Source organism: Lytechinus pictus, chromosome 8, assembly GCF_037042905.1.
Source record: "Lytechinus pictus isolate F3 Inbred chromosome 8, Lp3.0, whole genome shotgun sequence".
NCBI classification, from domain to species: domain Eukaryota; kingdom Metazoa; phylum Echinodermata; class Echinoidea; order Temnopleuroida; family Toxopneustidae; genus Lytechinus; species Lytechinus pictus.
This window is the reverse complement of record NC_087252.1, coordinates 2,249,676-2,305,649: the sequence shown is the minus strand read 5'-3', so window position 1 is coordinate 2,305,649 and position 55,974 is coordinate 2,249,676. Positions and strand designations below refer to the sequence as shown.

The 55,974-nt window shown below is 36.4% G+C and overlaps 4 protein-coding genes across 6 annotated transcripts in view; 1 reads left to right on the top strand and 3 right to left on the bottom strand.

Moving 5' to 3' along the window:
- Nucleotides 1-8,114, bottom strand: part of LOC135155022 (uncharacterized) — a 10,224-nt gene extending 2,110 nt beyond the window's left edge. For both annotated transcript variants that reach the window (XR_010294359.1, XM_064103350.1), the window contains exons 1-9: nucleotides 7,934-8,114; nucleotides 6,215-6,484; nucleotides 5,455-5,535; nucleotides 4,344-4,580; nucleotides 3,780-3,911; nucleotides 3,245-3,478; nucleotides 2,462-2,752; nucleotides 1,600-1,869; nucleotides 1-888 (exon numbers count right to left, since the gene is read on the bottom strand). The exon at nucleotides 1-888 is cut by the window's left edge. Coding sequence is in view for 1 of the 2 variants with exons in the window: in XM_064103350.1 (XP_063959420.1) it covers nucleotides 593-888; nucleotides 1,600-1,869; nucleotides 2,462-2,752; nucleotides 3,245-3,478; nucleotides 3,780-3,911; nucleotides 4,344-4,580; nucleotides 5,455-5,535; nucleotides 6,215-6,335 (1,662 nt within the window). In the remaining variant the exon portion in view is untranslated. The remainder of the gene's footprint in view (nucleotides 889-1,599; nucleotides 1,870-2,461; nucleotides 2,753-3,244; nucleotides 3,479-3,779; nucleotides 3,912-4,343; nucleotides 4,581-5,454; nucleotides 5,536-6,214; nucleotides 6,485-7,933) is intronic.
- Nucleotides 8,115-17,313: 9,199 nt separating this feature from the next.
- Nucleotides 17,314-32,780, bottom strand: LOC135154842 (uncharacterized). 2 transcript variants are annotated; one of them, XM_064103034.1, is made up of 12 exons: nucleotides 32,475-32,755; nucleotides 32,010-32,127; nucleotides 30,866-31,213; nucleotides 29,787-30,200; nucleotides 24,869-24,961; nucleotides 24,353-24,406; nucleotides 23,573-23,815; nucleotides 22,461-23,351; nucleotides 21,419-21,664; nucleotides 20,396-20,671; nucleotides 18,947-19,195; nucleotides 17,314-18,188 (listed from the first exon to the last, which is right to left on the bottom strand). In XM_064103034.1, exons 2-12 carry the CDS (start codon nucleotides 32,107-32,109, stop codon nucleotides 17,851-17,853), a joined length of 3,252 nt encoding a protein of 1,083 aa, XP_063959104.1. In that variant the 5' UTR covers nucleotides 32,110-32,127; nucleotides 32,475-32,755; the 3' UTR covers nucleotides 17,314-17,850. The 2 variants fall into 2 exon arrangements, with proteins under 2 accessions (XP_063959104.1, XP_063959103.1); XM_064103033.1 differs by having other exon boundaries at nucleotides 32,010-32,780.
- A 2,791-nt stretch (nucleotides 32,781-35,571) lies between these two features.
- On the bottom strand, nucleotides 35,572-46,736 carry LOC135154972 (uncharacterized). Its single transcript, XM_064103226.1, has 9 exons — nucleotides 46,700-46,736; nucleotides 45,235-45,504; nucleotides 44,511-44,591; nucleotides 43,579-43,815; nucleotides 43,007-43,138; nucleotides 42,517-42,750; nucleotides 40,591-40,890; nucleotides 39,666-39,935; nucleotides 35,572-39,115 (listed from the first exon to the last, which is right to left on the bottom strand). Exons 1-9 carry the CDS (start codon nucleotides 46,734-46,736, stop codon nucleotides 38,820-38,822), a joined length of 1,857 nt encoding a protein of 618 aa, XP_063959296.1. The 3' UTR covers nucleotides 35,572-38,819.
- On the top strand, nucleotides 46,593-48,407 carry LOC129263397 (uncharacterized). The gene has a single exon (XM_064103225.1). The coding sequence runs from the start codon at nucleotides 46,992-46,994 to the stop codon at nucleotides 48,405-48,407; it is 1,416 nt and encodes a 471-aa protein (XP_063959295.1). The 5' UTR covers nucleotides 46,593-46,991.
- Nucleotides 48,408-55,974: the final 7,567 nt, after the last annotated feature.

The window sequence follows — 55,974 nt, the reverse complement described above, 5'->3', positions numbered from 1 at the left end:
ACAACTAAGTGCAAATAAAGTAACTTAGTTTATCACTCTTTTGGTTAAATTTTGAACGCTATTTACATGGTTTAAGGTAGTTCTTAAAAAGCTGTCATTAAATTATTATTAATACTCATGCTCAAATGGATCGAGAAATTAACGTTACCTGGAGAGGTTCTGGACTCATCATTTGATCAGTGTTCAATGCATGCTTTTCATTATATTCTTGTTTTCATGAAAAGTTTCTTTCAAAAGTTTATAAAGATCTAACATATCCCACTCTCGTCAGCCCTGAGTTACCCTTCCTGGTGGAGGACTTCAGGGATTGAAACTACAAGGTACAAGGTACAAGGTATTTTCATGTCTACACGCTATGGTACAAAGACGTTCAATAATATTGTTTGCTACAGTGTAAGTATGCACGTCAATTCTGCATTTTGAACACGGAAACGCTAGCAATCACTTGTTCATGTTGTTGAGGAATAACAAATACAACGCAGACGAAATTATAAAATTCATACATTTAAGGTAGATCTCACATTTTTACAGATGAAGCAGAATCAATCAATATCTAACAATAAAGACAATAAGCTTGCATGAGATTCCTATATTAGAACTTGGAAAATTCTAGTATCATGATTTCATGAGCTAGCTCATAAAACCCTGCTCTAACAAGCTCATCGTTTACTGATCTTCTCTCTTTAAATGATATAGCCGAGGAATCATACTTTCTCATCCACTTATCCGCCCAGCGGACAATCATGTTAGTTGACATTTTCCGATCTTGTTCACCATCATCAGGCTTAAGTTTCAGGAATCGAACAAGATTCTGTATCTGACCGTCATCAAGTCTACTGCAGATAATTTTAATGGCATCTTCCTCTGGAGATTCCTGTCGATAAAGGCCTTTAAAAAGTATGAAACAATGATTTAAAGCAAATTATTAACATTGCTTGAGAGTAATGGCTAAAAAATTAAAAGTTCGAGGCGAATGTACCTACATAACTACCTATCTTTCCAGTATGACGCGATAAAACGGATAGTGTAAATTTGTATCATCAAGTGAAAATGAGAAATGATTTTATTCATATATATACATATATATATATATTTTTTTTTTTTTTTTTGGGGGGGGGGGCTTTCTACTCCACATCAGGAACGATATAATTATTGAACGAAAAATGAATTTCAAAATCTTATACCCTTCAAAATAACAACTTCAATCTCACATGTGCATGCTAGGTGCGTGTAAGTAGATTAAGGGCAGATGAAAAGTAAACTAATGATCGAACGACTGCTATTTATCCCGGAACGAACGTGAAGATTTAACTAGATTTGGAACAACAAATCGGAATCAAGAAATAAAGAGAGAAAGCAATGGTGAATTGGGCGTTAGGATAGTCTGGCAGATAGTCTAGCATATTAATTAATAAGCATGGGTCCCATCCTCAAGCTTAATGGGGCGTTGCAACAAAGATAAGTTTCAATTAAAAGCAAATCAACTATATAGATCGAACATACTTTTTTTAACACTGCACCATAAGAGATTAAAAAATTGCCATTGCTTCTCCCCGATAAAATACCACTGAACATTCTGAATAAGATGATGAGACTTACCTCTTAGAACTTCATCAGCAAGATCTGAACATCCAACTGCTTGGAGACCATCAATGATATGCCGTCTGTAGTGATACGGAACTGGTCTGATCTTCTCCTTCCAAGTCATTAGCACTTCTAAACAGTCTACCTTACTGTATGCTCCAAGGCATTCTGGAAGTTCATCAGGTCTCAAATCCAGTTGACCAATAAGAGATTTGAATTTTGCTTGGTCACAGTCGTTCAGTACAAAGGCAATTCTTGCGAGCTCACTTGTACTCATCTCGTGATCTATATTTATTCAAACAGGTAAAATAACTTTAAAATGATAATAATTATAATAATGATGATATTAATGATGAAATTTAATAATAATGGTCATGATAATAATAATAATAAATTATCATCGATATAGCGTTTAATACTTATTTTTTCTTAGTGCTTTACATTGTTATTATTACCCCTGTCATATGATCATTGCGTTCCCGCATACATTGTATTCACATTTTCCACTGTCTGTGGACTACTCCAACAAGAGCTAGAAAAAATAGGTAGCTAGACACACTATACAAATAGGCTTTCGCATCCTACCGGGTACCCATTGAGCACCTGGGAAAGAAGAGCGATAAACTCTGGATTGACGCCTAGCCAGAGGACGCTAGGCCGTGGTGGGATTCGATCACACAACCCTCTGATTACAAGGTGAGAATCTGAACAGCTACACCATGGTACTTCCATTTTGCTAAACGGAATATGAGGCTTATATAATTGATTAAATTATTTCAGAGCACAACCCATGTTAGTCGATTTTTAATTAATACCCCCCCCCCCTCATTCGAATAACACCCTGGCGCAGTCCCTGTGTACGTCAGTGATATCGTACCTAAATATATAGATCTTGCAACATCGACATAACCCATATTTGTGAGCTTTGCACAGAAATCAAGACGATTGTAGCTTTCCGATTTGTCCTTTACTTCGCAGATCTGGAACAGAAGATCCAACGATCCTTTGTCTAGAACAGAACACTGTCTCATGTACTTCGAAGTCGTTATTTTGTTGATTTCCAGTGCTTCTATGACGGGATAAACGTCCCTCATCAATATGAGAAAGGCTGCTCGTATAATCTCTACTTCATACACCCTTTCCCGTGGCGTCTTGTTTACGATGCATTCTATTGGGATCAATCAAATGTGCATACATGATCATTATTTGTGTAATACTCCCAACTCAATAATCGTACTTGAAATTAATTTCACTTTTTTTTTTACTAATCATAGGGTTTTATTTAGACTTATAATAAAATCACATCAATCTCAGGATTCATGTCACTAAAATCCAATGAATAATATGAATGACAAGGAGAGCGTGCGCCAAACAAAATAAGATTTTATTATATCGTGTCGTGTTTATCTGGAACTAAAAATAATTAGGGGCGGACTACGAACAATTAGGGCTGAACATAACAAAGGTTCCCTCAATCTATTCAAACTCTGAAATACCCTATACTGTATATCATTTTTCTTCCTATTTTCTTTATATTTTGAATATTTATTCATCGTCGAATTCAGTGTTCGATAATGACAAGGAAATGAGAAAGTGTGTACCTTATGAACAAAAAATATTCAGTCACGGATGTTTCTATGTGATTCCATATTGTATTTACCTTCTAGCCCTACAGATTTGAAAGCCGATCTCAATGGCTTTCGACAAGATTTGTCTACACGCTTTCTTCTCCATAATCTCAGTTGTTGCCCCAGATCAGACGAAGATATATCTTCTTCCTGCGATTCTTCATGAGAACCGGCGTTTTCTTTTCCTGTCCCTTCTTGTGAGAGTGATCGCTCAAACTTGGGTTGATACTTTCCATCATGGTCGTCGGACATTAAGCTGAGTGTAGCTGAATGTAATGATAATCATGACATTTTGATGTAAAAATGAATATACGCACAACTACATGTATGCATTTAGAAGATATTTAGTTTACTTATGACATTTTTCATTCAACGTGAAATATGACTATCTTCGATTTTAATATATATACTGAAAAGCTCTTCGTCGGACATTTCTCATTTCAGTTGTTATCAAAATTGAATCCTATTGAATCTAAGTGTCAAATGTGCGCATAATGTCAACGGTTTAACTTAAAAATATAGACGATAGATAACATCATAACGAGAATGTCACAACTAAAAGCTCACCCATTAGTTTTCTTGCTGTCCTTTTTGATCTCTTCCAGTGGAGTCGTTTTTTACTGGTAAAGTCCCCCACCTTGTCGTCAATTGTCGCTTGAGACACCAGCCACTCAAGTTCTTGATCCGTTACAAAGTTTACTGAAAATGTGGATTTCCATCGAAAAAACAACACATTTTATTATCTCTTTAATATTTATATTCAGGTCGTTAAGAACCATAATTATAAAACTTTTTACAATAGTTGTGTAAAGTCATTTTTGTTTTATTTTCATTTTACTTCGTAATCTTTAAGCTTATCGAAAGAGGGTGCATCTGATCAGGTACTTATTTGCGAAAGAAACCCATGATCCACATGTTTCACTTTTACGTATTGCGTAAACTATATAATAAAATAAATATAGAAAAAAGTGTTACAATAATGATTATAATTAAGACAAAAAAACGTTTGATTTCTTGAAGCAAAAATAGACATTTCTCCAAATTATGAAGCACATCGTTCAATTCTTCTGGAAATAGAATTACTTACAAAAAGTAGTCGGGAGCTGCTATCTCACACCCATTGGTCCTTACCTTTAGTTTTATTTGTCATGAATCCAGATACTTCTGAGAAGACTTCTTTCACTGTATACTGTAAGTGACTGTCTCTCCATTGTCGAAGATCAATAATGTCCGAACTCTTCTTTTTCGGTCCTTCTACTTTAAGGGGTATACCTACTTTCTCGCAGAACGTTTGCATCATGTCTTCGTCAAGGCAAGTCATAAGCGTTCTTAACCGGATTAAATCATCGTCGAAGATCGTCGCAAGATCTATAATCATGCAGTAGTACAAGATCCATTATTGCTTCCGAAATTATAATAAAAAAGTCGAAATTTTACACAATGTGTTGCACAAATACGTGTGTGTAAAATGAAACCCTCTACACTTTAAAATGACTGCCACATAACAAACTTACGATTCAGGGAGAGGATTTTTAAGTACATGTATATCGATAGCTCATGGAATTAATTTTCACTTGTTACCAAATGGTCGAAAAATATTGTTCATGTTGAAATCATGATCGATTCCTGCCCAACCTTATTTTCATTGCTTTATAAAAATAAATAACTAAGCTTATGCCAAATACTTTTTGAACGAAATTGACGTCATATGAAAGGTGAGCTGTATTATTCATGCATATAAACTTTCTCCACATAATCATGTTTCGTCTTCATTTTGCAGTCATTTCAAAAGTGTAAAGTTTTTTTTTTTTAGATATATGGCATAATTGTCATAGACGCGATAAATGTGTTCTATAAAGGAAGTAAGAAGGTTGTTCAATTTAAAAGAATAATATGAATTGAATTTATTAGAATGTCACTGGCATTCGCCAATATTTTGTTCTAATCAGGAAGTACAAAATAATACAAAACAAATGCACAATTGAAGGAATATAGGCAGATTTCGTAAAAAAAGAAAAAAATAACTTATGTCTACTTATAAAAAACTAAATGCATCATGGCATAAATAATAGAAGAGAGTGTACTTTCAGTTTTAGTTAGGGTAGCCCTTTTGGTTATAAAACTAATAAGCAAAGGACGCTGCATAAGGATAACACAATATATATATATATGATATTTCTTAGAAAAAATAATAGTTCCTGAAGGAATAAGTTATAAAGAAAGATATGGCATAAAAACTTACGGAATGTTTTTGACTCCCGATGCAAGTTTGCCGAGAGTTCGGGATCTTTTTTTCGCCGAAAGTGAATTGTGCCGAAAAAATCTGGCGATAACAAGAGTTTTCAGAAAGAAAACAGCAATTTACATTTCGTTCTCATTTTATGAAATCAGGAGTATTAATGCTCTATGTGCTATTTATTCTGGTAGTACGTAGAGCATTTAGTGAGCTCTTGCACTTGTGCAGCGCAATATAATACGTAAATATATTATTTGCCCTATATAAATACACGTATATTGTAAAATAATTTTAATTATTAATATCATTGCTATTATCATTATTGTTGTTATTATCATTATTTTCATCATCATCATCATCATCGTTGTCATCGTCATCATGATCATTATTAATTTTCATTAATATTATCATTATTATCAGTGTCTAAACTATTAACCTGCATTTTTTAATCAGGATGATTCTGTTCACAAATTTCAAGTATATGCCTACAACAATACAATACCCTGTATATGGAACTATGGGGAAGAAAACTACTTTTTATGTGAGAGTTTCATCTAAACTCTCACATAAAAAATAATTTACTAAAATAAACAAATGTGTAAATTTACATATTTTTAAATATAATGTGCATGTAAATGACTCACAATAACGGGGAAATAGTTAATGTTGAATGAAATTATATACCTTTTTTTAAGAACAGACTTTTCAAGTAAATACAAATAGAGATATGATACGTCAATCACAATATATTTTATCGTATGTTTACCTGTCATATCATGTCGACCAATTTTAATCAGACTATCATCCAGTTTACATCTCTTCTCATAATTACTGCATTGCTCACTTTCAATCCAGTCTCGAACCATAGATTTTGCATCAAACAACATTTCATTGTTTTCTTCTGCAAAGTTGGATATTTTGTTGTCTTCAGTCGCCGGTGTCTCGTTTGCCAATCGCTTGCGATGCCTTCCTGTAAGTCTACGGACGAATTCACATACTTCTTCATTTCCAATGGTCTTTTGGAGTTGAACTGGGACTACATGGGGATAAGAAGGACTTAAATTAAAACTCATTTAAAAAAAATGTCACTGTAAAGATCTTACAATAAAAGCTTTGCCCGTGAAAGTCCATCTGTTTATGTGTTTTTTTTTTACTTTTAATAATATCTATAATATACATACAGACAAAAATCTCAAATTGAAAGGTCATTTTGCAAATCTTTAATAGGATGTCTTTGAAAATATATTTTCTACTGATTATTCTATGATTCAAAGGTGATTCTAAGACAAACGTATAATATATCAAATTACACTGCTTGCAAGATACACAAGCACAAAACCGTTTTCCCTGACTCACTCCAATTCTTGTGTTGCATTTCTCTTGTGGCTCTATTTGTTACATTTTTACTACCTTTTATTTGGTTTACCTGGTTAACTCAAATGTTACCACCCTCCATCCCTTCAACGAAATAGACTGTAAATTCATTTAATGTGTTTTTAAGAAAACTCTCTAAACAGGTGAGGTATACGATGTAAACTTTTTTTTTCTATCTCTCTCATATTTTTTGCGTTTATGTTCAGTCATTTCTCTCCTTATTTTTGGAATGGTGAAACAAAAATGATTTCGTTGTCATTAAACAGGATTGACCGTCGTTTCTTGGGATTTATTTAATAATTTTTGACAGTTTACGACAATCCCCATTCACTGACGGTAGTACGTTAGTACGAGCCCGCATGTGTAATCATTTTTACCCAATTTGGGCCTATAGTGTTTTGTCTAGATTTGATTTTGTTTAGGTCTAAATGACGTTATATCATCTTGAACTCTAATCTCTCTTTTGATAAAACGCATTTTTAAGTAAAATATCGGAAATATACGTTACCGATGAAATATTCCTTATTTTTTTTATTTAATTCATTTTTTTTGCGAGAAAACACTGGCAGCCGTGTATTGCTGCTCTCTACGTTCCTGAAGTAAGGCTTATATCAAGGCTTTCCGATTAAAATGTTCGATATCCTGGCCAGTCAATGCATGCATCCATGATGCATGCGACAAGTTCCGAACGCACGCACACAAAAATTAGCGATATATAGACAAGCGCAACGCAGCGGGCACGAATCGCGATATATGGCGACTGGTAAGGACGTCTGTAGGTTTGATGACGTCATTCAAGATGGCAATTTACCATGGCTAACGAAAGGATGAGGATCATAGGCGGATCCAGCTTTTGGCGAGCAGCGCACATATTTTTGCACTTCACCGGCGCCATAAAAGAAAATGTTGAAAAAGGGGTAAAGTGTGACCCTGTCAAATGCTCTTTTCAAAATGTGGGATTTCCAGTCATGCCATTTTGCATGACCACATGTAGATAATATTTCCGGGGGGGGGGGGGGGGCAAGACTCGAAAATTTGGTGCACAGTTTTCATAGTTTTCATGAAATGTTAAGTGTTACGTTTGCTGGTCCATACAAGCTCTTATTGTTACCTGTCCTGGACAAACACCAACGTAAACCTCCTGAATCTTGTTCTCCATCCAGACACTCCTGAATTAGCAAACAAGCCACGCCGTGTCAAATCGTTTAAAAACAGTTTATTTACAAAATGTACACATGACGATTCAGATTCACAAGTCCGTTGTTCACATAGCGTTATCCTTTTTTTAGTCTGTCCTCCAGACTTAAACGTGTATTATTATCTCGTCACACTCCCTTCCTTAAAAACATGCTTATAATTTTTCAAAGAAATTGCAATAAGTATGTTCGCAACTCAAATTTTGCTTGTTAATATAAACGAACATTATCACAATGAATATAGCCCTTAACCAAACACAGTTAATGTATTAAAACACATCGAAATGCCCTTTTTCAATTTCACGCTTTTTGTGCAGCAATTTCGCATACTTTGGCAAAAGAAAAGCATAATATAAAACATAGTATAATGAAATGAGTAAAACAGACATGTATTGATAGCGCATGCATGTAGTAAAACTTATTCATCAAAATGTACACGCATGTTCTGAAATACATGTATGTTCGTAATAAACATAGTCATAAGAAATTTCACATGAATAATCAACATAAAAAATACATGATATTACTTCCAAGTGTGATGAGAAAAGCAATATAAAAAGCATTGCTTCACTGAGTCCAAAAGTCAATGACATGAGAAATCATTCAAGATGTAAGTTCTAACTTCTGATTTCCAATATCTTCTTCCAATTATAGTTTCAGTTCAACGAAGTTCAACATCATTGCTTCAGTGTTAGGGTTCATTGAATGTTCATGAAGATTCACAGTAGGTTCAGATTACTTGATCCAAGATATAGTCACATAGTGTAAACATGAGCACAGTTGGCATCCAGAAATCCAGAAAAAACACAAGTTCAGTTCACTTTCAAATCAAACATGGTATAGAGTCCATTCCGGAGTATCCATTAAGTTGAGATGACAAGTAAGCATTTAGGTATAAATTCACATGATGATATAAGTTTCAAGTTCAACAGTTCACTGAAAGTGCAGTTTCCAAATTTCACCTTGATTATACACAATATCAAACGTTCACAGTTCAAATGTCACGATGAATTAACACGCTGTCAAATGTTCACTGCTCAAACGTCACGATGACATAACACGATGACAAACGTTCAAAGTTTATCACATTGATGATATCAAACTTTCATTGTCCGAATTTCACATTGATACACACGACGTTAACTTCAATTGTCCAGAGTTCAAAGTTCACACAAAGTCCATGTTATCAAATTGGTCAAAGTTTAGGATTTTGTTTACACTCGCGACAATGTGTCTGCAATAATGTTGTCTTTTCCCGGTAGATGTCTAATGTTCAAGTTGTACTCTTGGAGCAGTAGACTCCACCTTGTAAGTCTTTGATTTTTGTTTTTCATCTTACTTAGAAACGTCAAAGGATTATGATCTGTCCATATGTCCAATGCATGTTGAGATCCACTCACATACACTTCAAAGTGTTGCAGTGCAAAGATTAACGCCAAAGTTTCCTTCTCCACAGTGGAATAATTTCTCTGACTGCTCGAAAACTTCCTTGAGAAGAACGATATGGGCCTGTCTGTTCCCTGTTCATCTTTCTGCGTAAGAACAGCTCCGGCACCCACATCACTAGCGTCAACCATCAGAGAGAATGGCTGACTAAAATCTGGAGCCACCAGTACAGGATTGGTAGATAGGAGTGCTTTCACTTTGTCAAAAGCACTCTGACAGTCACTGGACCAGATGAGCTTCACCTCCTTGCGTAGTAGATTGGTCAGCGGGGCGACGACATCAGAGAAGTTATGGCAGAATCGTCTGTAGTAGCCTGCCATGCCAAGAAACCTCATCAGTTCCTTCCGGTTGGTTGGAGTCGGGAACGCCTGAATAGCTTCTACCTTCGCTGAGAGTGGTCGAACATGACCTGAACCAACAACGTGACCCAAGAAACTAACAGTAGCACCTCCAAACTCACTCTTTGCCAAGTTGACTGTCAATTTGGCATCAGACAATCTCCTGAACAAATCTCTGATTCTTTGTACATGAACTTCCCAATCTTCACTATACACAATCAAGTCATCTATGTAAGCTTCACAGCCTTCAAGACCAGAGACAAGACTATTCACAAGTCTTTGGAATGTAGCCGGCGCGTTTTTCATACCGAATGGCATCACAGTGTAATGGAATAGGCCTTGAGGTGTAGCAAATGCGGATATTTCTTGCGCTCTCTTAGTCAACGGAATCTGCCAATAGCCTTTAAGCATATCGAATTTGCTCACATACTTCGCCTTGCCTATACGGTCAATACAGTCATCTACGCGCGGTATGGGGAAAGAATCGGTCTTTGTACTCGAATTGACTTTTCTGTAGTCGGTACAGAAACGATACGACTTATCCGGTTTCGGAACTAAGATGCATGGTGACGACCATGCGCTGCTACTTGGCTCAATGATGCCATTCTGCAGCATGTACTCTATTTCTTTTTCAAGATTCTTCATCTTTACTGGGTTAACACGATAAGGTGCCTGCTTGATTGGGGTGGTATCTCCCACACAAACATCATGTTCAACAACATCAGTACGAGATGGAATATCTGCAAATAACTGCGGATACTCATTCAACAGCTCCTTCACATCCCTCCTCTCCTTCTCAGACAAGTGGGTTAGTTTGTCATTGATGTGTGTTAGAACTTCTGAATTTTTCAATTTCACACATGGTTCATCTCTCTCAATTTTACACATCTCTTCACTTTCATCATTCAGCTCAGATTCTACAGCACTCAACACTGGTTGTGCTCTCTTTTCATCATCTCTTCGAACATAGGCTTTTATCATATTCACATGACATACACGCTTTTTCTTTCGTCTATCTGGAGTTTTGACGACATAGTCAACATCACCAACTTTCTTCAGAATGGTATACGGTCCAGAAAATCTAGCCTGCAAAGCATTACCAACTACTGGTAACAAAACCAAAACTTCATCACCTGCCTTGAAATTCCTTTCCTTGGACTTCTTGTCATACCAAGACTTCATTTTCTCCTGAGAATCAGACAAATTCTTCCTAGCAACTTCACAAGCACGATGCAATCTCTCACGGAAAGACGATACGTAGTCTAACATATTCACATCTTCCTCATCTGACAACAACCTTTCACTCAACAACCTGAGGGGTCCACGGACTTCATGTCCATACACGAGCTGAAATGGGCTGAAACCAAGAGATTCTTGAACAGATTCTCTCAAAGCAAATAGCAACAATGGAATTCCCTCATCCCATTGTTTCTCTGTCTCCAAACAATATGTTTTGAGCATGTTCTTGAGTGTCTGATGACATCTCTCAAGTGCTCCTTGCGATTCAGGATGGTATGCACTAGAAACTACATGTTCAATCCCTAACTGCCCTAGCACTTGCTTAAAGACTTTCGACATAAAGTTTGATCCTTGATCAGACTGAACGGTACGCGGTAATCCTACAGTCGTGAAAAACTTGATCAGCGCCTTGCTCACATTGTTTGCGGTGATGCGTCTAAGTGGAATCGCTTCGACATACCTGGTACTTGCGCACATAATGGTAAACAGGAATTCATTACCCGCTTTTGTCCTCGGAAGCGGACCTACGCAATCTATGATAATTCTTGCAAACGGTTCATCGAACGCTGGCACTGGTTTTAATGGCGCGACTGGTATTTTCTGATTCGGTTTACCTACTACCTGACATACATGACAACTTCTGCAATGGTTTGCAACATCCTTTTGTAAACCCGGCCAAAAGAAATGAGAAAGGATTTTTTCCCGAGTCTTATAGACTCCCAAGTGACCTGCAAGTGGTGCTTCATGAGCAAGACTAAGTATTTCCGGCCTATAAGTAGAAGGAACTACAATCTGGTGGACCTCTTTCCAAACTTCATCAGCAGGAACATCTATCGGCCTCCACTTTCTCATCAAAACACCTGACTTCATATAATAACAAACAGGCACGGTCAATGCCTCCTCTTCAGAGATCGCTCTCTCAAACATGGATACTAACTGAGGATCTTTTTGTTGCTCCTCCAACAACTTACTCTTACTTATCGGCATTGGTTCACATTTACTTTTCTCTTCTGTACTTTGAGTTTCTCCTGCACCCTCATTCACATTTGATTCACATTCATCATCAACCAAACGACAAAAGAAAGAATCTCCCAAGTTAACCTCATCTAGCTCACTAGACTTCGATTCAGACTCTACTTTCTTTGCCATCGAACGAGTTACAGCACAAGACGGAAACACAGTAGGAAATTCTGCAACCAACTGCTCTGTTTTACTACTCTCACACGGAATAGCACTCACAACTGGACATGGCACAACTTTATCACCAGCAAGATCATTCCCTAAAATGATGGAAACATCTGCCACCGGAAGTGATGGTCTCACAGCCATTTTCACACTACCAGAAACAAGGTCTGATTTCAAGTCTACCACATGAAGGGGTGCTTTTACAAAGCCATCTCCTATTCCTTGGAGCAAAACACTAGCTCCAACACAAGATTTCTCACCAAAAGGCAACACACTCTCCAAGATCAAAGACTGAGAAGCACCAGTATCACGCAACACTTTCACTTTTCTTGCTTCGACACTACCAGCTAGGGAAACATATCCTACAGAAACAAACGGTTCATATTGCTTTTTCACTTTCTCTAAGTTAACTGGCTCAATCCTACTCTCTGAACTTTGCAAATTTTTCACAAATGCATTTGGATGTGCATTACTTGATTCACTTGTTTTTCCTTTAAGTGTAGGACACTTTGCTTTAAAATGACCAACCTTGTGACATGCATAGCATTTCTTTTCTTGCTCGTCATCTTTAGATTGTGATTTTACTTCTTTCTTGTTGTGTGCTGAAGCACCATTTTTGTTTTTGTTTTTCCACTTTCCAGATTTGTTTGTCTCATCTGATTTTTTGTTTGTGATTTTGTGCGTTAGCGCATAATCATCTGCAAGCTTCGCTGCTTCATTAAGCGTTCCTATTTGCTGCTCTTCAAGATGCAACCTAACATCGAAATGCACACTACGCTTAAACTCTTCGAGAAGAATTATTTCTCTAAGCTTATCAAAGCTATCTGCATGGAGTGACGAACTCCATCTATCAAACAACTGTTGTTTGCACCTAGCAAACTCAAGATGAGTTTCGGTCTCATCTTTGCGTGTTTTCCGAAATTGTTGACGGTACGCTTCCGGTACAAGCTCATAAGCACGCAACACTGCCGCTTTTACAACGTCATAACGACCCGCATCATCAACTGACAAAGCTGAATAAGCATCTCGAGCTTTACCCTTCAACTGAGATTGTAACAAGTGTGACCATTTTTCTTGCGGCCAACTCAAACTAACAGCTACCTTTTCAAAGTGAAGGAAATATTTCTCTATCTCCTCCCCCTCCTGAAAAACGGGAACCATTCGAACATGTTTCGCAACATCAAAATCAGACTTTACTTGCCTAATTTCTTCTCTTTCTCTAGCATTCTCATGCTCCCTTCTCAAAACTACTTGTTCTCGTTCAAGCGCAACTTTCGCTATCTCTAGTTCCAGCTCTTTCAAACGCAATTTCTCTGTCAAGTCCACATTCACAGACTCAATCGGAACCTTAGATAAAGCTTCAAGTGGAAGGACATCTTCCTCTTCCACTAACCACTGAATTACAGCTTTCAGAATTTCTAATTTACGCCAAGTAGTCCTTACCTCAGCAACCTGGTAATGGTGAGCAATCTCCAAGAGATGAACCTTCTTCAGAACCAGCAACTTCTCAACACTGGGAGAATCAACGAAATCGTCCAAAGAAAATTCCGCCATGGTCAACAAAAGACCCCTAATCTTCAACGCTGAAAAGACTAGAAACAGCTAAAGAAACCTTTAATTCTTAGCCAAGACAATAACCAATACGGTTATCACAGTTGAAAATTATATCAACCACATAAGAAAATGTCAACCTGACCTGGCTGACCCTGTAGATATGACCTCAACCTACAGAAACGGTAACCTGACTCGGTCACCCCAGTTGAAAATTTTTCCAACCACACTGTCAACTTGACTCCAGTCGACACTGTCAGTTTCCATCAACCGACACAGCAACCCTTAAAAAAATGGTTAACCAGTTGAAATATCATCAACCCAAAGTTCATTCAACACTACGTGAACAAAACACATCGCACAGCGAGACACACTGAAATACACGGAATTGCTTAAGGGACAAACGGCACGCCATACTCAACCTTGTGCGCCACCACACAGCGTCATACACAACACTGACAGCGATATCCACACACACTGGCATTACATCTACGTGTACACACACCCATGCAAATGTCTAATGACAATCTTCACGTTGAATACGATTGCACACTCTTCGATAATACGTTCATGCGACTTTGCCGGCGCTAGCATTATACGTTATACGGTACTCCGATACAACTTACGCCGAGAGTTCTGGGTCGACTCTCACCAAGCCCCCACTGTTACGCGGAGGATTGATTCACGGACAAGCCCCCACTGTTAGGCAGAGGATTGATTCACGGACAAGCCCCCACTGTTACGTTTGCTGATCCATACAAGCTCTTATTGTTACCTGTCCTGGACAAACACCAACGTAAACCTCCTGAATCTTGTTCTCCATCCAGACACTCCTGAATTAGCAAACAAGCCACGCCGTGTCAAATCGTTTAAAAACAGTTTATTTACAAAATGTACACATGACGATTCAGATTCACAAGTCCGTTGTTCACATAGCGTTATCCTTTTTTTAGTCTGTCCTCCAGACTTAAACGTGTATTATTATCTCGTCACATAAGGGAAAAAAAATATTTTCACAACAGCAGATCGCGAATGTGCCCCCCCCCCCTCCCCCTTGCTGCGTACGACCATTCCCTGAAGTCCACTTAAACATATCTCATTATAACAGAAATATACATGAATTTAAACATATAATCTTTCTAAAACATATATAGAGAGAGATTGAAAGACTTATTAAAGAAAGAAACAAGCAAAAAATAACACAAATTATGCATGTTATGTGCGATTTCAAAATCTCGTGTAATAACCCTTTTATTGCGATGAGGCCAATACTTTTGTATATTAATAGAGATACAAGTTTTTTTTTACTATATGTATATATATATATACATAGGGGCGTCGATCCTTTTTTTAAGATTTGGGGGGCAAAATCATGAATCAACTTTCCAAGGGCGCTCGATATCACACAAAACAAACAAACTCACACAAACACACACACACATATGCATATATATATATATATTTATATGACTCATGAGATAGAAACACATATCTCACCAACAAATTAATGCGAGCGCGAAGCGCGAGCTGAAATTTTTTAGTATACTGATCTGAAAACAGGAAAAAGTTGCCTGTTTAGGACTGTTTGTAGTAACTCATGAGGAGGATACATATCTCACTACACAGATAATGCGAGTGCCGAGGGCGAGCTGAAATTTCTTTATATTCTGACCAGAAAGCTTGATATTCTATGCATTTTTGGTATACCAATGATTAAGATGGGTATCTAAAAAAACAATAGATGCGAGCGTGAAGCGCGAGCTTAAAACTTTGATATTTCGATCTGAACAAAATGACAGTTTAATGGACGTTTGTAATAAAGAACAAGATTATATCCAGCAAAAGATTATTGCAAATCGAAGCGGGAGTTCTTTTGACGTTTATTCCTGAAAAAGGGACATTCTATTCACCTATTTAATCATGAAAAGTACGGGGTTTTGCTACAGAAATGATGCGAGCGCGAAGCGCGAGGTGAAAATTTGTATATTCCAATCTGAGAAGCGGATAATTTAAGCACGATTTTAAATAAAGAACGAGTTGTGTAGCTCAATCTCAATATACGACTGGTTGCGTAATTATACACTCCCGGTACTAGCAACGGGTTTTAGCAAAGTTTTGGGGTAAAATATCGAATCATCTTCATAAACACTATAGTAGCTGTCTTAAACTAAAGGCCATAGAGGTGGCACAATGTGGAATGTGTAAAGAAGAAAAGTGACTGACCTTCTTTTTATTAAAGCATTGGAAAATAAGATCAAAATTAAAGGATTTGCTCTACGCTTGTGTATGATTCTGGGATTTTTAAAATAAATTAAAGATTTCATGACATCTGTCATTCTTTGGGCAACTGCCCCGCCCGAGTCCACTCTGTAAGGTGCATGCGATAAGCTTTGTTATGACCATTCAACAATAAAATGTATAACCAGGTGCCGCTGATCATTCTTGACCGGCGCCGATCTAGATTTGGTTGGCAATAGGCCCTTCTTCATTATTCTACCGGCGCCTATTTATTGGAACCAGGGGACGCTGATTATTCTTGACCGGCGCCGATTTAGAACAAGTAGTGCTGATTATTTTTACCGACGTCACGTAAGATTCAGGCAGCGGCAATTCATAATTGACTGGCGCCGATTTAGAACAAGGAGGCGCCAATTATTCTTGACTGGAGCCGATTTTTAACCAGGTGGTGCTGATTATTCTTGTCCGGCGCCGATTTAGATTTAGGTGGAGCTGATTATTCTTGATCGGCACCGGTTAAGACTCAGGCAGCGCCGATTTATAACCAGATGGCGCTGATTATTCTTGACCAGCACCGATTTAGATATAGGTGGCGCTGATTATCCTTGCTCGGCGCCGGTTACGAACTCAGGCAGCGCCGATTTTTCTTTACCGGCGCCGATTTATAACCAGATGGCGCCGTTTATTCTTGCCCGGCGCCGATTTAGATTTAGGTGGAGCTGATTATTCTTGATCGGCGCCGGTTAAGACTCTGGCAGCGGCGATTTATAACCAGATGGCGCTGATTATTCTTGTCCGGCCCCGATTTAGATTTAGGTGGCGCTGATTATCCTTGATCGGCGCCGGTTAAGAACTCAGGCAGCGTCGATTTTTCTGTACCGGCGCCGATTTATAACCAGATGGCGCCGATTATTTTTATCTAGTGCCGATTTAGATTTAGGTGGCGCAGATTATCCTTGATCGGCGCCGGTTAAGACTCTGACAGTGCCGATTTTTCTCGACTGGCGCCGATTTGTAACCAAATGGCGCTGATTATTCTTGTCCGGCGCCGATTTAGATTAAGGTGGCGCTGATTATTCTTGATTGGCGCCAGTTATATGCAGGCAGCGCACTGCTGATTATTTTTAACCGGCGAAGTTGTTGGGAAAAGGGTAGTTAAAAGAAAAGATAAGGAAGATGATATGATTGTGCTTTGCTGGGGAATAGTCTTTCCTTACTGTTGCTAATATTTTATCAGTGTATAATTTTTTTAAGCGGCGCCTTTTCTTTTCTTCTCTTTCCTTGATTTTAATTTTTTCAAGCAGCACCTTTTCTTTCTTTTACTTTACTTTTTTTTTTTTGAGCGGCGCCTTCGGCGCCGCTCAAATATTAGAGGGGGGCGCGCGCCCCCTGCGCCACCCCCTGGATCCGCCACTGAGGTTGATTATGTTTTGATCAGCATTTGAAAGGAATTTGCGGTAAATGCGGTCTAAGGTACAAAAATTTCTTAATTTTATATATTTTCTTGGTTGGATGAAATTTATTTTTTTAATGTGAAATTTTATGTCGATGTACAAAAAACGATCCGAAAATCGGGTTTCCGCCGAATTTCAGATCTAACGTTACTGCTAAAACGTTGTCTTTACGTATGAGCCAACAATACTTCAGTCTATGTACTGGAGAGAGAAGCCAACGCAGTTCAGCGGAACAACCAAAATACAGAGACTGAAGCTTTTGGTCTAGTTGCTCATTTAACTTTCTGATATTTTTTTTCATATATAATATTCCTGGACCACACCTCCGGTAGGCGTTTTTTGTGTTTGTTTGTTTTTTGCAAATGTGATATCTGATATCATCTATGCATGCTTGAATAAAAGGACAAGACTGAACCTTCGTTCTTTCATATAATTACCTTGAAAAAAGGTCATGGCAACGTTAGAGCATTTTGCTGATTCCAGCGCTTCGCTTAATAGAATCACCGGATGTATATTGATGGGGCCCTTCTTCCACAACTCCAATCTAGTCAGAGCAATCCTGATGCTCTCTGGTAGATTTGAATCTTCAGGTATTGATTCTTGGTCGGTATTGGTCAGCTTATGAATAAAATGTTGGATCTTTCCTGGAGTTTTCAAGTGCCACAAAATATGTTCCAGTGTTTCATCAGAAATGATCCGGTCTGTTCCAAGCCTCAGATCTGAAATAAGGAGGTGGCGTCCATGTCATTCATAAATCTTCAGCCGATTTCAATTACAGAATAGACACAAATTATAAAAGAAGTCTAATAAAAAAAAATGTTACGCGGTCACCGTGGGGAAAGGGGACTACCGCCTATCCCCTTTCCCCACGGTAACACATTTGTTTATGGGACAATTGCTCAATGCTTTACATTAATTTCGTCAAAGATGTAGGGTTAGGGTTGCAATATGGTTTTATGTTATGTTTAGGGTTAGGGTAGGATAAAGTGTTAAACATAGAGTAAAAGTTCGTCATTTGAATAGTGTGGGGAATATAGAACAGAGAAATTGTCGCCTGAACAAATGTCATGGAACCTTCCACATAATCACCATAAACACACGCGCGCGTTACGCAAATTCCACTAAGACCTGGGGAGCGTTTCATGAAAGGACTTGTCGGACGTTTTATCCGACAAGTCCTATTTCATCCGACAGTTACTATAGTAACAGTGCTTCTCAACCAATCAGAATCCAGGAAAGTTGTCAGATCTGACAACTTGTCGGACGAAAATATTGATGAAACGCCCCCCAGGTGTCTATTACTAATTAGAGCACCGACGATGTGCGCGGTGGGAAAATTAACTTTACACCTATAATTTCTTATCTTTCGTACCTCCCACCCTCCTCCCTGCCGTTATTAGAATAAATTCCTTTAAAGACTGTATAAAAAATATTTATGTTTTCTTCATTAGAATTGAAATAAATCCATTTCACTTACCACTGAAATTTTCCCATTCTTTGTGAAGTCCTTCGTTAAGCAAGTGAACTTTGAACACCAGACGTTGGTCGCAATAAGAGTGTTCTTCCTTCCATTTACAAAGAAGATGATAAACCTCATGCCGACTTATTGTCTCATCTATACCTAGTACTCCCATCGCCTTCAAAGCATCACGTAATGGTAACGTTATCACATTAGTATCAAAGTCGAAATGAACCATTGACCACAGCTCAAAATATGACATAGTTTCTGATTTGGAGAAAGTTAAAATATTAATTTCAGGGATTAACCATTTTAGATCTTAGTTTTTTATCTATATCAACGAATGTGCAATGTAAAATGTAATATATAAAAAAAATCTTTGAAATTGATGAAATGATGAATGTTCATATTTATCATTTGCCAGTCTCCAGGTGGTGTAAGGACGTTATTCCATTTATCAAGAAAAAAATATCGTACATGATAAGCTAAATTACTAATTGTAAACTGTATAAGGCCATCCTTATTAAAACAAGTGGAACGCCTAAGGCAGTCTTGACTGTATTCGGGAATTCAAAATAAAAGCAGTGCTGACTCTGGAAACGACATATTCACAAAACACCATTCATATGATAATCAAAATGCTATGTTTATTGACCCTTAATGACTTTTGACCTTGACTATGAGACCTAAGATTTGGGCAGGATTTTTAGTAATGCTTGATTGCAGTTATGCCAAAGTTTCATAAAGAATGTATACCCTTCTGTTAAGACATTTCAAAAACTTGACCTTAGGTTAAAATTGTAATATTTTCCCAACATGGTCTAAGTTCACTGACCCTAAATGACCTTTGATCTTGGTCATGTGACCTGAAACACATGCAGGGTATTTGCTGATAGTTGATTGGTCTAGTGTCCAAAGTTCAGGTACTACATTCATTTATTTTCAAAGTTATGACATTTAAAAAAAATTAACCTCTGTTAAGTTTTGTATTTGATTCCTCCCATATAATTTAAGTTCATTGACCATTAACAATAATTTAACATTCGTCATCTGACCTGAAACTCGCACAGGGTTTTCAGGGATATTTTATTACTCTTACATGTATGGCCAATTGTCATGAACTAGATCCATACCTTGTGACCTTCAAAGTTATGGTTATTCAACAAATACCCAAACATGGTCAAATGTCATTTATGGTCCATTGACCCTAAATGTCCTTTGACATTGATCATGTTCCCTGAAAGCTAAGCAGGTTGTGCAGTAATACTTGATTACCATTACGTTTATGTTTCATGAAATGGGTCCATATACCTTTTAATTTAAGATGACATTTAAAAAACGTCAGGTTAAGATTTGAATGTCGACGACGCCGCCGCCGTCGTCGGAAAAGCGGCGCCTATGTCTCGACCTGCTATGCCGGCGAGACGAAAATAAAATGGGTGTAAGAAAATTCACTCCACCTCTTACCGTAGAGAACAGTCCTGTTAATCGGCCTGCATTTAGCTTTCTCCAAGGCACGGCTTAACACGATCATTCTATTTTCATTGAGAGGTCTTTCATTCCATTCCTTCATTGCTTCCAAGGCTTTTGGCGTAACATCTGTCTCCAGTGAGGTATCCAAATCTCCAGCTATGTCTGGGTCTAGCCTTTTCAGGAGCTGCTGTATCACTGCTGGGGCTGTGACATTACAGAGTATCTTCTTGAACGTACTTTCAGATACATCTGATCTTTCCTTCCTTTGTTCTTTAGGGGGAAGGTTCAACACATAGTAAATTAACTTTTTGTTTTATATATTTGTAACAAAACGAAATCTCTATTTGGGAAACAACATAATTTATACCTTTATGTAGATCGTCATTTTGTATGGAAGTAATAATACGTTTTTTATTATTATCATCATTTTTATTATTACTTCTTATTCTTCTAGAAAGAGTACAGGGTACCGTCTGGTGTATTCCGGGGTGCATTTTGTAATGGTAAAATGCGTTGTGCAAATGTTAAAGATTGCTTACAGCATGTACAGCGTGCAAGTAATGACAACCACCGTTATTAACATGCTAGAAGGTCAGTTGTAACCTAATGGCGTATTAAAGTGTTTCGTTCGTTAAAACGGCACCTGGATCATGATCAAAACTTGTTGTATTTGCATTATATTTGCCTGTTTTGTTTTCTTCATGTATTTCATTTTCTTCTTTTTGAGGGGGAGTAGATGGAATTTTAGTAATGAAACCTTCTCTGATGATGGAGTATTTTGGTCAGCATTGCGTTTTCAAGTTTTCATATGGTAAGAGCAGCATACTAAACTGGTGTCTTATGCAATTGTAAAAGACATATTTAGGTATATAATAATAATAATAATAATAATTATCATTATTATTATTATTATTATTATTATTATTATTATTATTATTATTATTATTTAGGCATATGAGATTTTCGAGCTCATGTAACGTTCAATTATTTAAAACGAAATATTGCTACATTACTTACCTAAGACTTTCGACCAGGCTTCCTCATGACCGGCTCTTAAAAGCGCGTCATGTAATAGTTTTCCTTGATCTACCTGGGGGTGTCCATCTTTCCACTGACACAGATAGTCGTAGATTTGTTGTGGACCAAAGTTATTTGCACTTGTCTCGTCGATTCCTAGCTCGCAAATTGTTTTTCTTAACTTTTCTAGGCTAGGTGTATTTACGTCGTACATCAATGATCTAAGCTCGTAAAATGATACAGGGCCTGCAAGGGAATGTTTTGGACTATTGTTAATATCTGCGCCTCTTTTGTAGATTTGTCAATACATTTAACAAAAAATAACAAAATGAAATATACATCTATTTATATGTCTAGGGTGCGTAATTCACCGTCGAATAATGACAAACGTAATTAAATACATTTTACCTTGTTTACTCATCACAAATGCATATATACAACAGGACTCGTAGAGAATTATTAAAACGATAGATTATATAGCTTTCTTCTGACCATTAGGTAGCATCGCACTTTTCAAATCTTCACAAGGTGTTATACTGCTGTACCGTCCAGTCAATATATCCCGCCATATTTTGATGCTCCCGTAAAATCATCAGATACCGTAAATCTTTTCTGGTAGTAAAATGGCATAAAAATGCAAACACTAATACTGTAGTCATGAAAATAATGAGACGTTATTGATGAAGATAAACCTTGGCCCCGTAACACAAAGATTAGCAATGAATTGTGAAACGGCCTATCAAGATCATCGTTGCATGCACATTTTACTGATTAGACTGACGAGGAACAAATTGAAATTGTACATTTAAATTAGCGATTCATCGCTAACCTTTTTGTTACGTGGCTTAAGTTTTTCTTTTTCCCCAATCACAAAGTACTATTTTTGAGGGTTTTTTTTAAAGGACCGCAGGTGTAAACTAACCAACTTATTAAAGTGAAGTACCATAATTGTGAAAACTCATTCTCAAGTCATCACATCAATCACAATGATGTCAGTAAACCGTTTTGGTGTATCAGTTATGCCGAATAGAAAGATACCCACCGTCAAAGAAGGTCTGGGAGATATGGAGATAACCTGCTCTCTCCAGAGCAAGACTGACTAGAACAAACGGATTCTGTTTGAAAGGACCTTTATTCCATTCCTTTAACTTTCGCATGCCGGAAGCTGACTTTTCCTTGTTCTGGTCAACGTCATGGATATCACTGACTTCTTTGGCGGGAGCTATGTTTTCCTTGTTTTCTTTACCGTCATGCGTGTCACTGATTGCTTTGGAGGGAGCTGTGTTTTCCTTGTTCTCTTGAAGGTCATGGGTGTCACTGATTGCTTTGGCGGGAGCTGTGTTTTCTCTGTTTTCTTGATCGTCGTGGGTAGCACTGATTGCTTTGGCGGGAGCTGTGTTTTCCTTGTTCTCTTGACTGTCATGGGTGTTACTGATTGCTTTGGCCGGAGCTGTGTTTTCCTTGTTCTCTTGACCGTCATGGGTGTCACTGATTGCTTTGGCCGGAGCTGTGTTTTCCTTGTTTACTGGACCGTCATGGGTGTCACTGACTTCTTTGGCGGGAGCAGTGTTTTCCTTCTTTTCTGGACCGTCATGGGTGTCACTGATTGCTTTGGCCGGAGCTGTGTTTTCCTTGTTTTCTGGACCGTCATGGGTAGCACTGATTGCTTTGGCCGGAGCTGTGTTTTTCTTCTTTTCTTGACCGTCATGGGTGTCACTGACTTCTTTGGCGGGAGCTGAGTTTTCCACGTTCTTATTGCCCTCTTCAGAGTGATTGGAGTCATTGATTGTCTCAATTTCTGTGACTATATTTTCTCGTGGAAACAAGTTATTTAGGAATTTATTTATTCCTTTTTTTTCTTTTAGGTCAAGCAGGATTTGTTCGAATGTTCCTTCAGGTACTTTGGTAGAATAATTGACCTGTCGCACTTGTTCTGTGTTGTGAAAAAAGTAGGAAAGGAACCATGAAAGAACATGTGTTAATAATGTCTAAATAATGGTGTTAAAATGGTAATTCTCGGAGAATGTGTAGAAGTAAAGGGAAACTTTGGAAACCCCATTCATGCTATGGTGTAAAACCCAAAGAAAAATGGCAAGTAAATAGGAATAAGAACTATGTTTGTTAATATTGAATGGAAGAAATGAAAATACATACCATAAATAACTTGCCATGTACCATCAAGGCCCACTTCCTCTAAGGCATCTCTTAACATCTGTGGTTGGTCAGGTGCATATGATCTCTCTTTCCATTTACAAAGAGTATCATACACAAGTCTTCTACCCATTTGTCCCTTGATATTGGTAATACCAAGCTTAACAAGAGCAGCGTATACATTTGCCATCTCATCATTCGGAGTGTCATAAGCCAGTAGCCACAGTTCATAAAAAGAGACAACCCCTGTCAATACGAAATTTGTAAAATAGTAGTTCAAAACATTAACTAGTTATGATTTACACTGCGCTTGTTTCTTAATACAATAATTCCATATACGTGCATTTTCGTTTCTTGTATCGCATACATTACGGAACTCATGATACAGAAGTATTGATCTTTTGGAAAGCTTTGATAGATATGTCACCTTTGAGCAATATTGTGGTGAATTTAACACATTTTTTTCAATTTCATGTTAAACACTCTAAAAAAAGGTTTACCCAATATTGGGTAAAATGGGAACATGCATGTTGGTTGGGTAGAACGATACCCAATATGATGTAAATTTTACGCAATGCATGTTCCCTTTCTACCCAATTTGGGTAAAATTTTACTCAGTGTTTTTAGAGTGTATCCTCTTGAAATTATAGAATTCTTAGACTACGATGTGTGCTTTACAACAAGTGCGTCGGCGTGGTGCCATCTATTTCGATAATGGTGATGTAGAATCGTGATTAAAAGAGGTTCCTTCAAATAAAGAATGTGTTTTCGTGCAACACTTACCCTGTACCTTCAGTTTTTGCATTAATAGCTCTGCCTCCTCGACATCACGTTTACCTACAGTGTAAAATGGCAAATTTATTTATTCAGACTGCTACAAATTATCATTGGCCATTAGATTGTAATGGATGAATGGAATCCATTTCAGCTAATACAATTAATTTCAATATATAGTATGGTATTAATGGGAGAGTCTGGTCCGTCAGTATTCAGTATTAATCATACACCAAATATTGGACATTTTCTAAGACGTCGCGAGCGAGTGAAAAGAGCAAGCGAAATATTGCCTCTTTTATATGGAAATTGAATTTTGTTATAGATTTTGACATAATATTCAACAGATTAAATCATATTTCCCCATTTCCTTTCATTTCTTTCCTCCCCCCCCCCCTAAGTTAGTGAGCATTTTGGAAGCCATAATCCCTTCCTCCCATCCGTATGACAGTCGTGACTACTAAAAGAGTGTGGTAATAAAAAAACTGAGATTACATTTATTGCAGAATAAATGGTAGTGCTTACCTATGTGACTTCTTGCTAGCCGTTTCCTTGATCTCCACCACAAGAATACCATGCCTGTCGTGGCGACTGCGAGTATCAGTAGGATTGGTACCACTGTGGGGGAAAAAGGGTTTCAGACTCTATAATATCTTTATTGCAGCTCTTATTTGGTTATATGTATGAATGTCGGAATATCATTTACTCCTAGAATTTGAATTCGTAGTCAGACAATTGAAGGATTTTATTTTATACATAGGCCTACACGTATTTAATACTTTCTAACACATAGACCTAGCTCGTTCAAAGCGGTAAAGAGTTATACGTGTAGATTTAAAGGTATTCTCTATATGCTGTGGAGCTAATCTGGTCCCTTATCACACTCCTCTTAGAGTGAGATGAGGGACCAGTCCTGATAGAATTAAATTTCAATCTTTCAAGAGTGAGTTTCTACTTTTTGGAGAGAAAGTGTGCATCTTCTTACGCTTTTCATTTGAGAGATTGAAATTTAATTCCAATAGGAGTTTATTTCAAGTTCAAGTTTATTTATTCAAAACCAAAAACATCACATCATAATCAAAATGGATATACATACAATTTAAATGAGTACATAAACATACATCAATTAGATTATAGCATAGACGAATTGGTTTTAGGACCCCTTTAAAAGCAAAGCTTGTGAGTAGGGCCCTGAAATACTTATGATTATTAACATACAACATAGGATATATACTAATCTACAAGATACAAAAGGAGAGACAAAAAATATATATATAAGGTTAAGATGCTAAAAATAGAATGGAAACTGTTACAGACACACATATATACACACACACACACACCCACACACAACCACATTCACCAACATATGCACATACTAAACATAAATTCTGAGTAGGTCATCAAATTAAACATGTTAAATGCAAATACATCAACTTAAAATACACATTGAAGGAAAATAATCATAATCTGTCAAGAAAGTAAGTTTTGGATAATCTTTTGATCATGAAAAGAGTTTTACTATTTTTTATATCAACAGGTAAATTGTTCCACTCTTTAATACATGATATATGAAAGGAGGTCAGAGTGACATTTGTTCTCGCAAATGGCTGACGAATAAGATCCTTTTGACGTGTATTATAACTATGTATTTGTGAATTCTGAAGAAATAATTTTTTTAAAGTACATTCTTGGGGCATCGATTGTAGTTTGAACATGAACAATGCACAATTGAACGACACAAGTTCACTAAGTGGTAGCATTTTCAGACGAAGAAATAACGGAGTACTTGGATGTATATAATTAGAATTTGTTATAAGTCGTATCGCCCTTTTCTGCAATACTCTCAATTTATCAAGATAAGACTTAAAAGTGTTTCCCCAGGCAACATTACAATATGTCAGATAAGGTAGAACAATACTATTGTATATTGTTATCAGTATCATTTCAGGTAAAATTGATTTTAACCTATAAATAACACCTACACTGCGAGACACCTTTGTGCAGACAGCATCTAGATGATTTTTCCAGGATAGGTGCTCATCGATATATAACCCAAGAAACAAAATATTTGCACTTGGTTCAACATCATGACCCCCTATATGAAGACAAGTTATACTCCCTGGAAGCTTTTTACCCTTAGAGCGGAAAATTATGCACTTGGTTTTTTTAATGTTCAACAATAACTTATTGCAACAAAACCATGAATACAGCTTCTTAATTTCTTGATTTGCAACCAGTAACAAATTTTCTACTGACTTATCAGAGAGCATCAGACTGGTATCATCAGCAAACAGGGAGTATGAGAATAATGTTGATGAATGTATTATATCGTTTATATAGATCAGAAACAACAGGGGACCAAGAACAGAACCCTGAGGTACACCATAGTTAATCGTAGCATGTTTGGATCTAGATCTATCTATCATAACAAATTGTGTCCTATCACACAAATAGCTTCGGAACCATGACAATGCTACACCACGAATTCCATAGTGTTCAAGTTTCTTGAGAAGGATATCATGGTCAATGGTATCAAATGCCTTTGACAGATCTAAAAATATCCCCAGACAATATTTGTTTTCATCAATAGCCTTTATGATATTACTCAATAAGTTAAAAACACCCATTTGTGTGGAGAAGTTTCTACGAAATCCGCACTGCTGAGGAATCAATATGTTCTTTTTAGATAAAAACTCATTTAAACGTTTATAAATTATTTTCTCGAGAATCTTTGAAAATATTGGTAACAATGCTATCGGCCTATAATTTACGACATTCTTACGATCAGATTTTTTATACACTGGCACAACTTTAGCTACCTTTAGTTTATCTGGAACGACCCCCTGAGATAATGACATATTAATGATTTTACATAAAGGTTCAACAAAAATGTGAATACTCTCCTTTACAATTCGAGGTGAAATATCATCAGAACCACTCGATTTAGAAGGTTTTAAAGACGATACAATATTAATTATCTCAGCTTTTGTAGCAGGGTTTAAAAACAGAGAAGCATTATCTTTACATCGTTTCATATAGTCACGAGGAGATTGTGGTACGTGAGGAATTTCTGTAGATATTTTCTGGGGCAATCCAATGAAATATTTGTTAAAGCTTTCAGCCTTATCCTTGGCCGATGATAAAAGTATACCATTAAAATTCATCTCTTGTGGAATAGAATGCCTATTTGAACGGCCAAGCAATTCATTAATGTGAGTCCAAGTCTTCCTGATATCACCTTTAACATCGTTGAACAAATCATTGTAATAATCTTTCTTGGCTGAGCGAAGAACATTAATCAATACATTCTTATAATCAATATACTTCTTTTTACTTTCAGCTGTAGGTCTCTTGATGTAAGTACTATAAAGCTTGTGTTTACGATTTATCGACTTAAGTAAACTATGAGTTACCCAGGGCTTCTTACATTTTTTTCTAGTTGCTACCTTAACTAGTGGAAAACAAAAGTTGTATAGGCCGAGAAACCTTTGTAGAAAAGCTTCGTAAAAATCATTAACGCCTTCCACTGAGGGAAGAGCCTGCCAATCAATTTCTGCTAAGTGGTGTTTGAACCTTGATATTCTTTCATCATTAATAAGCCGTTTCATATCTTTCTCACCTTTCTTAATAGGAGTTACTAAGGAATTCTTTCTTACACAAAATATGGGCATATGATCTGAAATATCTGAGTAAATTACACCAGAGCAAAACTCATTTTTAATGCAATTAGTGAAAATAGTATCTATCAGGGTTGCACTGTTTTCTGTTACACGAGTAGGTTTTGTGATAAGAGAGAACATTCCAAAGGAGTACATAAAATCAACAAAACTTTTAACACATTGATCATTATCATAATTCAATAGATTTATGTTAAAATCACCCATCAAATAGATCTCCTTGTTCTCTCTACTCACAACCTGTAGCTGATGTTCAAAATCCTCAATAAAAGACATACTATCATAGTTTGGTGCCCTATATACACAACCAATAATAACCTTTTTAGAGTGCATTGTTGTTTCAACAAAGACTACTTCATACCCTGTCTTAGAACCAGATAAATCTTCACGTAATTCAAAATCTAAGTCATCTTTTACATACAAGCATGTCCCACCCCCGTTTTTTCCTGCCCTACATTTATGAACACAAGAATAGCCAGGTATCTGAAACAGTCGGATATCAGTAGCATCTTTAAACCAAGTTTCGGTAACACCTATTACTGAGAAATCATGTTTTAAGCATGACAGTAAATGTAACAGATCATCATAATTTTTACATAAACTTCTGGCATTCAAATGCATAAGATCAAAATTTCCCTCTTTATTCTGATCAAATACCTCACAATCAATATAATCACAACTTCTTAATATTATGTTTACATCTTCTTCAACAATGGTATCCACTAGCAATCATTAAAGAAAATCGATGACACATTAAATATTTTGTACATATCTGAATCTGTTATGATACTTCTCAGAGTTGATCTACCATACAAACACACATGGCTTATACACATATTAAACAGACACCAAAACACAAAAAGGCACTCACACAAAGAGTTCATACTTCAAAAGATTTCAAAAGAAAGAGAGGTTCACATGTAAGACCCCTCCATCAGAGATTATTTAATAACCATCAACACCCACAGCTGTTTCTGAGAAGAAAAGAGGGAGAGAGAGAAAGGGAGAGGGAGAGCATTAGAGAGAAAATGGGTAGATACCGAGTAAATAGAGTGGGGTGAGAGAGAGAGAAAGAGAGAGAAAGTCACCCTGAGAGGATTGTGATTAGCGACCAGATTAGCTCCTTTGCATTTAGAGAGTTGACATCGGGTCTACCTACAACCGTCATAGATTCAGTGCAATGATTCGGTGTTTTTTTTAACATGTTCGGTTTTTTATTCAGAATTATCTACATTTAGTTTTATTTCCAATGTACATGTATATATATCATTGTTAATTTATGTGTTTATCATATTGTTTAGTGTTTACCATAAACACTTATTTATCTTGTGTAGTCGCATTGATTCAATGTACATGTAAATTCACTTGTTTTTTATTTTCAAGGTAATCATGTTACATCTTTGTGATAGTTTCCTATCTTGTATGATTGAGTTGAGCCGAAATAAAATAAAGCAAACTTTAAAAACTTGAAACATTTTAATCAGATTCAAACTCTACTGGCCATGTTTTCTAACACCTGCAATTAGCAGTTGGAACCCGCTAACCATCGATTTCAGAGATTGTGAGAGCAAAGTTTTTGTTGATGTTATAATAATATTATCTCATTTTAAACGTCAGTGCCTGAGTTTGTATCACATTAGGGGGATTTGAAAAAGTTATAATTTGAATGGGGAAAAATCATTGCTAAAATCAAATGCAACGTTTCTATAATGAATAAAAACATGAAAATGCATTTCTTTACCAATTAATTAATGCTTGCTTACCAATCTTCGCTGGATTTGTGCCACTACTTCCATCATCCTTCTCGGGATTGGCTGAGGTTGTCTCATCTGAACGGAATGGATCTATGAATATCTCCCCCGCTCTCTCCTCTTTTGAACCGGGTATATCTGACGCAATACATACATATGGCCTGTCACTGACTGTAGCTTCAATCAATATGGTTTTGTTCTTAGAACCGTCTTTATTTTCCCACTCAATACTCTTAAAATTGGTCACCTTTGAAAACCCATGAAGGAAGAAGAGATTTATATCTGGGTAGAATCCGAAGGCCGAGCAGGTGATGGTTACAATCGTGGCGTTGGTTGAAATCCTACAACCCTTTGGAGAAGTAGAATTCAAAGAACCTTCCTTTCTCTGACACTGGTTGATGATTGGGTAGGGTTCTATAGGAGGAGCTACAATATAATAGATTGTAAATTATCAATAATTGCTCTGCTATACCAACATAAAATGATTCTGGTGAAAACTAATAGCAGAGTCATTGAATCTTAAGGGTTAGCAATATTTCGTTAAAACCGTTATATTCACGCTGTCATGGAGATGCAATAAAAACGCTCATGACGCTTATTCCCCTTTAAACTTTTACTGTCTCCCGGGTTGCCGCATGGAATGTTGATTACTTCATATTTTCATACACGTGTATATGATATATCTCCCATGCAACAAACTGAATTGCAGCAATAATTATCTTACATGTTAAACATGTTAAATCAGTATAGTCAATCCTATACTCACATTGTTGCAGGATACAAATTGAATGAAAATTACTTCAAAAACATGCATAGGGCTGTTTCATACAAATAACCAAACAACAATAATAAACCTTTCTGACCCATTTTTCTTATTAAACTGTATCTGGTCAAATCATTTTATTTCCAGCCTTGAGTAACACCCGCCCCCCCCCCCCACCTTACTGTTTAGCTCTTGGTGGAGGTCTAAGTGTTCTGAATTCGGACTGTTTACTCTTATATGAAAGCACTTTAAAATAAAATGTTTAAATCTGAGATGTTACGCAGTAAAACGCAAAGGACATGATCAGCTCGGAAATCAAAATACTTACAAAACAGTCTGATGTCTGTGAAGTTGTGTATAAGAATTCCCTTGTAGTTAGAAACTCTGCAGATGTATCGACCTTGTTCGGCCATACTGACTTCTTTGATGACCAAGGAGCGATTTTCATTCATCTCCATGATCTCACATGGTCTTTGACCTTCACATAAACCGGTGACGTCATCAGAAGGAATCCATGATACAAGGTTTGGTGCGCTTCTTGGGTTATCACCTTTCTTCCAATAGACAGCCAATGGTGAACCTCGAAAATGGCATGTCAATACTGCACTGTCTCCTATTCTAACATCTTTGTGCAACTCGGTGTAGACAGTATCATCAGGAACCTCACCACGTATCCCTAAATGACACAGGAAACGTTTATAAGCTACTATTTTTGTTTCAGTATTATGTGTTTCAGTTCATTTCACTATATCGGTTAAGGCATGTAGTAATGGTAGGTAAAAAGTTAAGTCGAGTTGCGGTCCTTTTGAGCCTCTAGAAACAACAATGCCTGTTATATCTATTCTATTTACCAAAGCGTCAGGTAAACTTTAAACGGAGAGGTCACCTAAACTTTATTGTAGAAATTAGCAGAAAAATCATGAAATATATTGGAGAAGATTTTTAGGAAAATGAATCAAAGATAATACTTAGGTTACGAGAATTTTGTCTTTTCATTTGTGACGTCACATGCGAGTACCTCCCCTATATATCTTGTAGGAAAAACAATATCAATGAAGTAAGGCATCATTTTAAAGATAATTTAATGGTCTATTCATTGGAATTAATTGTACATTAATATCCAGTAAAAATGGTAGGACAATCGATCAAATTCAGATTTCCAAACTTTTGTTTAGTTTATATTCTCCAGCGTGCATGCTTTGACAGTTGGAGCGAAATAAAAATTAGAGGACAAGACGAAAAAAAGACGCACAAGTAAATACATTAACCTTGAAAAAATCTCCCTCCCCTTTCGAATTTGACAAACGAAGCTTTATATGTATGTGTGGGTGGAGCGAGACAACGTAATTTTGGCCAAACTACCTTGATATGAATGTTTCTGCTCTCGGCTTATACGTAACATCGTTAAGCCTAGTCACGTCTCGGTCACTAGACATCCCAAGAATACTACAAATAAATAAATCACTACATACCTGAAAAGAAGTAGAAAACAAAAGCAGATACGATCCACAAAGAGAGGTGTGTTCGTTTGACCGCCATTTGTATAGCTTTACTTGTCTTGTACTCAGCCATCCTCTGTCGAGCTCATTTCTATCTTATTAACATAAAGTTTGGATTATGTATGTATGATTTTCTATTTATTCAATCACGTCACGATTAAAGGTTGCGTTTGCAATTGTTAATAAAACGACAGAAAAGCTGAAATAAAAACAGGTACATAGCCATTACACATAATATGCATCATTGTCTCATTTACTCAAAGTACGTACAACATGTAAAATTTTTGCTTTTAGATCTCTTGTTAGTGCAGGACCACCGGGCAAGGCTCTGCTTATAATTCGAGAGCACTAATCATAAGTACATTCCATCGCACTACTTTATTTAAATTTATGATGGCCATTCAATAAATACCCCTAACATGCTAAAAGTTCGCTTACCTTAAAATAATAACCTTTGAATTTGATCATGTAACCTGAAACTCAGGAAGGATGTTCAGTAATATTTGATTACCCTTATGTCCAAGCTTCATGAACTAGGTATATATACTTTCAAAGATATGATATTTCAAAGACTACCGCTTGGTTAAGATTTCAATGTTGACGGCGCCGCCTCCACCAAAAAGCGGCGCCTATAGTCTTGTTTTGCTAAAAGGGAGAGACAAAAACTATTGAAGCTGTTGAAGCTAGTTCTTCATTCGTTAGACGTCAGTCGTTAATATAATGTCGAATTCGTCTTCGTGAACGTGGTAAATAAACTAATTAGAGAGGGGTGAACTTCAAATCTCCAATCGTTCTTATCATCGTTATTTTTGTGACTCAAATATCTAGACACTTGAACTTGATACCCACCATGGCCCAGGTGATAAACATTTATGATTACTGTGCTCATATTTTATTGATATCAGATTGCATGTTCGAAATACATGTATAACAGTCTTACACAGAAGCTCCTAAAATGATGTTTTGTAAATTTACATTGTCTTGCTTATGTGGTTAAAAGAGAATAGGTCAGATGCATAAAAAGTAGCAATTGCTGCAAGCAATCGCTTCAAGCACAAGCAAGCCAAGTAAAAGATCATGCCTCATAAGTTGCTTTATTTCATATGCATAAACTTTTGCTAGTGTTTGAATCCTTTTCTTGAATTCAGAGTAATAATAATAATAATGATATTATTATTATTATTATTATACTAATGTAGGATTCGTAGAGCGCACGTATCCACCTTGCTAGGTGCTCAAGGCGCTCCTATATTACCCCGGCTCAGCTATTCTACCGATTCTGGTGTGCACAGTTTTTTGAGGAATTACTTCCTGCCGGTACCCATTTACCTCACCTGGGTCGAGTGCAGCACAGTGTAGATAATTTGTTTGCTGAAGGAAACATGCCATGGCTAGGATTCGAACCCACGACCCTCTGTTTGAAAGGCGAGAGTCAGAACCACTAGATCACGACGTGCACGTCAGAAAGCAGTTGCTAGCGGTTTGAACAATAGCGACGTCGCGCTGCAGCGAGCTGGTGCGAACACGACTCACAGAAAAGGCAGGACTCGAAAGCAACGTGTACAGTGCAGATTAGACCTACCGTTTCTTTCATATATCATCTTTTTTCTTAGACGTGTCAAACTTACATTTTATATTTGGCATTTAATATGCACTTACTAGGAAGAAAACAATATACATGTAGGCTAATGTACTCTTTGGTTCAGATGCATGAAAATTAGCAGTTGCTTTTGCTTTGAAGCTTTTGCTAGGCTTTTGCTTGATTCAGTATGCATAAAAAAAATGAACGAGCAAATGGTTTTGCTAGTAAGCTTAAGTAATCGCTAACAGGTAGGTAGCACTTGCTTGACGATCAAGCTATTTCTAAAAAGCGTAGTACATAAAGCGAATATTTTGCTTGTGAGTTTAAGTATTTGCTTGGGTTTTTTCAAGCTCCGGCAGAGCAGCTTGAGCGATTGCTTGATCATGGCGTTCTCCTTTTTATGATTATGTTTATGCTCATAAAAGAGAACTCTGACCAAGGTTTCTGTTTCTGTTTCTGTTTATGGTAACTCCCGCATGAACTCGACAGCACAGCATTTTTGCTGGTAGACGCCAAGCTGGTATATGACCAATTACCTATAGGAAACATTTTACGTCTAGGTTAATCAGTCATAGTGGCTGTCCTTATAGACGACAGATATTACTCTCGGGCCTTTTTATCAAAGTAGAGACAATGACAGAGTAGGGATTTGAACTCACAACCTTGCAATTATGAGTCCAATGCTCTAACCACTGGACCACAAGACCCGTGGGTGTGCAGTATCCTACAGGAACATTTTTTCTTCTGGAGAAGTGCAAACCGAATGCAAACTTTATAAATTCATTAATTAAAAAACGTTAAAAGAATAGTTTGACGCCACGTGTAAGAAAAAGATGTTATGTGAGAGAAACAGTTTTTGCACTGCTACATCTCTGCATTCGAGTCCAGCCTTTGTTGTGTGAGTCGCGTTCGCACCAGCTCGCTGGTGCGAACGCGACTTGACGTCTCTATTGCTCGAACCGCTAGCAATTGCTTTCTGACGGCAAGTAAGGCGTGTAAGTACCAACAAATGGTTACACATACGAAAAAAAGCAATTGCTAAGGCCTGATCCTTTGCTTGGCTAGCCAATGGCTACTTTGTATGCATCTGACCCAATATCTAGCACAGCTTAGATAACATTTTTAAAAGAAATGGCATTTGATAATGGTAGACAGTGTGATGAGTGGACGGGTTGGCAATAGACGAACTGGCAGTTTACTTTGATGAGGGCCGATGAGTTCTATTTAAGGTTCATTGAGGTATGGGTTATGGTGTTCTGTTCTATACGTCTAATATAAATACATATTTGTTTTTAGAGGAAGGCAACTGCTATCCGTAGATAACATTATAATAAGGTAGCGTGCCATTAGTGTTTGTAATAGAAATCAAACACAAATATCTATAAATCATACAGAACCAAGATCAATGTTTGTATTATCATATTTTGATAACAGTAAATTTTTGATGCAAATAAAATGCGTGATTACCGAATAATCATAAATAACTACGAATTATGTTTGGCTTGGAAACTTCGCACAATATAGCATTGCACAGGAACTTCGCTTTCTCTTTATGACATCAATGCATCATTCACGATGATGTATTGCAATTTGCTTTTAATGGCTCTGAATTGAATTGCAAGTATGAATGCTAACATTTATTTTTAATGTGCCGATCACAATATTGATAAAGAATCATGATTTGATTCACGATTTGATACAAAGTATTACAAAATATTTCTTCCTTTTCAATGAATTTTAGCCGAATGTCAAGTGGTCAACTTGAACTATAACGACGATGCACGATTAGTCGCTATTAGGGAGACCAGACGATAAATCACGTGTCATAATGCCATTTACAAGAATTCATTAGAGTATATTGCATCGCAAATTTGCATTTGGTACTTTCATCCCAAAGATCTTATTCACACAAGGTAATACTCGATAAAATTACAACTTCGTGAAACAAAATAATACCGCATGAATTTCTCTTTATTGTGTTTCAACACTGAACTCTACAGAGACATTGATAATTGATGAATATTACTGATAGACGTATATTATTATTTTAGAGCAGATTGTCATGCAATTATTTTGGTTAATGTCAACTCAGAAAATATTTAAATCATCACGTCACCAATTAATTATGCCATAACCTTATCATACAGTATATTCATTCATTCATTCATTTAATGGTTTATTCAATAGACATGATTCGCAGTAAAAACTGAATTACACATGCTTCACAGGGTATCAATTAAAAATACATATTAAGATACAGACAGGTAAAATTATTTACATACATTTGCACAGTAAGGAAAATGCGTACGATAGATTGATAAAATCATTCATAATAAAACTTTTAAAAGCACAATAAGTCAATGGTTATTGAAAATAATTCACAATTTCTGCGCATATATATATATATATATCAAAGGTTTAAGAATTTTTAAATCATTTCAGTTATGATTTGTAGTATTTGTTAAACACACGTTCAAGATTAGGGAGGGCACTGTTTTTAAATCTGTTTGTCTTGTATTTGAATTCTGTATATTTTCTTGCATTTCGAAGAAAATTATTATTTATTTGAGGAGGTAACCAAGACTGACATAAGCTATTTTTTTCAAAACAAATAGCAAAATCTTGAGTAAGTTCTTCTCTTCGGGATAATAGAGTTGTTAATCCTAGCTCAACCAATGCATCATCATATGAACTGTATTTTGATTATCCAAGAATAATTCGACAAGCTCTTTTTTGTATAGATTCCAAATCATTAATCTGTCTGCTAGTAAGACCCGACGTAAAGAGAGGTACACAGTACTCCAAAATGGGTCTTACGTAGCCAGTATAAACGGTGACTAGATCACAAACAGGAAGGTTGTAGATTTTTAAATTTACGTAACATGAATAGTTTTTTGTTACATTTTTTGATAATTTCTTAAACATGAGCATTAAATTTTAGTTCTGCTTGGATCATGACACAAAGTATCTTGACTACATTAACAGAAAGCAATGGGATGCCATCAATATAAGAAACCTATGGTTGTAAAGGTCGCTTAGAAAAAGAAGATGACATTGAACAGCATTTCAGTGGGGTTAATTTCATACTATTTGCCAAGGTCCATGAATGAAGACATTGTAACTGAACTTGCAACTGTGGTGTTTGTGATCTTAATCTACATTCTACTAGCCGTCATATCGTCTACATATTTGAAATATGACGTACTAGAATCTCTACAGTCATCGTTTCATATCTAGAAACAGAATAGGGCCAAGTTTAGTCCCTTGTGGCACACCTACACCATTATGTTTAAGATCGGATAATTGGCCTCTGTACTTTATAACCTGCTGACGACTATCGAGGGAGGAAATCAATTACCAAAGAGATTACACATGGTTGACCATGAAGGTTTAATAATTTATTGACGAGAAAATTATGATTAATTCAATTAAAAGCTTTCGAGAAATCAGTCAAAAAAATTGTAGATACAGAGAGAGGCTTTTCAGCGTTACCGTATACAGCAGGTAGTAATCCGATAAGATAATGACATATATACAAATTTCTTATATTACCAACTTGATTTTGATCGATTTTGTCAGCAATGCATTACTGGTAACTAGGTGTCCACTTGTTTAAAAAAATAAAACATAAAGAATTATCCTCCCATAACCATTTTGCAAAAAACGATTCTGCAATCTTTGCAAAATACGATGTTAATACAACGTAATATTTAGACATTCATTGAAATAAAAATAACATGCATCCATGCAGACGCACCCCACACACACCAAAAATGTACAACAAATAGGTATACATCTTTTGCCTTTGACCTGAGTTCAATCTTACACCGCAGTCTAACTCTTCGGTATGTATCTTACAGTTTGGTGTGTATAGCAAAAAGGTGCCCCATAAACGTATTGTGAAAAAAAAATGCAATCACATTTATTTTCTTCCTCATTCGTCATGAGAAGAAACAATCAGCAAAGTTTTGACATGTTTTGCCTTCCATAATTTATGCACAGACTTAGACCATGCCTTAACCATCGCTCAAAGAGTAGGCATTTGTATTATCTGAGACGGAATCCCGTATTAGATTCCAAATGTCTGTAAAGAAGAAACTGGAATTCTAGTTGGTTTAACCACAATGGAAAATAATCGAACAGTTTGAAAAAAAAACTGTTTAGAATAAGTGATCCCATGGGCTTGCTCTATTATTATGGTGAGAAAATTTTAATCTAACCACTTTACCTACTTTTTAATCGGAGAATATACGTTTAGTTAAAGAAGCAGCCTTTTCACTATTTTAGAGATACACAATTGCCTGTTTTAAAATAAAATTACGGATATTTTGTATGCACAAAACATATTCTTACATTACACAGTCATCATCGCTCACCGTCTTTTACACAATATGTATAAAGAAATAAGGCAAGAGAGTGGTGAGAATAAATCAACAATGGTGAAGTCATACTGATTGAAATCATATTACGCCTACCCTTAATCTAAACATTCGAATGATTAATGCGCTTTAGTATCTTGCATTCTTTTATGAAAGCTGCGATAACATTTTTTTTTTGGCAACAACAACTTTGATGACACATTTATACATATACACCATTCTCTTATAAAAGCACATGTTATTACATCCGCTACTTAGCTACTACTACTGCTGCTACAACTTATCTTTCCGTCCTCATTCCCATCACATTTTAGGATCGGCTGCGGTTAAAACTGGGATAACAACTAAGTGAAAATAATGCAACTTAGTTTTACCATTCTTTTGGTTAAATTTCGAACGCTTTTTACATGATTTAAGGTACTAAAGCTGTCATTAGATCATTAATGTTTACTCATGCTCAAATGGATGGAGAGATTAATGTTACCTAGAGAAGTTCTGGACTCATCATTTGATGTATTCTTGTTTTCATGAAAAATAAGACTCATCAAATTTCTTTCAAAAGTTTACAAAGAATCAATCTATTTGTTTCTGTCTACACACAATTGTACAATGGCTTGGAATAATATCGATATATTTGTTTGCTTGGTGCACGTCCATTCTGCATTTTGAACAGAACAACGCTAGCCAACACTTGATGAGTAATAACAAATGAAACACATATCAAATTCATACATCAAAGGTAGATTTTACATCGTTTACAGATGATACAGAACCAATCAATATCTAACAATAAAAACAATACACTTGCATGAGATTCCTATATTAGAACTTCGAATATTCTAGTATCATTATTTCATGGGCTAACTCGTAAAACCCCTCTTTAACAAGCTCATCATTTACTGATCTTCTCTCTTTAAATGATATAGCCGAGGAATCATACTTTCTCATCCACTTATCAGCCCAGCTGACAATCAATTTGGTTGATTTTTTCCGATCTTGTTCATCATGATCAGGCGTAAGTTTCAGGATTCGAACAAGATTCAGTATCTGAGTGTCATCGAGTCTACTGCAGATATCTTCAATGACATCTTCGTCGGGAGATTCATGTCGATGAAGGCCTTTGAAAGTATGAAACAATGATTTAAAGCAAACTATTAACATTGGTGAAATAAATGGCCAAAACAAACTGGAAAGCTATCTTTCCAGTATCACTATTCACGAAGGATAAGGAAGGAATCATATTGAAGGAAAAGTTGATATACGGTATGTGTTATGAAAATCTCACATCCTTCACAAATTACAAGGTTGAATATTCAACTACGTCAACCTGTACTGGGCACGTTTGGTGCATGCAGATGGAAATAGCTTAATGATCGATCAATTGACAATCATCACATAAACAAACGGGGAGATACATGTAAAGGTAGGTACAACAAATCGAAATCTAGGAATTAAGTTTATAGAATCCATACTTTACAGACTAATTGGGCGTTGCTATACTTCAAGTGCGGGGCGTTGCAACAAAGTCAAGTTCCAATTGAAATCAGGCTAACTACAGATGAGTAGCGATTTTGTGTTTGAATTTGAAATTTTGTTGCAAGAAATTTGAGTAATGCCCCTCCCTGATAGAAAGCCTCTAAATGTCCTGAATAAATTGGGAAGGCCTACCTTTCAGAACATCATCAGCAAGATTAGAATATCCAACTGCTTGGAGACCATCAACGATGTGCCTTCGGTAGTGATACGGAACAGGTCTGATCTTTTCCTTCCAAGTCCTTAGCACCTCCGAACAGTATGTCTCAAATTGTACTCCCTGATATTCCGGAAGTTCACCAGGTCTCAAATCCAGTTGATCAATAAGAGGTTTGAACATTGTTTGGTCACGCTTGTTCAGTTCAGAGGCAATTCTAGCAAGCTCACTAATACTCATTTCGTAATCTATATTTAGATGAATAAAAAGGTAGCACCCTATTGTTTAACATAATAAAAAAACTGTCATGCGCGGGACGGACAGTTTAGTCTGCAACGCCCTCAATCGAGCAGTGTTTATAAATATGGGGCCATAAAATATGGTAGGGGTCAACATGACTTCTTTAGAACATAGCGTGAAGAAAATGCTTCTTTGTAATCTTTGATTACAAAATATCCCTATCTTCGTTGATGTACATGTAAACTTTTATCTAGACATTAAGTCAGATTAATTACGATCTAATGGGATTGTATTTTTTTAATTTTCTAATGAATGGCCTTTGTTAAAAGAAATCATTGCCTTAACTTCTGCATAGAGAAATCAATTCCTTTAACAAATGGGAAATAGAAAAAATAGAAAGTAGACTTCTGTAACTTTTGACACGCAATAAATAAGTCGACATTTTTTGGTTAAACAAAAAAAGCTACTTTCAATAGGTGTTGTTTTACATCCCTGTTCCTCCAACTTCCTGCTTCTTTCAATATCTATAACGATCCATAAAGACTCAACTTCTGAGAAAGGTCGATAGGCCTACCCTATATCGGAAAACATCCTTCCTCTGGCTTCCAAAGTCTGAATATATTCCTAAACAACATAATAACCTATCATGAAGAGACAACCTACCTAGATATATAGATCTTGCAACATCGACATAACCCATATTTGTAAGCTTCATACAGAAATCAAGACGATCGTAGCTCTCAGATTTGTTCTTCAACTCAAGATATTTGCAGATCTGAAACAGAAGATCCACCGATCCTTTGTCTAGAACAGGGCACTGCCTCATGTACTTCGAAATCGTCTTCTGGTAAAAATCCAGTGTCTCTATGATCGGATAAACGTCTGTCATCAATATGTGAAAGGCTGCTTGTACAATTTCAACTGCATACACCTTTTCCCGTGGCGTCTTGTTTACGATGCATTCTATTGGAATCAATCAAATGTCCATAAAGGATCTTTATTTGCGAACTAGAAATACATTTTTCTCATTTAAAGATAAATTCCATTTGTGGGAATGATCTCAAAATGGCTTTTTACAGGATTTTAATATAATGATCACCAAAGTGTCTGTTTCTATGAATAAAAAATATGTGCCAAATAATTCTTGAAGAAATTGTATAATTGCTGAGAAATAAGCAAAATAAGCGCGGATTCGGTCACTTCCGTCGGGTCTTTACTCCAGCAACAATAATACACTGTCCCACGTGTGCCTATATGTGTTGGCGATCTTCAGTGTGATCGTTTTTAGCTATATATTGTGATTTCACAAAGTTCAGTTTATGTAACTGTACCAGATCTAGATCCACGATGATATATTAATACTTAACCTTGGTTTTACAGACTTTCTCCCGAAATCAGTGTTTTACTGCAACTACTTTCATTCAGCTTTAACTGATCATAGAAGTTCCCCGGGTGGCATTTACATTGACTAGTGGATACCATGCGCGACCCCCAAAACACGTAAACAGGATGTCTTTTTCAAGATAGGGCACGTTGCGTACGTAACGTAATAAGGGTGTCAAAAAAACTGAAATAATTAAAAAAGGGTATCTATTTCGCTAGGAAAGCTACGTGTTTAGGGTCAAATTTGCGAGGGTATAAAAAAGACTAAAATGTTTTTATAAAGGATTGCCCCAACAGTCAACACTGTGGGAGGTGTGGGAGGTGGGGCCGTTATAAACCCAATGATGTACATGTAGGTAAAGGTAAAACCGACGTCCGTGACATATATCAATTCGAATATCGATGTACTTGTTTAGGGGTTCAATGATTCAGGGAATACTTGCCAAGAGTGTTTTGTTTCTAATACTTGATAAGGGTAGGGTTTTACACGCCAATACTTCTTAAGGGGTGCATTTTCAGAATATGGAAAGTACTTGTTAAGGGTGCTTTTCGAGACTCCATGGTCGCGCATGACATCCGCTCGGAAGTGCCCCCCCCCCCCCACCCTTGAGAAGTTCATTCACAATTACAAACAAACCAATTCCAAATATATATATATATATATATATATATATATATATATATATATGTATATATATATATATATATATATATATATATATATATATATATATATTTAGCAGTAAATTATTCAAATCTGAACTGGACAAATCCAGATTTGTCAAAATATTATGCCAAATTGAGTTTTACTTAAAAAACATGAGGATAATAATATACTTTAAAAACATAACATACCATTCATATTAAAAAAAGGGATTTCTTTAATTTTCTGTGGGGTATTTAATGTGAGATAAATGAAATGAAATATCACTAAAAGCCAATAAATAATACAAAAGACAGGGAAATCGTGTCAAACAAAATAATATTAATTCTCTGTGCCTTATCCGGAACCACAACAATTCCCTCAATATATAAAAACTCTCAAATAGCCGATATCACAATTTATTTATTCATATCTTACATATTTCGTTCGTCATGGAATCCAGTGGCCGATGATGACAAGAAGGAAATGAATAAGTGTGCACCTTATGAAGAAAAAATACTCAGTCAACGATGTTTCAATGGGATTTCATGGTGTATAATTACCTTCTAGCCCTACATATTTGAAAGCGGATCTCAATGACTTTCGACAAGATTTGTCTACATGCTCTCTTCTCCATAATCTCAGTTGTTGCCACGGATCAGACGAAGATATATCTTCTTCCTGCGATTCTTCATGATAACCGACCTTTTCTTCGCCTGTTCCTTCTTGTGAGAGTGATCGCTCAAACTTAGGTTGATATTTTTCATCGTGGTCTTCAGACAATAAGCTGAGTGTAGCTTCATTTAATGATAATCATGACAATTCAATGTAAAAATTAATACAATTACGTATAACTGTACATTTAGAAGATATTTTAGTTTAGTTTTGACATCTGGAATTTAACACGAAACAGGACTTCGATTTTCATATATCTATTAAAAAGTTCCTCTTCGGGCATTTTTCATTTTAGTTCAAACTTAAACGTCAAATTTAACTTAAAAAGTATAGATGATAGTTAACATCATAACGAGAATGTCACAGCTATTAGCTTACCCCTAAGTTTTCCTGCAATCCTTTTTGACCTCCTCCAGTGGATTTTTTTCATATCGGTAAACTTTTCCAACTTGTCATCGATTGTCGCTTGAGAAACCAGCCAATCAAGTTCTTGATCCGTTACAAAGTTTACTGAAAATGTGGGTTTCCATCGAAAAAACAACACATTATTATCTCTTTAATGTTTAAATTTAGGTCGTTAAGAAACGTAATTATAAAACTTTTACAATAGTTGTGTAAAGTAATTTTTGTATTATTTTGATTTTACTTCGTAATCTTTAAGCTTATCAAAAGAGGGTGCATCTGAACAGGTATGTATTTGCGAAAAAAAGTTATAAGCCACGTGCTTCAATTATACGTGTAAACTGTATAATAAAAATGGATATAGAAAAAAAGTGTTACAGTACTGATTGTACATCGTTGTAATTAGGAGTTGAAAAAACGTTTGATTTCTTGAAGCCTAATTAGATATTTCTCCAAATGATGAAGCACATCGTTCAATTCTTCTGGAAAGATAATTATTCGCAAAAAATAGGCTGGAGTTGCTATCTCACACACCTATCGGTCCTTACCTTTCGTTTTATTCGTCATGAATCCAGATATTTCTGAGAAGAATTCTTTCACTGTATACTGTATGTGACTGTCTCTCCATTGTCGAATATCAATCATGTCTGGACCCTTCCTTTTCGGTCCTTCTACTTTAAGAGGTATACCTACTTTCCTGCAGAACTCTTCCATCATGTCTTCGTCAAGGCAAGTCATTAGCATTCTTAGCCTGATTAAATCATCGTCGAAGATCGTCGCAAGATCTATAATCATGTAGTAGTACAAGATCCACAGTTGTTCCCATAATTATAATTTAAAAAATCGAAAGTTTACACGAGGTGTAGGACAAATACGTGTGTGTAAAATGTAACCCTCTACACTTTAAAATCACTGCCAAAAAACAAACATGCGGTTCTGGGAGATGTTTAAATATATCGATAGCTCATGGACTTAATTTCCACTTGTTACCAAATGGTCGAAAAAATTGTTCATGTTGAAATCCTGATCGATTTCTGCCTAACCTCATTTTCACTGCTTTGATAAAAATGAATGATTAAGCTTAGGCGATCTACTGTTTGAACGAAATTGACGTCATATGAAAGGTGAGTTGTATTATTCACGCATGTAAACTTTCTTCTCAGAATTGTGTTTCGTCTTCATTTTACAGCCATTTCAAAAGTGTAAAGTTTAAGGGGTTTTTTCTAGATATATGGCATAGTTGTTATAGACGCGATAAATGTGTTCTACAAAGGACGTAAAAATGATGTGTACAATTTAAAAAGAATAATATGTACTTATAAATTTCAGTTTTATTTAGGAAAGCCCTTTCGGTTATAAAACTAATAAACAAAGGACGCTGCAAAACGGTAACGAAAATTATAAATGTGATATTTCTTAGAAGTAATAATAGTTCCTGAATGAATAGGGTTATGAAGAAAGATATGGAATAAACACTTACGGAATGTTTTTGACTCCGGATGCAATTTTGCCGAGAGTTCGGGATCTGTATTTCGCCGAAACTGAATTGTGCTGAAAAAATCTGCCGATAACGAGAGTTTTCAGAAAGACAAACAGTAATTTAGATTTCCTTCTCATTTTATGAAATCAGGACGATTGATGCTTTAAGTGCTCTAAATTGGTAGTACATGTACGTAGAGCGTCTAGTGATCTCCTGCAGCTCAATAGAACATGTAAAGACAGATGTTTCGCTACGTAAATGCATGTATATTGTACAATAATTTTAATTATTACTGTTATTATAATTGTTGTTATTACTATTATCATCGTCGTCGTCATCGTGATCATTATTTATTATCATTATTTTAAGTGTTTAAACTCTGAACTATGAACGTGCATTTTTTTTAAACAGGACGATTATGTTCACAAATTTCAAGTATATGCCTACAACAATACAATATCCTGTATATGGAACTATGGGGAAGAAAACTACTTTTTATGTGAGAGTTTCATCTAAACTCTCACATAAAAAATAATTTACTAAAATAAACAAATGTGTAAATTTACATATTTTTAAATATAATGTGCATGTAAATGACTCACAATAACGGGGAAATATTTAATGTTGAATGAAATTATATACCTTTTTTTAAGAACAGACTTTTCAAGTAAATACAAATAGAGATATGATACGTCAATCACAATATTTTTTATCGTATGTTTACCTGTCATATCATGTCGACCAATTTTAATCAGAGTGTCATCCAGTTTACATCTCTTCTCATAATTACTGCATTGCTCACTTTCAATCCAGTCTCGAACCATAGATTTTGCATCAAACAACATTTCATTGTTTTCTTCTGCAAAGTTGGATATTTTCTTGTCTTCAGTCGCCGGTGTCTCGTTTGCCAATCGCTTGCGATGCCTTCCTGTAAGTCTACGGACGAATTCACTTACTTCTTCATTTCCAATGGTCTTTTGGAGTTGAACTGGGACTACATGGGGATAAGAAGGACTTAAATTAAAACTCATTTTAAAAAAAATGTCACTGTAAAGATCTTACAATAAAAGCTTTGCCCGTGATAGTCCATCTGTTTATGTTTTTTTTTTTTTTTTAATAATATCTATAATATACATACAAAAAAAAAATCTCAAATTGAAAGGTCACTTTGCAAATCTTTAATAGGATGTCTTTGAAAATATATTTTCTACTGATTATTCTATGATTCAAAGGTGATTCTAAGACAACCAAGAAAATATATAAAATTAAGAAATGGTTGTACCTTAGACCGCATTTACCGCAAATTCCTTTCAAATGCTGATCAAAACATAATCATCCTCAGTGGCGGATCCAGGGGGTGGCGCAGGGGGCGCGCGCCCCCCCCCCTAATATTTGAGCGGCGCCGAAGATACACAAACACAAAACCGTTTTCCCTGACTCACTCCAATTCTTGTGTTGCATTTCTCTTGTGGCTCTATTTGTTACATTTTTACTACCTTTTATTTGGTTTACCTGGTTAACTCAAATGTTACCACCCTCCATCCCTTTAACGAAATAGACTGTAAATTCATTTAATGTGTTTTTAAGAAAACTCTCTAAACAGGTGAGGTATACGATGTAAACTTTTTTTTTTCTATCTCTCTCATATTTTTGGCGTTTATGTTCAGTCATTTCTCTCCTTATTTTTGGAATGGTGAAACAAAAATGATTTCGTTGTCATTAAACAGGATTGACCGTCGTTTCTTGGGATTTATTTAATAATTTTTGACAGTTTACGACAATCCCCATTCACTGACGGTAGTACGTTAGTACGAGCCCGCATGTGTAATCATTTTTACCCAATTTGGGCCTATAGTGTTTTGTCTAGATTTGATTTTGTTTAGGTCTAAATGACGTTATATCATCTTGAACTCTAATCTCTCTTTTGATAAAACGCATTTTTAAGTAAAATATCGGAAATATACGTTACCGATGAAATATTCCTTATTTTTTTTATTTAATTCATTTTTTTTGCGAGAAAACACTGGCAGCCGTGTATTGCTGCTCTCTACGTTCCTGAAGTTAGGCTTATATCAAGAGCAGAGCAGAGCAGAGCAGAGCGGACGCTTTTGACAGGAGCTCTGCAGCAGTGTTGTTTTCACATAGACGTTTTGGCGGGAAATTCAAGTCGGCTACACCCGGCTCCTCACCGGCATCTGTGCCGCTTCCTAGCCACCTCCAGTCCATCGGCCTGCTCCCCCTTTTCTGTTGAATGGAATTGATTTCTGATTGATCTCCAGTTGTAGTAGATCGAGGATTGAACAGTCCAGTTGCCGTAGTGAGCGGAGTTGGAGGCTTGGGTTACCATATAGCCGTTCCCATGGTGACATGCACTCATTTTCATTCATACTCACCTTATTAACACTACGTTACCGGGTAAGAGACTAATTTCAATTTATCAATAGGCCTACAGATTATTATGTTCTTGTAAAATAAGTAATTATGGCGAATAACCTTTCGATATCCTCGGGCGAAGAGGATTATTTAGCAGCAGCGAGTAATAGATTTAGGCAAGCGCCAGATGAATTAGTGGTATCTTCCGATGATCATACTGTCCATGGTGAGGACAGTTATGATGAATCGAATTGTTCTTGGAAAACGGCGATCAATAGAAATTCTATCCGATCGGCTAAGAAAAGGGCAAGGGTTAGGAGCAATAGCGATAGTACTCTAAATACGAAGCACAGTAAAATGCCTAAATTCTCTACTCCCACGCATTCAAGCAGGAGGGTAGTCATTGTTGGTCTTGAAAATAAGAATATTTGCAGAGCAAACCCAGTACAGGTGTTCAAAGAAATTCATAATCTGGTAGGCAATCTGAATGGGAAAGAGAAAGTGAAAAATATGATGATTTTGAAATGTGAGAATGACATACAAGTCATGAAATTGTTGGAACTAACCAAGCTTGCTGGTGTAGACGTTAAAGCAACGCGTTATGAAGATAATCATGATTTTACAACGAAAGGTGTTATTCATAGAATAGATACACAGATAAGTAATGAGGAAATTGCAGAAGTATTGAAAGATCAGAAGGTAATTCATGCTAAGCGTTTTATGAAGAAGATCGATGGTGAAATAGTACCAACCCCATCAGTTCTCATCACCTTCAAAGGCAAGGATAAACCCGAGACAGTAAACTTTCTGTATGAGCTTAAACGTGTGGACAACTTTAGTCCACCGGTGCCAAGGTGTCACAAATGTCAACTTTTTGGGCACATGAAGGAAAACTGCAAGGGTAAATTGCGCTGTGTGAGATGTGGAGGGGAACATGATTTTGAAGAGTGCCCACAAAAGGAAAATCGAAAATGCTTTAGATGTGGAGATAAACACTCGGCGGCGTATCAAGGTTGCAAAATTTACATAGAGGCAAAACAAATACAAAAGGTTAAATTGAAGGAAAACATTACATACGCACAAGCGACTAGGGTGTATCGCACTCAAAAAAATGAAATAGTGGAAGAGGAAAGTAAGACCATTAGAACTAGCGACACTAAAGAAAACACTCAAAGGAAACTAAAGAATGTTGGTCCCATTTCAAATTCAATGGCATCTGACCACGAATCAATCCAACAATCAAAGATTCCGCGCCCAATCCGAGTACAAAGGAACAATGAAGGAAGGCGGGAAAGAGATAAGGAGTCAGGGCAAGGAACTGAGTCGAATAACCAAAAGAAAGATACTGTCAACACATTAATGAGTGTAGCACCCCTGGATTTCATTATGTTTATTCTATTTGTGATACGTAAGTTACCACAGTCTGAAAACGATGATCAGTTTTTGGAATATGTTGTACATGCTAGTCGTAATTTCTTAAAGACAGACATACCATTGGAAATGGTCAAGTGCCACCTTAAATAAAACAGTCTGTCTCTGATCTAGTAATAGTCCAGTGGAATGCTCAAGGCATGGTTTCGCATGGGTCGGACTTTCTAACTTCTCTTTTTGATAATGATTTATTGGGTTCCAACCCAGACATTATTTGTATTCAGGAAACATGGTTTAATGATTTTAATGTGTCGTTCATTCCTAATTATTTTTGTGTTTGTAGAAACAGACAGGATGGTAGGAGAGGTGGTCTGGCTATGTATTTTAAAAAGGACATCGCTTTCCAGGTTATGAAAGTTCAAGAGTTAATCGAATATCAAAGGGTAGATATTTTTTCAAAGAAATGCATTATTTCCATTATCAACTATTATAATCCCTGTAAAAAGATTGAACTAGAAGAATTAAACTTCATGATTAGAAACGTGCCAGGGAAGCTTATTATTTTAGGTGACTTTAATAGCCACAATCCTCTATGGGGGAGCAGCAAGCTCGATTCCAACGGAAGAACTGTTGAATCTTTCATGGAGGTTAATGATCTAGCATTACTCAATGACGGATCACCAACAAGACTAGACCCGCACTTTGGTTCTTATTCCATGTTGGATTTATCTATAGTCTCCAAGGAACTAGCTTGTAGTATGGAGTGGCAAGTATTGACCAATAACTTTGGCAGCGACCACAATGCAATCGTGATCAAATTAATACAGACAAATAACGTAAATATTAAAGAAAACGCAACTATAGGTTTTAGATGGAGTTTTAGAAACGTAAACTGGGAAGAGTATAGAAAAGCAATTACAAATGAATTACTTAATCTAAATTACAAGAGACATTACTCGGCATGTAATTTGGATATTCAAGGACGATATGATATGATAGTTAAGGTAATCTTGAATGCTTCGAAGAGGTGTATTCGTCGAGTGCGAATAGGAGGAGAAAACAGAGGTAAAATAACTCCCTGGTGGAACGAAGCATGTCAAAAAGCGGTGGCGGAGAGAAATCATATTAAAAACAGATTACGAAGATATTATGATAAAAATGATGTTCAACTATACTTGAAAAAGAAAGCATTTGCTCAGAAGGTGCAACGGCGAGCACGATATGACTATTGGTCTAAATACTGCGGTAAAATGAATAAATTTACAGATATCGGAAAAGTATGGAAACAAGTAAAAGGAATGAGAGATAGCGCAATGAACACTCATATTTTCCACAATTTAATCGTTGACGGCAATATCATTAGTGAATCTAAAGATAAGGCTAATGCGGTCGCCCGTTTTTTCAAGTCTATTGACAGATCTTTTTATAATAATGATCATGATGATGGTGAAAATGAAGATAATTTATGTAAAGAAATGTCGAATGATGACTGCATTAATGACGATTTTAACATGAATGAAATGAAGAATGTTTTACAAGATTTGAATAACTCAGCGCCAGGTAAGGATGATATTCATGCGATTATGTTAAAAAACTTACCCCAAATAGCGCTTGATGTCATATTAGATATGTACAACGACATATGGAAAACTTCACATTTCCCTTGTCAGTGGTATGAAGTTGTTCAAATACCTATTTTGAAACCTGGAAAGGATCCTAGTTTAGTGTCGTCCTATAGACCTATTTCTTTATTATCAACCCTGTTTAAAGTCATGGAGAAAATGATTAAAAACCGTCTGAATTGGTTTTTAGATAATAAGAAGAAGTTAAACCCACTTCAATCAGGATTCCGCAAATATCGTAGCGTCAAAGATCATTTAGTCAGGATTGAAACAGATGTTCATTTAGCATTGAAGGAGAAAAAATATACCGTGGCAGTTTTTCTAGACTTGGAAAAGGCGTATGATTCGTTATGGAAAGGAGGTCTCTTGAAAAAATTGTCAATGTTAGATATTAGTGGAAAATTATTTTTCTTTATTAGAGCTTTCTTAAGAAATAGATATTGTAACGTGAAAGTTAACAATAGTATGTCAGACAAGTATGTATTAGAGCACGGAATCCCGCAAGGGAGCTCATTAAGTCCTGTCATTTTTACATTGATGTTAAATGACTTAAATATTAAAGAAAGTGGAGTAAAGCTATCATGTTATGCAGATGATATCGCGATTTGGTTTACTAGCTCAAACTTAGATCTGGTTCGCCAAAAGCTGCAAGAAGCCCTCCATGAAATCGAAATCTGGTGCTGGAGATGGAAATTAAATATTTCTCACACAAAGTCTGTAGTTTTAGTTTTTACCAATAATCAAAAGAAAGATATTACTTTGAAAATAAATGGGCATGTTTTGCCTCATTGTGAGCAGTTCAAATTTCTTGGTATGTGGTTAGACTCAAAACTAACTTGGTCTAGCCACATTAATGCAATTATTGATAAATGTAAGAAAAGATTAAATTTATTACGTTGCGTTTCGGGTACGTCCTGGGGGAATAGGTATGACATTTTGATGATGATATACAAAGGTCTTATTTTATCTGTTTTAGACTATGGAAGTGAAATGTATGATTCTGCCTGTACATCTCATAAGAAAAAGCTTGACTCTATACAATATAGAGCTTTGAAAATCATCACAGGAACGATATACAATGTATCATTAGAGTCTTTACAAGTTTTGACCGGTGAATTACCGTTGTATCTTCGGAGAAAACTGTTTAATGATAAATTTAGATATTATTTGTTGTTTAGCACTTTATGCCATCCAAGTAGAGAAATTTTCATTGAACATACGAACAGACACGAATGGAAGGAAGGGGAAAGACCTTTCAAACTTCGAGCCTGTAGTGATGAGGTACTTGTAGAGAAGCAAGACAACTTATTAACAAGAATCCCGGAATGGCGTTTGTCCCGCCCTCCTGTGTCGTTTTGTGCTCATCGTATAATTAGAAAAAAGGATATGCTAACGGCCGAGATGAAAGCTATCGTTCTAGAAAGAATTGGAATTGTGTGGAATGGTTATTTACATATATATACTGATGGATCCAAACAGGAAAATTTTAGAACGGGGGCAGCATTTTATGTTCCTCAATATAAAATAAAAAAGTATTTCAGGTTATCCAATGTAAGTATCATGAGAGCGGAACTCCTGGCCATTTTAATGGCACTTGAGTGGTTAGAATCCTTTGATAAACCATGTTCAGTTGTAATTTTTTGCGACTCTTTGTCAGCGCTGAATGTGATTGATTCATATTTCATAAAATGCACCATTGTTAATGAAATTTTATTTAAAATTCATAAACTCAGTATGAATGATATCTGTATTAATTTTGAATGGATTCCCTCACATTGTGATGTTAACGGCAATGAGATCGTCGATAAAGCTGCCAAGAAAGGAGCCGCGAAAAATTTTGTAGACATCGTTTTACCAAACACTATAAACGAACTCACATGCTCACGCATGACATTTTATAAAAGTATCTGGCAAGCAGATTGGAATGCGTCTAGAAATGGTCGATTTTTATATGCTATTCATGATAATGTTTTTAAGCAGGCATATAGAAAAGGTTTTTCTCGGAAAGAGGAATGCCTCCTTCATCAAATCACAGTAGGTAAGTGCAAATTAAACTATTATATGTTTCAAATTAAACAGCACTCTTCCGGCCTCTGTGAGGTGTGCAAAGAATTTGAGACTATTGAACATTATGTTTTATTTTGTTTAAAATATGTAAAGGAGAGATGCATTATGTTTAATAAACTTAAGATGAATGACCCGAATCTTAAACAATTGTTAATTAATCCCGATTATACACGGGAACTACTATGTTTTATATATGCCACTAACCGTTTTTACAGTTAGGTGTGTGTCCTTTTTTTTTTTTTTTTTTTTTTTTTTTTTTTTTCTTTCTTTCTTTCAAACACAAGAATGATTTAAAAATTGTATTAATAAGAAACTAAGAAAAGACGAGACAAAAGAATAAGAAGGACGTGTAATTTTATGTGATATCACATTTGAATTGTTATTTGACGAATATTTTAAGAAATTCTATAAATATATAACTAGTAGCCGATTGGTTAGCTGGTGTGCCCTTTTTCACGAACAATCATTTAGCACGCGCGATATTTAATTTCTCTATTTGTATTGAAGTATTATTCCTCGAAGATGTTTAATCTTGTAGGACCTACTAATATAATAGGTGGATGGGTGACTAATCTATATTAATATGTCATATAATCGTCACCAATGGTTTAACGTCGTATGGATCTCCTTTGCCGACGACGTCCTACTTACGAAAGTGACTGGCGCGTATAATCTGGAGAGATTGAAGGGCGCCATCATATTCAACAACAACAACAACAACATCAAGGCTTTCCGATTAAAATGTTCGATATCCTGGCCGGTCAATGCATGCGACAAGTTCCGAACGCACGCACACAAAAATTAGCGATATATAGACAAGCGCAACGCAGCGGCACGAATCGCGATATATGGCGACTGGTAAGGACGTCTGTAGGTATGATGACGTCATTCAAGATGGCAATTTACCATGGCTAACGAAAGGATGAGGATCATAGGCGGATCCAGCTTTTGGCGAGCAGCGCACATATTTTTGCACTTCACCGGCGCCATAAAAGAAAATGTTGAAAAAGGGTTAAAGTGTGACCCTGTCAAATGCTCTTTTCAAAATGTGGGACTTCCAGTCATGCCATTTTGCATGACCATACGCAGATAATATTTCCGGGGGGGGGGGGGGGGCAAGACTCGAAAATTTGGTGCACATTTTTCATAGTTTTCATGAAATGTTAAGGAAAAAAAAAACATTTTCACAACAGCAGATCGCGAATGTGCCCCCTTCCCCCTTTCTGCGTACGACCATTCCCTGAAGTCCACTTAAACATATCTCATTATAACAGAAATATACATCAATTTAAACATATAATCTTTTTAAAACATATATAGAGAGAGATTGAAAAACTTTTTAAAGAAAGAAACAAGCAAAAAGTAACACAAATTATGCATGTTATGTGCGATTTCAAAATCTCGTGTATTAACCCTTTTATTGCGATGAGGCCAATACTTTTGTATATTAATAGAGATACAAGTTTTTTTTACTATATGTATATATATATATACATAGGGGCGTCGATCCTTTTTTTAAGATTTGGGGGGCAAAATCATGAATCAACTTTCCAAGGGCGCTCGATATCACACAAAACAAACAAACTCACACAAACACACACACACACACATATGCATATATATATATATATTTATATGACTCATGAGATAGAAACACATATCTCACCAACAAATTAATGCGAGCGCGAAGCGCGAGCTGAAATTTTTTAGTATACTGACCTGAAAACAGGAAAAAGGTGCCTGTTTAGGACTGTTTGTAGTAACTCATGAGGAGGATACATATCTCACTACACAGATAATGCGAGTGCCGAGGGCGAGCTGAAATTTCTTTATATTCTGACCAGTAAAGCTTGATATTCTATGCATTTTTGGTATACCAATGATTAAGATGGGTATCTGAAAAAACAATAGATGCGAGCGTGAAGCGCGAGCTTAAAACTTTGATATTTCGATCTGAAAAAAATGACAGTTTAATGGACGTTTGTAATAAAGAACAAGATTATATCCAGCAAAAGATTATTGCAAATCGAAGCGGGAGTTCTTTTGACGTTTATTCCTGAAAAAGGGACATTCTATTCACCTATTTAATCATGAAAAGTATGGGGTTTTGCTACAGAAATGATGCGAGCGCGAAGCGCGAGGTGAAAATTTGTATATTCCAATCTGAGAAGCGGATAATTTAAGCACGATTTTAAATAAAGAACGAGTTGTGTAGCTCAATCTCAATATACGACTGGTTGCGTAATTTTACACTCCCGGTACTAGCAACGGGTTTTAGCAAAGTTTTGGGCTAAAATATCGAATCATCTTCATAAACACTATAGTAGCTGTCTTAAACTAAAGGCCATAGAGGTGGCACAATGTGGAATGTGTAAAGAAGAAAAGTGACTGACCTTCTTTTTATTAAAGCATCGGAAAATAAGATCAAAATTAAAGGATTTGCTCTACGCTTTTGTATGATTCTGGGATTTTTTAAATAAATTAAAGATTTCATGACATCTGTCATTCTTTTGGCAACTGCCCCGCCCGAGTCCACTCTGTAAGGTGCATGCGATAAGCTTTGTTATGACCATTCAACAATAAAATGTATAACCAGGTGCCGCTGATCATTCTTGACCGGCGCCGATCTAGATTTGGTTGGCAATAGGCCCTTTTTCATTATTCTACCGGCGCCTATTTATTGGAACCAGGGGACGCTGATTATTCTTGACCGGCGCCGATTTAGAACAAGTAGTGCTGATTATTTTTACCGACGTCACGTAAGATTCAGGCAGCGGCAATTCATAATTGACTGGCGCCGATTTAGAACCAGAAGGCACCGATTATTCTTGACTGGAGCCGATTTTTAACCAGGTGGTGCTGATTATTCTTGTCCGGCGCCGATTTAGATTTAGGTGGAGCTGATTATTCTTGATCGGCGCCGGTTAAGACTCAGGTAGCGCCGATTTATAACCAGATGGCGCTGATTATTCTTGACCAGCACCGATTTAGATATAGGTGGCGCTGATTATCCTTGATCGGCGCCGGTTAAGACTCTGGCAGCGGCGATTTATAACCAGATGGCGCTAATTATTCTTGTCCGGCCCCGATTTAGATTTAGGTGGCGCTGATTATCCTTGATCGGCGCCGGTTAAGAACTCAGGCAGCGTCGATTTTTCTGTACCGGTGCCGATTTATAACCAGATGGCGCCGATTATTTTTATCTAGTGCCGATTTAGATTTAGGTGGCGCAGATTATCCTTGATCGGCGCCGGTTAAGACTCTGACAGTGCCGATTTTTCTCGACTGGCGCCGATTTGTAACCAAATGGCGCTGATTATTCTTGCCCGGCGCCGATTTAGATTAAGGTGGCGCTGATTATTCTTGATTGGCGCCAGTTATATGCAGGCAGCGCACTGCTGATTATTTTTAACCGGCGAAGTTGTTGGGAAAAGGGTAGTTAAAAGAAAAGATAAGGAAGATGATATGATTGTGCTTTGCTGGGGGATAGTCTTTCCTTACTGTTGCTAATATTATATCAGTGTATAATTTTTTTAGGCGGCGCCTTTTCTTTTCTTTCCTTTATTTTTATTTTTTCAAGCAGCACCTTTTCTTTCTTTTACTTTACTTTTATTTTTTTTGAGCGGCGCCTTCGGCGCCACTCAAATATTAGGGGGGGGGGAGGGCGCGCGCACATGCGGGCTCTTACTAACGTCAGTGAATGGGGATTGTCGTAAACTGTAAAAAATTATTAAATAAATCCCAAGAAACGACGGTCAATCCTGTTTAATGACAACGAAATCATTTTTGTTTCACCATTCCAAAAATAAGGAGAGAAATGACTGAACATAAACGCCAAAAATATGAGAGAGATAGAAAAAAAAAAGTTTACATCGTATACCTCACCTGTTTAGAGAGTTTTCTTAAAAACACATTAAATGAATTTACAGTCTATTTCGTTAAAGGGATGGAGGGTGGTAACATTTGAGTTAACCAGGTAAACCAAATAAAAGCTAGTAAAAATGTAACAAATAGAGCCACAAGAGAAATGC

Coding starts and splice junctions, on each gene's coding strand:
- LOC135154842 (XM_064103033.1), bottom strand. CDS start 32,109: ATGGCTGAGTACAAGACAAGTAAAGCTATACAAATGGCGGTCAAACGA. Junction 24,962..29,786: donor CACAAATCCAGCGAAGATTG/GTAAGCAAGCAT, acceptor TTTCCCCCACAG/TGGTACCAATCCTACTGATA. Junction 19,196..20,395: donor TAACAGGACTGTTCTCTACG/GTAAGAGGTGGA, acceptor TCTCCAAATCAG/AAACTATGTCATATTTTGAG.
- LOC135154972 (XM_064103226.1), bottom strand. CDS start 46,736: ATGGACTGGAGGTGGCTAGGAAGCGGCACAGATGCCG. Junction 43,816..44,510: donor TCCGGAGTCAAAAACATTCC/GTAAGTGTTTAT, acceptor ACATGATTATAG/ATCTTGCGACGATCTTCGAC. Junction 39,116..39,665: donor TGCTGATGATGTTCTGAAAG/GTAGGCCTTCCC, acceptor ATACTTTCAAAG/GCCTTCATCGACATGAATCT.
- LOC129263397 (XM_064103225.1), top strand. CDS start 46,992: ATGGCGAATAACCTTTCGATATCCTCGGGCGAAGAGGATTATTTAGCA.